Raw genomic sequence first — 71,505 nt, 5'->3', positions numbered from 1 at the left:
GTCTGACCTCCCCTCGTTTCCTCCTCTTCTCTGACCTTCTCTCTCCTCCTCTTCACCTCTTTTCACACCACAGCAAATTCATGTTACTGACTTGACTTCTTCCTCTGTGCTCTATCACCTGGATCATCTGTGGATCTGCTGCTGTGGTCCTTCTTCTCTCCTGCTTTCATCATCATCACCATCATCATCATCATCATCATCACTCATTTATCCATATAGACCAATGCCATCTACATCATCAATACCAAAAGTAAACAGATATGCTGCCATATTGGAAGGCAAGAGTGGAGGCAACAGAGTGACAGACTGTGTGTTTAGGAGCTGCTTTATCAGCGATAAGATATTTTAAAGGGGTTATTTGTGACAGTTTATCGTTTATATATGGAACACTATTTTCAAACTCTGAACCCTGCTGAAAGGCAAAGGTATACTGAGAAACTGGCTGTGATTGATGGGTTTGACCCTTAAAAAGACACGTACTGAGTGAGAGCAGGAACACCTAAAAGGAATAGCACTAAAAAGTTTCAGATATATTAAGTTCCAAAACAATCATTATTTTAGATGCATAAACACATTTTTTTTGTCTTTCTTCATAGTGATACCACTACACAAAGTAGACCTACAGTCTACAGTCACCTGTTATTGCTCTTTAGTCGTGGTTCACCGCACGGCCTCGACGCAGAGGCCGGTACCGGTGTCCTGTTGAGCCAGATCACCAGATGCCAGAGCCTCACCCTCCACCCAGCCCTATTTGAGCATGGTTGCACAGCTCAGGCTTTGCGTCCAGTTCCAGCTGGGCCTTGCACCCAAACCATGACCCAAGAACTGCAATATGTACCAAACCAAGGATAACCTGTACCGTTGCATCCCTGTTGTTCACCACTTTTAATGATTATATGTAATATACAGCCAACAGGTGACCATAGGTCTACTACCATACCCAGTACTCTGTCTCTGGGCACTGAGATCCTTATATTTTTCTCCCTGATTCGTTAAAACAGAGGGGATCCTGTAGAAAGACTTACCGCCATGTCCCGCTGTGTTTGAGCAGTGTCAAGCCTGCCACCAGACGTTAGTCTGGTTTTGTCTGTCTTTCATGTTTGTCTGTCACTTCCTGTTTTATTTTGTTAATTTTTCCTCATGTGTCTTGTCTGTCGTCTTTACTTCCCTTCCTTGATCGTGTTCACCTTTTCCCTGATTACCTGACTCCGCCCTGATTTGTGCCACCTGTGTCTCGTTGTCTTCCCTCCCTTTTGTGTATTTAAGTCCTGTCTTTTCCCCTGTTCAGACGCCAGTTCGTAATCTCTTGTAGTTTACTTACCAGCGTTCTGATCCTGTCTGTTTGTCTGCCTGCCTGATTTTGACCTGTTTTGCCATCTCGTTTTTGCCTGTTTGCCTGCTCCCTGTCGGTTTTTGTCTGCCTTCATCTGCCTTCCTGGTTTTTGACTTCTTCGCCTGACTTTTTAGTACGTGAGCCTTGTCTTTTCCTTATGTCCTGTTGCCTGGCTGATTGCTTACCCGTGCATGACCTGTTTTCGTCCCTGACCTCCCTCTGCTCTTCCTTAGTTGGGGTGCCGACTCAAAACGCTGAGCCATACCAAGGGTTCGCGTCCTTAGTCCGGAGGATGAATCCAAAGAGGATCTCCCTGGCCGCTGTCCTCAAGATCTTGTTAATTATCCTCATTACTTACTTATCTGTACTACCTGTGACAAATAAACTCTGTGAACTTTTATATCTGCCTCCTAGTTGTGCATTTGGGTTCAGGGTCCGTACTTACAGCATTACAAGCAGCCTATTACTGCACAAAAGTTAACCATGACTACAATTATTAAGTACAATTATCTGTCTTACAAACCTGGGACTCCTCTTTCTAGCTTGTGGGTAGCGTTCCAACATGGCCGTGTAAACTTCAATCATGTCTATAGTTGTGATAGTGTTTATTATATTAGTATATTATATTAGTTACATAGATGGTAGAGGTTTCTACACTGCAAAAAACTGATGACTAAGAAAGTGATTTTTGTGAAATTTCTACCACATTTGTCTTATTTTTCATCTAAATAGAAAAAAAAGCCTGCCAAGAAATTTGTACATAAGAAAAATATTCTTACTTGAAAAAAATATATCTAACTTTTCCTTAAAATGATTTTCCAGCTAATTTCAAACCAGATTTTACTAGTAAGAAGGTACAGCAATATTGTTCAAATTAGGTCAGCGAAGGATCCAGATTGTTTTCCTTATTTTAAGACTGAAACCATTTGAACAACTTCTCAATTTAAGAATCTGAAGAAACGACAGCAAATCCTTTTTTTTTTAACCATTCATTGTTATTTACAGGCTTAAAACATGACAAAAATCATAACACAGTTTAACATGACCCTTGACTAATTTGAAAAATGACTGAAAAATTCCTTTGGTCAGTAAGAATGTTGTCGAGACATTAAACCAAAGCCCTTTTTTTTCTCTCATTCACTCCCATGTTAAATTTCTGTCACTAACATGTTTGATAAACTCCACGTTCCCACATTCACTGCTTATTCAGTTCTGACTTTTTTCCACATATTACACATCGATACATTTAAAAGACTCACCAGAAGTCTTATCTGCAAGAATTTCTGAGATCAGATGTTCAGTTATGGATCAATATCAGTTTGTGTGAGAGGTGGTTTCTTAGACCATTTAACATGGACACCCATGTCTCCTCCATAAGGAGCTAATTGGTCACATGACTCCACTGTGGTGGTTTTGCTGAGTAGGTAAAATCCCGGTTTGCCACATTGCATTGTGGGTATGTGACATTTTACTTGGTTCTGTTCTGTTTTATGTGTGGGGGTTCAGCAGGGTTATTGTGTCTGTATGAATCAGGGTTACTTGTGTGTAGGATGATGTTTATCAGCCTTTTTATGTTATTTTTTTTTTCAGTAATTTACACCATGAGTAAGAGTTGTAGGCTGAACAATCAATCAATCAATCAAACAAACAAACTTTATTTGTAAAGCACTTTTCATATATGGTTGATATAGCACAAAGTGTTTCATATCAAACCCTCCACTGTCCTGCAGTTACAAATAAAAATAAAAGGCAACAACGTAATGTTTACAGTAAAAGTTTAATTAAAATGCAATCGAAAAATATAAGTTTTGAGTTTACTTTTAAAAACATGAACACTCGCAGCAGACCTCAGGTAGACTGATCCATAGTTTGGGGCCATAAAAACTGAGTGAGGCCTCACCATGAGTTTTGGAGTGGACTCTGGGAACAGTTAAGAGATTACTACCTGAGGACGTGAGGGTCCGAGAGGGCTCATATGTTAAAAGCAAATCAGATAAATAAATTGGGCTAAGACCATTAAGAGTTTTAAAAAACAATAAAAGCACTTTAAAATCGATCCTGAAGCTGACAGGGAGCCAGTGCAGAGACCTGAGCACTGGTGTCATATGCTCTCTCTTTCTGGTCCTCGTCAGCAGTCGGGCTGCAGAGTTCTGGAGCAGCTGCAGCGGTGCAGTGGTTTACTTAGGAAGACCAGAAAAGAGAGTGTTACAATAATCAGTGTGACTTGTGACAAATGCATGTATCAGAGTCTCTGCACTGGCTCCAGAGAGAAAGGGTCGTACTCTACCAGTGATCTATACGTGTTAATTGTTTAAATTGTGCTACTACCCCTTTGGCACTTTGTAAAAAAAGACTTCCTGTCAATAACTCTTGCTGAAATTATTGTCAGCAGAACAAAATGAGCTAAAGTTCATCTGGAGTGCCATTGTTTTAACTTGGTCAGAATTAATGGAATACCAGGGTTTGATTCCCAGTTGAAGCGGTCACTTATAGTTTAATCAAAAGAATCAAGTGCATGTGATTAGAATTTTTTTTCTACTTGTTGCTCATATTGTCAGACATAAATTCTAATACCCAGCTCAGTCAGAGACAAAAAGTCCTCATTTGAAGTAATTCTGTTTTAAATGAGTGTGATTTTGTCTTGTATTAAGCACTGTTAGCTAAAATTCTAGCATTTTTGTCTAGTTTTAAGGCATATTATGTTTTTTTTAGTTGATAGACTTTTTTGCTTGTTTTAAATTTAGACAGGACATTTTTTCTTACCCCACTGGCAGATTTTTTTGCCCAACATAAACCAATTTGACCAGATTTAGATATAATAGGCTTATTTCTAGCAGGGCTCTTTTTTTTTTTTTTTTTTTTTTTTTTTTTTGCAGTGATGTTATTGGCACTAACAGGTACAGGAGTAGGATATCCACTGTTAATACTTGTATTTGTAGTAGTAGTATTAACAGTTATGGACATTTGTTCCAGTTATTGGTAATTATACCAGGACCAGTTATAGTTTGCTGTGTAAACCCCCCCCCCCCCAATCTCTCTCTCTCTTTTGCGTTTCCTTTACCCTCTCCCTTTACCCCAGCTGGTCAAAGCAGACGTCCATCCTCCAGGAGTCGGGGTCTGCTCCAGGTTTCTTCCTGTTAAAAGGCAGTTTTTCCTCATCACTGTCACCAAGTGTTTGCTCCTGGAGGATTCTATTGGGCTTCTGTGAACTGCCTTAAGAGTCTGGTTTAGACCAGCTCTATATGTAAAGACATAACTTTTGTCCCAATGTGACACTATATAAATAAATATGATTTGATTTTGGCCCATACACTGGTGTCAGACCATGTTCATTCCACAGTGAAAGAGGAGATGACCAAAGAGCAGCAGCAGAACTCACATTTATGCTTCTATTTACCACTACTGACAGTTGGTCTATCCTTTTTAGTGCATCATACATCACTGTCTAATATAAATATGAATATTACCACTGTGTGATGTGACAAAACAAATTCTTGAGGTGTTTTGAAATTTCTTTCATTTTCAATCCATAAATTATTGGATTGAACAGAGGATTATACAGTATCATTTGTAAACTCATTACTAAACGTATTGTTTTGGAAAAATTAGATTCCAGTCGAGCTATAACTATATCATATGCAACTAAACAGGAGAAGCTGAATAAAACCATCAGGTGGGGTAAACATGTCTCTGCAGCCTTTTTCCTGACTTCTCTACCTCTTTTAGAAGTTATCATAAATATCTTTGCATATGTAAAAAGTACAAAAAGCACTGGTATAACTGATGAGTTAATCAAAACAACCACACCATATATTGCAAGTTCTGCTGAAGGGACACAGTTAAGTTTCAAGAGAGAATTGTTGCAAAAAATTCCTGTCAAAATAAAAGTACAGAGTTTCTTAAAACCACCCAGTACAACTGCCCCTGCAAGCTGAGCAGCAGGCCAAAGCCAACATAGTAAAAGCAAAATAGTCACAGTACTTTTCCTCATGATAGTAGGATACTGCAGAGGTTTACATATAGACACATATCTATCATAGGCCATGGCTGCCAACAATAAGAAATCTGATGCTGCCAAAGAGTAATATATGAAATATTGAAAGATACAGGCTGACAAAGATATGATCTGTTTCACTGATAGAAAGTCAGTCAGTAGTTTTGGGTAGATAACAGTACTGAAAAGAACAGAGTTGAATGACAAAGCTGCAATGAAAACATACATAGGTTCATGGAGGTTTTTGTGAATCAAAATAAGATAAACAATAATACAATTACTGCACATTATCAGAACATACACCATGAACAAGATGAAAAAATAAACATACCTGGACTTATTCATGTCTACAAACCCACCAAGTATTAAATATGTTACATTTGATTTAACGTCCATTAAAACTGGTTAAGTGACATGAAAACAACAGTGTCTCACACTGAAGGTTCACTAACATGGAACATTAGTTAAACATAACTGACCTTTAAATACATTTAGGATTAGTTCATCTTCAGTATTGAGTAGAACAACAGTTTACGTCACTGAAAAGTTTCTGTCAAACTTAATTACACTCTAAGGATCTCATTAACAGACTAAACTACAGTACATGTCAACAAACTCTGGAGGTTTATACTATAGAGATGTTACATTTGACCAAGTGGTGGATGATCAACAAACAACACTGAATATTTACTGAGAAATTATGATATTATCTATCTATCTATCTATCTATCTATCTATCTATCTATCTATCTATCTATCTATCTATCTATCTATCTATCTATCTATCTATCTATCTATCTATCTATCTATCTATCTATCTATCTATCTATCTATCATTTATTTTTTAAGATACAAAGTGCTTCATTATAAGTCATTAATGAACCGTCAGTTAAACAGAACTGTTCTAACTTGGCCCCTCCTGTCCACTCAGAGAACGAGGCAGTGACAGTGACAATGGTCAAGTGAGCAACAAACTGAATAGGAGAGTGAACATGACAAGGACAACGGCTGTGAAATGAGACAGAGAATAAAAGAGTTTACTCATTTTTTCACAGTTACAGACTGTGTATTAAGTGAAGTGACAATGAAGTGTCCAAAAATACTGGAGTGAAATCAGGGACATGACTTTATGTGATTTTTATGTTGAAGTTAAATCTGAATATGAACTTGAAAAATATCTGTTATGTGAAAACCTTGGTTATAGGCAAGTAATTAGTAACTTTAGAACAAACAACACAAGGATCCCTAAAGTCACCAGACGATACAAAGGTTTGGAAAGAAGTCTGAAAGTCTGTCATTTGTGCTGTTGTGGTTGTGTGGGAGACAAAGTCCAACAAGGTCCAGTCGCTGTCCAGAGGGGAGGTGCTGAAACGCTTGGCCTCGTGTCTGGAAGAGGTGAATAGAGATTTGATCCATGGCTAGGAAAAAGAAATTTGGCAAAATAACTGCACAAAACGTGAACACAATACAACAGAGGTGCTTCCACAGTGAAGTAACCATGTGAAGTGAATGAGTGAGACGTGGAATGCTGGGGGGGGGTGTTGACCCACTAGCGGCAACTTATCAGAAGCTCAGTCGGAACTTGAATTCTGGCTGGCACCTCAACACAAAAAATCAGACGAGCACTGGCTCGTAACTCGGAAAACTCAGAATGTGACATTTTCTGCCCTCAAGAGAATAGAAACTTATGTCAGGAATAGGACTGGATAGAGGAGACTCTCTGCCTTGGCCTCCATGGAAATAAAAAAGGACTTATTAATGGAACTGAAACATACAGGTCACCTCTAGGACAGAGTCAATGAAGTTTTCCTGCACAAAAAAAGGAGTTTTGTATAAATAATGAGCATCTCTGGTGAGTAGGCTATGATGTTTTCTATTTAAATTTTGTATGTTTTGTCATGTTATTACATAAATATTGGTTCTAAACTGCTCCAGATGATGTACATGGTACAATTGTGGTTCATCCTCCCTCTCTCTTTAATTCCACACCTTGTTATTTTGTATTTTAATACGGTTTTGATGGTTTCTATAATTGTGATTTGACTCCACTGTGATTGTTTAGCTGAGTAGGTAAAATCCCAGTTTGCCACATTGCATTGTGGGTATGTGACATTTTTCTTGGTTCTGTTCTGTTTTATGTGTGGGGGTTCAGCAGGGTTATTGTGTCTGTGTGAATCAGGGTTACTTGTGTGTAGGATGATGTTTATCAGCCTTTTTATGTTTTTTTTATTTTCAGTAATTTACACCATGAGTAAGAGTGGTAGGCTGAACAATGACGTACTGATGATTTGAGAACCATCAATTTTTCCACCATGCTACATTCCTCATGGTACCTTTTAAAAGAAAAGAGTTTATTTTGTGCAATACCTGTTGAACACTTAGGAGAGCAGAATGAGCCAAAGTCCATCTTGAGTGCCATTGTTCTATCTAGGTTAGCATTAATGCAGTGGTTCTTAACCTGGGTTCAATCGAACCCTAGGGGTTCGGTGAGTCAGTCTCAGGGGTTCGGTGGAGGTCAAGACACACACTTGACTCATTAGTCGGGTGTGTGTGTCGGGCTAGGTCCGTGTATGTAAACAAACGGCTTCGGAGACTCTTTCTCTGATTGACATCCAATACACGCGGTGTGTTGTTGTTGCTTATAGCACTACAACACATCCGGAAGTGTTTATAATCTCTTCCACTCGTCTGACGATGAATTATTTGAGTATTTTCCACATCGTTGTTATGACTTTTGCTACTTCCTGTTAACCACGGAGGCAGCCATGTGTAGCGTTTGTTTACATTTTGCGGTCACCACACTGGTCAGTTACAATCATGTGACAACCGACGCGGATGGAGAAATCGTATTACGCTAAAGCCGAGCTAGTGCCATAATAAAACAACAATCACAAAAATACTGAAGGAGTAACGAGAACTTTTTTTTTGATACACTACATGCAATTATCTTTTTTTATGTCAAAATTGCGTGGTTCGGAAAGTTCGGAGCGAGATGAAACGAAAACCGGGTTGACCTGACGGCCTACACATACATATACACAACAGCAGAAGTCACACTGATTTGCAGTAACTATTCATTATTATTGTAGCCTGATGGAAATTAGGTGATGGGTGTGTGTTAAAATGTTAAAAATGATAAATAGCATAAATACAATAAGTTCATTATGAGAATACATAAGGTTAAAAATTAAAACCATTTCAGTGTGGTAGTATTGAAAAAGGTCATGTCTTTGTGAAAAGGTATGTAATTGGTTGTAAGTTCACACACTGTATTGGTTTTGTTCTTTGAGCACAGTGATGTTAATGCACGGTTCATTTTGTGCACCAGTAAAACATATGCCTGTGTCTTGAATTTGAAAAAAATCATATATTATTTTTTAATAAAGAAGGGTTCGGTGAATGCGCATATGAAACTGGTGGGGTTCAGTACCTCCAACAAGGTTAAGAACCACTGCATTAATGGAATACCAGGGTTTGATTTCCAGTTGAAGTGGACACTTACAGCTTAATGAAAAGAATCAAGTGCATATGATTACAGTTTTTTTCTACTTGTTGCTCTTATTGTCAGACTTAAATTCTAATACCCAGCTCAGTCAGAGACTAAAATTCCTCATTTGAAGTAATTCTGTCTTAAATGAGTGTGATTTTACATCTTGTATTAAGCACTGTTTGCTAAAATTCTAGCATTTATATCCAATTTTAAGGCACATTATGGTTTTTTAGTTGATAGACTTTTTTTTGCTTGTTTTAAATTTAAACAAGACATTTTTTCTTACCCCACTGGCAGATTTGTTTGCTCAATATAAGCCAATTTGACCAGATTTAGGAATATTAGGCTTATTTCTAGCAGGGCTTTTTTTTTTCCCAGCGATATTATTTGTACTAACAGGTGCAGTAGTAGTATATCCACTGTTAATACTTGTATTTGTAGTAATAGTATTAACAGTTATGGACATTTGTTCTAGTTATTGGTAATTATACCAGGACCAGTTATAGTTTGCAGTGCATCCGTGTCTCCCCCTATTCCCCCCCCTCAACCCCCCCATCTCTCTCTCTCTCTCTTTTCCTTTACCCTCTCTCTTTAACTCCAGCTGGTCAAAGCAGACGTCCATCCTCCAGGAGTCGGGGTCTGCTCGAGGTTTCTGCCTGTTAATCATCATCACTCATTTGTACACATAGTTGTAATAGTGTTTATTATATTAGTATTAGTATGTTGTATTAGTTACATAGATGGTAGAGGTTTATTTGTACTAACAGGTGCAGTAGTAGTATATCCACTGTTAATACTTCAGTTATTGTTAATTATACCAGAACCAGTTATTTTAGTTTTTAACAGTAGTACAGTTTCCTGTGCATCCATGTGACGCCCCTATTTCCCCCTTCCCCTCATCTCTCTCTCTCTCTCTCTCTCTCTCTCTCTCTTTCTTTTCCTTTACCCTCTCTCTTTAACACCATCTGGTCAAAGCAGACGTCCATCCTCCAGGAGTCGGGGTCTGCTCCAGGTTTCTTCCTGTTAAAAGGCAGTTTTTTCCTCATCACTGTCACCAAGTGTTTGCTCCTGGAGGATTCTATTGGGTTTCTGTGAACCTGCTTAAGAGTCTGGTTTAGACCAGCTCTATATGTTAAGTATCATGAGATAACTTTTGTTATGATGTGACGCTGTATAAATAAATTTGCTTTGATTTTTGCCCATGCACTGGTATCAGACCATGTTCATTCTGCAGTCACACATTCACACATATTATGTGTGAATGAGAACTCACTGCAGGACAAATCTACCTACAGGTAAAAATAAAGTAACCTGAACCTGAGTGACAGAGGAGATGACCAAAGAGCAGCAGCAGAACTCACATTTGTGCTTCTATTTACCACTACTGACAGTTGGTCTATCCTTTTTAGTGCATCATACATCACTGTCTTATATAAATATGAATATTACCTCTGTGTGATTTGACAAAACAAATTCTTGAGGTGTTTTGAAATTTCTTTCATTTTCAATCCATAAATTATTGGATTGAACAGAGGGTTATACAGTACCATTTGTAAACTCATTACTAAACGTACTGTTTTAGAAAAATTAGTTTCCAGTCGAGCTATAATCACATCATATGCACATAAAAAGGAGAAGCTGAATAAAACCATCAGGTGGGGCAAACATGTCTCTGCAGCCTTTTTCCTGACTTCTGTACCTCTATTATAGGTTATTACAAATATCTTTGCATATGTAAAAAGTACAAAAAGCACTGGTATAACTGCAGAGTTAATCAAAACAACCACACCATATATTGCAACTGCTGCTGAAGGGACACAGTTAAGTTTCAAGATAGAATTGTTACAAAAAATTCCTGTCAAAGTAAAAGTACAGAGTTTCCTGAAATCACCCACTACAACTCCCCCTGCCACCTGAGCAGCAGGCCAAAGCCAAGCAAGAAAAAGCAAAATAGTCACAGTACTTTTCCTCATGATAGTAGGATACTGCAGAGGTTTACATATAGACACATATCTATCAAAGGCCATGGCTGCCAACAATAAGAAATCTGAACCTGCCAAAGAGTAATATATGAAGTACTGAAAGATACAGGCTGACAAAGATATGATCTGTTTCTCTGATAGAAAGTCAGTCAGTAGTTTTGGGTAGATAACAGTACTGAAAAGAACAGAGTTGAATGACAAAGCTGCAATGAAAACATACATAGGTTCATGGAGGTTTTTGTGAATCAAAATAAGATAAACAATAATAGAATTACTGCACATTATCAGAACATACACCTTGAACAAGGTGAAAAAATAAACATACCTGTACTTATTCATGTCTACAAACCCATCAAGTATTAAATATGTTACATTTGATTTAACGTCCATTATAACAGATTAAGTGACATGAAAATGACAGTGAAGGTTCAATAACATGGAACATTAGTCAAACATAACTGACCTTTAAATACATTTAGGGTTTATTCATCTTCAGTATTGAGTAGAACAACAATTTACGTCACTGAAAAGTTTCTGCCAAACTTAATTACACTCTAAGGATCTCATTAACAGACTAAACTACAGTACATGTCAACAGACTCTGGAGGTTTATACTATAGAGATGTTACATTTGACCAAGTGGTGGATGATCAACAGACAACACTGAATATTTATTGAGAAATTATGATATTGTGTGTTTGTGTGTGTGTGTGTGTGTGTGTGTGTATATATATATATATATATATATATATATATATATATATATATATATATATATATATGTTTTTTTTTTCTTTGTTTTTTTTTTTATTTAAAGGTACAAAGTGCTTCATTATAAATCTTTAATGAACCTTTAAAAGTAAAGTATGTACCATTTGTCAGTTAAACATACTGAACAGACTTTCTGCATTATCTTGAAAAAGTCTCATTTTAGATATAAGTCTGATCGTAGTCCACAATTTAAAATGAGATTACCAGCACCAAAAAACGTTATTTCCAAATGCTGTTTCCAGCTTCCCTGGTCGGGTCAGACAAGACTGGATTGATTAATGGCAGACTTACGTCACTATGACAACAACACACTGACCGGCAGAGTTTAGCAGTGAGAAGTAAGCTGAACAAGTGAGGAGTAAGATCTGTCCTTTTTCCTAAAGAAAGGGATTTCTTCGATTAATTTGGTTGTAATGATGGACACTGGAACTGGAGCTGGACTGGCAGAAAGAAAAAGAAAGTTAAAAGGGAGAGTGAAAGAGCACGGACTACAACACCGGTAAACCTCTGCATTGAACCGATGGATAGAACTAAGGGAGTTAAAAGAAATGAAAACAGACCTGGAGTTGTCCCTCTTCCTTCTCCACAGGTATAGAAGTTTTGTTCTTTATACATATGCATTGGAACATTGGATTTGACTATAGTGGCTGTTGGTAGCTCAGTCAAACACTTAGTAAACGCTTCTGTGTTAGCTGCACGGCTAGCTGTATGACATGGATAATCTGTTTTATTTGAAACATTGTTTCAGTCCAAACTAAGGGCTTTGGAAGGTGAGACTGAAATGGTTCTGTATGGAGTTGAATGTTCATGCCTGGATACTAAACTGTCCTTCAGGAACAAGACAATTCTAAAAGTAGAATCCTGTGAATGCAGAAGGCTGAAGCAGCTAGAGCTGAACTGCTAATGCAGAATGATGAAGATGTTGAATGACTGAAGTCATTTATGAAAATGCTTTAATACTTTGTGTTAAAGCTAGAGCAAATATATATTATTGGGACAAGTCTTAGAGCACTGGTCTGTGAGTAACACTACAGAGATACTCTGCTCACCTTCTGGACACTAAACTCTGGGGCACCGTAAAGGGGAGGTAAACATGACATGGGGCTCAGTGGATGTAAGTTAGATGTTATGAAAATTTCGGGTAAGCTCGGGGGTAAAACAGAGGCATTGAAGCCAGGAGTTTGATGTCCAAAGTTAGGTTTAATGTTTATTTTCACTTCAGTTACTAAACTACGCTACAAATGGACTTTATGAAGTTTGCTTGTTGTCTCATGTCAAACGTCACTTTACATGCTGCAAGGTGCTGTCTTGAAAAAAGAAATGCAGAGTTGTAAGAGGATCCGCTCTTTATTCATTAGCTTCAAAACAAATACACACCTTGGCCAGAGTTATGTCTTTACGACAGTCGGTGCTAGTGCTCATGGGAAGATGAGTCTGAAGTCTGAAGATGAGATGAAAAACACCACCAATTCCAGCCAAAGGTGTCACTGTGGTCCACTTCAAATATATACTCCTCACAGGACCTTTGAAGGAGGGATATTTTGCTTTTTTAAATGGAATTATGCATTTTAAAACATTTCCCTGCAGTCTACATAAACTGTAAATGCTATTTTGGATAATCGGCTCTAAGTTTGGACATATTTTCATTATGGACTACAACCGCTGCTGCTCACAAACAATTATGGCGTACTCTGAGAAATGTTCATTGGAAGTCTTGACCTTATATGTGCAAATATTGTGACGGAACTAGTTATAGACAAATTAAGCAGGAATTAAAACAAGTTTTAGAAATCCACTCGATTTTTGCCAAAATGATTATAAAGATAGCTTTTCTGCATTGCTTTTAGCAAAATATGACCCTTTTAAACAACCTTTTAAAGTAAAGTATGTACCATTTGTCAGTTAAACAGAAACTAGCGCATTGACCCGTACAATTCCACATGTTCTAGCTGAGCTAATCATACTGGTGTAACACACAGATTAGCAAGAAATAGAATGGCCCTCATTTTGTTTTGTATTGATATCAACGTGGACCACAGACTTTTACACAGGACTGAAGATGATTTTTGCGACTCACTCCATTTTGTGATCTGAACTCCAGTCCGTCTGACTGGGGTCTGCGCAGTCTGTCACTGTGTTACGGGGGGGGTGGGGGGGGTTGAAGGGGGACGTTAACGGGCCGGGTTACCAGAGGAGTGGAACCGGACCACAGTAAGAACCAGTAAGTGAAGTTGTATATAAACTGGTTGAAGCTTGTAGTGCACATATTGTTTATAGATGTCATTTGGCTTGTTTTTTGTTTTTTATATAGAGCAACATTTTTATATATCCCTTTACTTTTATACTTTTTGTGGTTGTTGTTTCAGCAGGTTCTGGAAGAAAGGACAAGTTGCTGTCATTTTCAAAATGTCTTTTTCAAATGTTTACTTTTTTATGGCCTATTCAAATAATCCCTTAATTGAATCAAACTGAAGAAAATAATTGATAGATTAATTGAATACAAAAATCAGACTGATCTCTTGAAATCACGTTGTATGTGAGGCCAGTTCTTATGGTATTTGACGTGCTATACGTACACATTGTCATCCTTTTGCGTGTTATTCAATGCCATTTGATGGCTTGTCAACTTACGCCAAGATCTCCAGGTCACATAACCCTAATCCTAACCCCTAGTGCGGGGTATTTGACGCGGCATGAACATACATGCGGAAAGCTTATAATGCGTACAGATAGCACGCCAATTAACGCAAAAAAAGTGGCGTGTAAATTTACGTGATTTCATGACATCAGGTAACAAAAATAATACATATATGCAGCTCTTGTTCATTGTGAGACCATGGCGCCACGGTCTTTATCATTAATGGGAAACAGTGGGTAAGAAAATGTAGTTTGTAATGTACACTGAACAAAAATATAAATGCAACACTTTTGTTTTTGCTCCCATTTTTCATGAGCTGAACTCAAAGATCTAAAACTTTTTCTGTGTACTCATAAGGTTTATTTCTCTCAAATATTGTTCAAAAATCTGTCTAAATTTGTGTTAGTGAACACTTCTCCTTTGCTGAGATAATCCATCCACCTCACAGGTGTGGCATATCAAGATGCTGATTAGACAGCAGGATTATTGCACAGGTTGGCCACAATAAAAGGCCACTCTAAAATGTGCAGTTTTATCACACAGCACAATGCCACAGATGTCACAAGTTTTAAGGGAATATGCAATCAGCATGCTGACTTCAGGAATGTCCAGCAGAGCTTTTGCCTGTGAATTGAATGTTCATTTCTCTACCATAAGCCATCTCCAAAGGTGTTTCAGAGAATTCATGAAGACTGTGTGAAGAAAATGGTGGTCCCACCAAATACTGACTGTATTTTCTGACCCCACTGGACCACCCAATACAGTGAAACTGCACATTTTAGAGTGGCCTTTTATTGTGGCCAGCCTAAGGCACACCTCATGCTGTCTAATCAGCATCTTGATATGCCACGCCTATGAGGTGGATGGATTATCTCAGCAAAGGACAAAGGAGAAGTGCTCACTAACACAGATTTAGACAAATTTATGAACAATATTTGAGAGAAATAGGCCTTTTGTGTACATAGAAAAAGTTTTAGATTATTGAGTTCAGGTCATGAAAAATGGGAGCAAAAACACAAATGTCGCATTTATATTTTTGTTCAGTGTATATTTCAGGAAGTTTCAGTTTAGTTTATTTTGAATATGCAACAAAACAAAGGTAATCTTACTTAGTCCTTAGAAATAAAACAGATTGCAAGAAAACATGGAAAAAAATAAAATAAAGGTATACACATACATGAAAACAAAGTATGACTTTTTACTTTTTGAATTTTATATTCTCCTTCCAAACTCTGCACTGCAACTCTTACTTTTGTGTGTGGTTTTATATTTTTGGGTTTTATGTCTTGTTTTCTTACTTGCTGTTTTTAATCACCTTTCACATTTTTCTTTTATAATGTTTTAAATGTGTTTCTTTTTCCCTTGTCATTGTTTTTCAGTGTCCTGTGTGAAGCACCTTGAATTGCCTTTTTGCTGAAATGTACTATACAAATAAACTCGCCTTACCTTGCCTTACATACACACCTATATTTACATACCAGAAAAGTAAATAAATACATACTGTGGTGGAAAAATGTACTTTTTATATTTTATACTCTTTATATTTTATACTGTTAGTACATCTTCTTTTAATGCTGAGTCATTATTCATTATGTGTGATGTTTACCACTCTGTAACACCCCCAACCCAGGAACGGAGTTCTTGCCTTGAGTTAAAACCCAAACACCTAAATGTCTGAATGTGTAGATAGAGGATGGCGCCTGCACTCCAGATTGGATCCAAGCAAGGTTAGAGTGAAGAGGTCATCATGACCTCTTCACGGAGCAGAGAAGGAGTAGTATGGGGTGGTACGATGTACGTAAGGAATGACATCATAGTTTGAGGGGGTTGGATTTGGTTCTATATAATCTTTAGTCTTCTCTTGTTTAATCAGACTTCACTTACAGAGTTTCTCTGTGATTGACTTCTCAATAAATGCATTTATTTATTTTAACTCTAACTGTCTCTCCTCCTCTTTGTGTGTGGGTTATCGGTTGAACATTTCCATAACAATACATACATACATCCTTGAAGACAACACAAAATGAATACACAATAAAGTGAACAATAACACAAAGTGAACAACAACAGCAATCAAGCAAAACATAACAAACACAAAAAAACAAACAACAAAAAAAACACTGCCTGTCTTAGAACTGCTATGTGCTAACTTATTTCCAACTGAACACTGCATGGTATCAACTAGCCACGATTAACACATTTGCCACAGCAAGCATCACTACACAGGCCATAGAAAATTCTGTTAATTGTCATCTCTCACCAGCCTCAGCATTGGCACCAGTGCATTCACTTTAATCCTTACATCAGTGGTTCCCAACCTTTTTTGGCTTGTGACCCCCTTTTTGTTTTGTTTTTTTTTTTGCCCTGAAATTAGTTTGTTTTTGATCATGTAATAGTTTGCTATTCTATGTTGCAAACAAATGTTAATTTTAGATTACATTTAAGTTATATAATGTATATTATTATGGACGGAGGCAGAAAAGCCAGGTGTAGATTACTGCACAAAGGGAAAATTTTATTTTCCTTGGTCAGGATATGTACAGTCAGTCCAGCTTGGATTTACAAGGCTGACAATTAATACTGAATAAACAAAAACTCAATGAATTATGAAAGAGCTGCAGCATCTGAAACCAACCACAATGAACATTTGAAAGATAAACAGTACCACAGTGCTTCAGTTTCAGCTTCACAGTTTGTCATGTCTTTATGTATTGTGATTGTCTCTGTCAACTCATATATTTTTTGTTAGTAAGTTTTTATTTTTATCAGTTACTAGAAATTCCAGCCAACCCCACGGGGGGTCCCGAACCCAAGATTGAAAAACACTGCCTTACATTCTCCCAAATCACCGATTAATGGTGTGTTTGGATTGTGTATTCCTTGGGGTCAGTTTGACCTCATTCCTCTGCCTTCGTCTATGGGATGTGGATGTGGAAGGCAGCGGAAGGCTTAAACTCATGGTCAGTCATTTGCCTCATCTGAATAATTACTTCCTGTGTATTGGTGACATTTAGAATGTGATGATTAGTGCCACACCACTAGATAAGAACAACAGGATACACACATCTGCACATTGTACACAGTATCTTATATCTTAATATTAATAATGAATATTATGGTAATGAATATCTGATAGTATTATGTCTAATTAATATCTGATTATATTATGATGAGTATCTTAATGAATATCTTATGGGGAATGATGAAAATTACAACAGTATCACAAGCTCTGGTAGTGTCAACACAGTGCATTTCATACATATATATATATATATATATATATATATATATATATATATATATATATATATATATATATACACAGGGAGGGGAAGCAAAATTTACAATGAACATTTAGTTGTTTTTTCTCAGCAGGCACTACGTCAATTGTTTTGAAACCAAACATATATTGATGTCATAATCATACCTAACACTATTATCCATATCTTTTCAGAAACTTTTGCCCATATGAGTAATCAGGAAAGCAAACGTCAAAGAGTGTGTGATTTGCTGAATGCACTCGTCACACCAAAGGAGATTTCAAAAATAGTTGGAGTGTCCATAAAGACTGTTTATAATGTAAAGAAGAGAATGACTATGAGCAAAACTATTACGAGAAAGTCTAGAAGATACTATTAAAGAAGAATGGGAGAAGTTGTCACCCGAATATTTGAGGAACACTTGCGCAAGTTTCAGGAAGTGTGTGAAGGCAGTTATTGAGAAAGAAGGAGGACACATAGAATAAAAACATTTTCTATTAAATCAGTTTTCTTGTGGCAAATAAATTCTCATGACTTTCAATAAACTAACTGGTCATACACTGTCTTTCAATCCCTGCCTCAAAATATTGTAAATTTTGCTTCCCCACCCTGTATAAAAATATGATGAACGCAACATTTTATTTCATGACCTTTAGAAACTGTATCAGTACATTAAGACATACTATTGTGTACAATGTAACTGCAATTATGTTCTAACTTAGAAAAAACATACAGTACAAAAATTATTTGAAGAAAGGATGAGAGGCCAAATCCTTAGAGCTGGTTGATTTTTTTTTTTTTTTTTTCTTTGTATCATGAGTTAAGATCACTATGGGTCAACAAGTGGATTTCATATCACTGATACTTTCTGTAATTAAAAGATTTTGACCTATTATTATATTCATGATACTTACAATACAGTTAAAACTCTCCTAATTACTTAAATTAGACAAAACAGCTGCATGATGCAAGTTGACACCTATGCATTTTAAAATCCGATTATGTTTTACACACATGAGCATTTTTTTCAAATGTTAAATGCATTTCCCTTGAAAAAACAAACTCTTCAGGTGTTTTGTTATTTCTTTCATTTTCAGTCCATAGATAATTGGATTAAAAAGAGGACTGTACAAAACAACTTGTAAGGTCATTATCAAACGCACAGTTTTTGAAAAATTAAATTTCAGTCGAGCTATAATCACATCATATGCAATTAAACAGGAGAAAGCAAATAAAACCAGTAGGTGGGGTAAACAGGTTTCTGTTGCTTTTTTCCTCACTTCTCTACCACTTTGATAAGTTATCATAAATATCTTTGCGTATGTAAAAAGGATGAAAAACATTGGAAGAAGTGTAAGATTTAGCATAACAATTAGACCATAAATAGATATGGTTTTTGAGGCCACACACTGAAGTTTGTAAACTGAATTGTTACAGAAAATTCCTGTCAAGGTGAAGCTGCAGAGTTTTCTATTAGCACTGAGTACAACTGCAACTGCAACTTCAGCAGGAGGCAAAAGCCAAGCCAGAGACAAAAACATACAAACAGTTGATTTCCTCATGATGGTTGGATATCGCAGAGGTTTACATATAGACACGTACCTGTCATAAGCCATGGCCGCCAACAGTAAGGAGTCTGACCCCCCCAATGTGTAAAACAGAAAAAACTGAAAAAGACAGGCTGAGTAAGCTATGACCTGTTTTTCAGACAAAAAGTCAATCAGTAGTTTTGGGTAAATGCCAGCGCTAAAAAGAAGTGAGTTCAGTGACAGAGCTGCAATGAAAACGTACATAGGTTCATGGAGGTTTTTGTGAATCCAAATGATATAAACAATAATAGAATTACTGCAAATGATCAAAACATACACTGTGAACATGATGAAAAAATACACATATCCATATTCTTCCACCTTCACATGCCCACCAAGAGTAATATATGTTACATTCAATTCACCATCCATGAAGTCTGTCACAGATGAACCACTTTGAGAATAAGAGAATCAGATTGGACAGCTCACATACATAAAATGCAAGAAAGAATGTTTTTGCTTAAGAATAATACACAAAGGCCTTTTATGGCTTAGACTTGTGGTGAATGTATTGAACTTGTGTTTATCATTCAAACAAGTGAATCATATGTGTGAGAGGGAAGGTTTTATGAAGCTACTTTTCCCCCCATGGATCTCATTAACTTCTCAACTAAGAGTTAGAATGTGATGTAAACATCTCCTTAGCACAGGGGTGTCAAACATGTGGCCCGGGGGCCAAATCCGGCCTGCCAGAGGGTCCAATCTGGCCCATGGGATGAATTTGTGAAATGCAAAAAATTACACAAATTTATTAACAATCATTTTAGTTCAGCTTCCACATTCAGACCAATTCAGTCTCAACTGGGTTGGACCAGTAAAATACCATCATAATAACCTATAAATGACGACTACATAACATTTTTCTTTTTGCAAATGTAAACAATTTTATGTAATTTTACTGTATTTACACTAAAACAAACAATCATTTCACAAAAAATGTGAATAACCTGAACAAATATGAACCTGAAATGTTTTAAGAGAAGTATGTGTAATTGTACCAATATTCTGCCTTTTATTTAATGTTTTGTGTATTTGTAGATCCACTGTGATCTGTAAGTTGTAATGCACATGTGTAAATGGTAATCTGAGGCAGAATATTTTTTCCCCCCCCAAAATTTCAGTTTTTTTATGTTATTCACATTGTTTTATAGGATAGTTTGTAGATGTAAACATTTTTATAATGTAATTTTTTTCACTCTAAAACATAGAAAGTTGACATTATATATTATTATGTTACTGGTCCAGCCCACTTCAGATCAAATTTGGCCCCTCAACTACAATGAGTTTGACAGCCCTGCCTTAGCACCCTGTCTGCACCCCTAAGTGCTGTTAAATATACAAGTGTAATACACTTGTATATTTAACATTATTACAAGTGTATACAACTGTTAAACATCTAAATTCTGTATTAATAAATGATTGAAATCATACTACCGCATTGACCCATGGGAATCCATGGGTTCTAGAAGCAGTAGAGTTGATAAAATGGGGAGCTGAGCTGAGATTACTGGGGTAAAACACAGATTAGGAAAAAATATAATGGCCCTCATTTTGTTTTGGATTAAAATCAAAAGTAACAAATAAGAATGCATTCACAGTTACCTTATATATTTGTTTGAAAGGGCTTTACATCATTACTGTATGACTTCATCACATTCACATTACTTGATGACTTGACTAAGCTTAGTGGTGGTGGGGGGTTCTGGAGGGGACCGGCGTTGTGGAACCGGGCCACAGTAAGAACCAGACCGACCTTGTTAATGTGTGATCACAGCCGCACCAGGTTCTCCCATCATGTCCTGGCAGTTCCATTGATCCAGCCCCCCCCCCCCCCAGGTTGTGGCTGTGAACGGACTCATCCGCAGGCCACCTGTAAACCCATTCTAATTTTAAAAACAACTAATAACTCCAAAAGTACTGGTCGTATCAATATGCTGTTTTGGTCTGTCTGACCCTTGACCCAAAATACATAAGTACTGCAAAAGGCAAAGGCTAATTCTTTCCAGTTTTTCAGTTATAAAGCAGATACACATATATCCACGCATGCACACAGAGACCATCTGGAGGAAGAGTGGAGAGGCACAGAATCCACAATGCTTGAGGTCCAGTGTGAAGTTTCCACGGTCAGTCACTGCCATGGCATCTGGTCCACAGTCAATGCAGCCATCTACCAGGACGTTTTAGAGCACTTCATGCTTCCTTCTGCTGACAAGCTTTATGGAGATGCTGATTTCATTTTCATTGTCACTGTGGACAACTGAAGTAAAGTGTCTGTGTTAATATGGGCACGACAAAACAGAATATGTGTAAGGAAAAAAAATTAAGTGTGTGTTTCCAGTATGTAATAACCTTAAGGGAGTGTGTGTGTGTGTGGGGGGGGCACTGCAGTGATCAGCCTTGGCGGAGGTCTGCGCTCTCTGAGTGCTTTTCTACTTTCAATGAGTTTTTAATCATTGATGGGGTTGTCCTCTCCGAGGATGAAATTTATTGAGCAGAAGTAAGGATGTAAAAATCAGAGGGGGGGGTTGACCCCCCCCCCCAACAAACTGCGCCCTGCATACACACACTTTCACTCTCGCACACACTCCTTTAATGTTATTACACACTCGTAGACAGATAAATATGTTCTGTTTCCCAGTGCCACTCTCAAGTTAACCAGTTAGGAATATTTCACATTTATGATCAAGACTAATGAGGATTCAGAAATTTAACTCAGTGACAGTGAAAAATATTTATACTAGAAAAGCACTCTGAGAGTGCAGACCTCCGCCAAGGCTGATCAGTGGGCCCCCCCACCCCCGATCACCACCAAAATTTAATTATTTGTTCTTTGGGCCAGTATCAACATTTCCTGAAATTTTCATCCAAATCGATCCATAACTTTTTCAGTTATCTTGCACAGACAAACAGACAAACCAACGTTGACAAAAACATAATAATAATAACTAGAAAAGCACTCGGAGAGCGCAGACCTCCGCCAAGGCTGATCAGTGGCCCCCCCCATGGGCCCCCCCACGCCAAGGAGGTTATATTTTTGCCAGGGTTTGTTTGTTTGTCTGTCTGTCTGTTTGTCTGTCCGTTAGTGTGCAACCTAACTCAAAAAGTTATGGACAGATTTTGATGAAGTTTTCAGGGTTTGTTGGAAATGGGCCCCCCTGTGTGCCCCCCCACCCCCGATCACCACCAAAATTTAATCATTTCTTCCTTATCCCATTTCCAACAAACCCTGAAAATTTCATCAAAATCTGTCCATAACTTTTTGAGTTATGTTGCACACTAACAGACAGACAAACAGACAGACAGACAAACAAACCCTGGCAAAAACATAACCTCCTTGGCGGAGGTAATAATAATAATAATAATAATAATAATAATAATAATAATAATAATAATAATAATAATAATAATATCATGGATTAGATTTCTATAGCACTTTTCAAGGCACCCAAAGCACTTTACAGTATTGAAATGACTCATGCATCATATACAGAAATGTAAACTGCTAACATAAAACAAAGCCATAAAGACACAATTCAACATTTGAGGAATTATATTTATTAAAATAAAACCTGTTTGCATTAAATATCACCAATAAAACAAATAAAGATAGGAATGAATTCACTTGTTGAACATTAAATACCTTTTGAGTCTGATCACATCTCTACTTCAGTAATGAGAGGAAAAATCACATACATCACATCAGAGCAGTTGAACAGAACAATCTTTTCAGGTGTTTATAAATTTCTTTCACTTTTAGCCCATATATGATTGGATTAAACAAAGAATGATACGTAATTACTTGTAACGTCATTATCATCCGTGCAGTTTTTGGAAAATCCGATTTTATCCGCACTATAATGACATCATATGCACATAAACAGAAGAAACTGATTAAAACCAGTAAATGTGGGAAACATGTCTGAGCAGCTTTGGTTCGCATTTCCTTAGAGCTTCTATATGATATTACAAATATTTTCATGTAAGTGAAAAGTATAAAAAGCATCGGCAAGAGTCCTGTGTTTATAAGAACAAAAATACCAAATATAGTCCTTACTCTTGAAGTCCCACAGCCGAGTTTATAAAGGGAGTTGTTACAGAAAATTCCTTTTAAAGTGAAATCACAAAGTGTCATATCAGCGCTGAGCTTTACCAGCACTATAACGTGAGTGGCAGGCAGGAGCCACGCTAAAACCAGAGAGACACTCATGGTTGTCTTTGTCATGATAGTTGTATACTGTAAAGGTCTACAAATAGAAACATATCTGTCATAGGCCATGGCTGCCAGAAGTGAGATGTCTGAACTTGCCAAAGTGTAAATAAAAAAAAACTGAATGAGACAAGTTGAATAAGATATCATAGGTTTTACAGATAAAAAGTCATTCAACAGCTTTGGGTAGATCGTAGTGCTGAAAAGGACGGAATTAAGTAACAAAGCTGCAATAAAAATATACATAGGTTCATGGAGGTTTTGGTGAATCCAAATCAGACAAACAATGGTAAAATTACAGCAGATTATTAATATATATACTATAAACATGACTGAAAAATAGACATATCTATATTTATGTAGTTCAACATACCCATCGAATATTATATATGTAGTATTTAATTCATCCTCCATAACTGTCAGAAATGTTGACTGATTAATAAAACATGTGGATTAAATAAGCACTGTTCCCAATCAATGATTCAACAGAAAGGTTTCACTTTGAAGAATACCATAACATTTCATCTGTACTGCAATGTCCTACTCATGCTCCTCAGCTTCAGCTGTATCGGTGCATGCTCATTTCCAAAGCTGTGAAAGTGAGCTGTGACTGTGGACGGCCTTTATTAGGCTGCATCAGCCTCTGTGGATCTCATTAAACACCAGCAAATAGTGTGAATAACCTGTAAATGCTGGAGGCCTGAACTCATTGACAGTACCTCAGGGAATGTTGGATAGTTTTGCAAAACTTTGCAGAAACATTGTCATCAGTGCATAGATGAATGAAGATGCTTTTGGTGGTCAAAGGTCAAGGATACGTTGACCTCTTCTGTGTCCATTCTTATGAAGATAAATTCTCAAGTAGGCCCTGGGGAAAATGTTTTGGCAATGGCTACTGCCACAGTACTGTGGCACAAACTATGGATGTGTCTGTTGCCACAGAGCCAATCAAATGTTGGCATTTGTACAAGAGCCAATCACAGATACTGTTCCATGAACTCATTATCCTCCTGTTGCCACAGTACTGTGGTGATATATGGAGTATACTTCAATTCATTCTTTTGGGCATTTTGCTACCACAGTACTGTGGCAATTGATGGAAGAAATGACAAATTAGTGATAGTATATAGGATAGAATAGGAATTATTGTTCTAAATACACTATATGTTGTTTTATGGTGTTCTTTGCTCTGTGAGTCAGTGAGATTATGGCTGAAGAAGGTGGGTGGAGCTACATGTTAGATGCCACAGTGTGGCATATGACTTATTAGTTCTGTGTCAGTTCAGTGTATTGAGTGCTGTGCGCTGAAATCAACACTCTGAACGTTGCCCCAGTGGATGATTTATATCAAAGTCGAATTTACCCCCCCGCCATTTGAAAATCTTCAGGAGAAAAAAAAACAAAAACAAAATTTAAAAAAATACTACTTCGACCAGGAACTAAACCCTAGTCTTCTTCATTGCAGTCTGATGCATTACAGAGTGAGCTGAATGACTTGGTACTTTGTACTTGTGTTTACATGTGATGTTTAACATATAAAGGACTTGGTCAAGTTTGACCCTCTTCTGCCTCCCTCACTCACACACACATACACACAGGGTGCGATTTGTCAAAAAAACAAAAAAAAAAAACAGAGAAGGGGATATATGTATTTTTTTTTAATCAGGAAAAAACAAACAATCAACAGGCCTAATTACCTCCGCCAGGGAGGTTATGTTTTTGTCGGTGTTGGTTTGTCTGTCTGTCTTTCTGTCTGTCCGTGCGCAAGATAGCTCAAAAAGTTATGGACGGATTTGGATGAAAATTTCAGGAAATATTGATACTGGCACAAGGAACAAATGATTAAATTTTGGTGGTGATTAGGGGTGGGGGGGCCACTGATCAGCCTTGGCGGAGGTCTGCGCTCTACAAGGGCTTTTCTAGAAAAGACAGCACAGACCTCCGCCAAGGCAGATCAGTGGCCCCCCCACCCCCGATCACCACCAAAATGTAATCATTTGTTCCTTGTGCCAGTATCAACATTTCCTGAAATTTTCATCCAAATCCGGGGCATTGATCTGCCTTGGCGGAGGTCTGCGCTCTCGGAGTGCTTCTAGTTCTTTTTTAAGTTTATGGTAGGCCCTATCACATGTCGAACAGTTGAACATTCATCTTTAATGCAAACTAAAAATACATGAAACATTGAATTTTCTGCCACAGCCACACCTGCGATGTGGGAGATGGCCTAATGAAGTTTCAGGACCATAGATGAGGGCCGATCACACAAACATGATAGAGGATTTATGGCAAAGTGGCAACTCCGTCAGACTGTAAAACATAACAAAACCTAATCAATTAAGATTTCACATCATGTCAAAATAAGTGAGTTAAGTAGCAGTAGTTTGCTCTGATGTGGGTCTTCATGTGTTGAACATGTACACTGGTGCCTACAGACATACGTTCATACAGCCTGGTGTGTGTACCTCACATGTACTGAGTGACACTTGAGAGCGAGAGAGAGAGAGAGAGAGAGAGACTGATATATACAGAGAGAGATAGGTAAGGTATACAATGTATTTATGTGCATGGGGACGTTCGCAAATTTCAAGACTGCCGACAGTTCGGTTCAGGTGAAAGTTAGTGCCAGTAATGTAGACTACAGGTGGAAGAAAACTCAGTCACAACCTGCCTGTTATTTCAGTTAGTTTTTAATCATTGATGGGGTTGTCCCCCCCCGAGGATGAAATTCATTGAGCAGAAGTAAGGATGTAAAAACCAGAGGGGGGGTTGATCCCCACCACCACCCCCAACAAATCACACCCTGCATACACACACTTTCACCCTCACACACACTCCCTTAAAGTTATTACACACTCGTAGACGCATAAATATGTTCTGTTTCCCAGTGCCACTCTCAAGTTAACCAGTTAGGAATATTTCACATTTATGATCAAGACTAATGAGGATTAAAAAATTTCACTCAGTAACAGTGAAAAATATTATAAATATAAAATAGTTTTCTATTTGTTTTAGAGAGAGGAGGCCTTGGTCCTGTATTTCATAATAGGTGGGAGTTTGGTGAACACTGTTTCAGTGCCAAACGATGACCTAACCCAGGCTGATAACAATCCAGGAAGAAATATTATTATCATATCATTGTTTTATGCGGTAAAGGATACATTTTTATGTTGTTTTTTTTTTCCATAAAAAAGAGTGTGATAACTCTGAATGTGCAGGTAAGGGATTAAAGTTGAACTGACAGTGAAGGAATATTTAACAGTTATGATCCAGACTGAAGTGGGTTAAAGGACTTAATGGGAGTGGGAGTTTATTTGTAAGCAAATACTGCAAAAAATATCAATATAGGATAATTTTACAGCAGTTTTTGACATAGCCCCCTTTATCAACAAACTGTAAAACAGACAGATGTTTTTCAATTTTTAGCTGATGCTGCAGAGAAACTAAAAATGCATGATTGTCTATTGGGACCAATCTCTGATATAATCTGTGATATATTTAAAAGACTGATGCATCATATACAGAAATGCAAACTGCTAACATAAAACAAAGCTGTTAAGACACAATTCAACATTTGTGAAATTATGTTTATATAATTAATAAAACAAAACCTGTTTGCATAAAATATCACCAATAAAACAAATAAAAATATGAATGAATGCACTTGTTAAACATTAAATACCTTTTGAGTCTGATCACATCTCTACTTCAGTAATGAGAGGAAAAATCACATACATCACATCAGAGCAGTTGAACAGAACAATCTTTTCAGGTGTTTATAAATTTCTTTCATTTTTAGCCCATATATGATTGGATTAAACAAAGAATGATACGTAATTATTTGTAACGTCATTATCATCCGTGCAGTTTTTGGAAAATCCGATTTTATCCGCACTATAATGACATCATATGCACATAAACAGAAGAAACTGATTAAAACCAGTAAATGTGGGAAACATGTCTGAGCAGCTTTGGTTCGCATTTCCTTAGAGCTTCTATATGATATTACAAATATTTTCATGTAAGTGAAAAGTATAAAAAGCATCGGCAAGAGTCCTGTGTTTATAAGAACAAAAATACCAAATATAGTCCTTACTCTTGAAGTCCCACAGCCGAGTTTATAAAGGGAGTTGTTACAGAGGATTCCTTTTATAGTGAAATCACAAAGTGTCATATCAGCGCTGAGCTTTACCAGCACTATAATGTGAGTGGCAGGCAAGAGCCACGCTAAAACCAGAGAGACACTCATGGTTGTCTTTGTCATGATAGTTGTATACTGTAAAGGTCTACAAATAGAAACATATCTGTCATAGGCCATGGCTGCCAGAAGTGAGATGTCTGAACTTGCCAAAGTGTAAAAAAAAAAAAACTGAAAGAGACAAGTTGAATAAGATATCATAGGTTTTACAGATAAAAAGTCATTCAACAGCTTTGGGTAGATCGTAGTGCTGAAAAGGACGGAATTAAGTAACAAAGCTGCAATAAAAATATACATGGGTTCATGGAGGTTTTGGTGAATCCAAATCAGACAAACAATGGTAAAATTACAGCAGATTATTAATATATATACTATAAACATGACTGAAAAATAGACATATCTATATTTATGTAGTTCAACATACCCATCGAACATTATATATGTAGTATTTAATTCATCCTCCATAACTGTCAGAAATGTTGACTGATTAATAAAACATGTGGATTAAATAAGCACTGTTCACAATCAATAATTCAACAGAAAGGTTTCACTTTGAAGAATACCATAACATTTCATCTGTACTGCAATGTCCTACTCATGCTCCTCAGCTTCAGCTGTATCGGTGCATGCTCATTTCCAAAGCTGTGAAAGTGAGCTGTGACTGTGGACGTCCTTTATTAGGCTGCATCAGCCTCTGTGGACCTCATTAAACACCAGCAAATAGTGTGAATAACCTGTAAATGCTGGAGGCCTGAACTCATTGACAGTACCTCAGGGAATGTTGGATAGTTTTGCAAAACTTTGCAGAAACATTGTCATCTGTGCATAGATGAATGAAGATGCTTTTGGTGGTCAAAGGTCAAGGATACGTTGACCTCTTCTGTGTCCATTCTTATGAAGATAAATTCTCAAGTAGGCCCTGGGGAAAATGTTTTGGCAATGGCTACTGCCACAGTACTGTGGCACAAACTATAGGTGTGTCTGTTGCCACAGAGCCAATCAAATGTTGGCATTTGTACTAGAGCCAATCACAGACACTGTTCCATGAACTCATTATCCTCCTGTTGCCACAGTACTGTGGTGATATATGGAGTATACTTCAGTTCATTCTTTTGGGCATTTTGTTACCACAGTACTGTGGCAATTGATGGAAAAAATGACACATTAGTGATAGTATATAGGATAGAATAGGAATTATTGTTCTAAATACTCTGTATGTTGTTTTATGGTGTTCTTCGATGTGGAGGCTGGAGAAGGTGGGCGGAGCTACATGTTAGGTGTGCTGTGTGACTTCTCAGTTCAGTGTGTTGAGTGCTGTGGTCTGAATTCTGCACTCTTAACGTTGTCTCAGTGGCTGATTTTTATTAAAGTCAGATTTACCTACTACCAATATTTCGTGCCACAGTACTGTGTCAGTTGCCACTTCGAAATGCTTTACAATTTGGCACAAATGTTCAGTTGTCGGGAATGATGAACTGAAACTATTTTGGTGGCAAAGGGCTAAAGGTCAAGCTTGTTTTAACCTCATGTTTGTCTGTTATGAATACAACATCTTACACCTTAACACATGCAGGGAATGTCTTCAAATTTGCATCATTCATTTGAGCTTAAAAATGTATTATTTTGGTGACCATAGCTCAATGTGAAGTCAGGTTGTGATGTGGATGTTCCATTCCAAATTTAGCACCAAAGTTATTCAATTTCCCAAATGCAGATTATATTTAAAATATGTGCATTTAATACATATTTCTTATGCAGTTACTTGTGCTTTTCCAAATACTTTTTGTTTTTTTAATTGCAATCACATGTGGGCAGAATTAAGTACAGGTTTTAATACACCCACACCACTTAAGGGGTGCATAAACGCCCTGCTTATACCAGGTATTAACATGCACCCTGAGTGATGTGATCATAAGAGGACAGCACTAATGGAAGTGTGATCACCTTCAAAATGCACATAGGATGCAGTTAGATCTGGTCCATGGTATTGGATAGATATGGCAACACTCTTAAGCTATATTTAGACAGTAATGATCTGAACCGAAAACTCAACATTGGCGTTGCATTCTCACTTTTAATTCCACGTTTAGATGTGCGTTTTGGGAGGAAATCTGCATGCAGACAGACATGCAAAAGTGTGTGAAATGAATGTAGTATGCATATTAGGTGGGTAGGTGGCATCACCATGCCTGTGATGTAAACTCTACGTGATGAGAAAACATAGTTTTGTGTATTCAACCCTTTAGACAGTGATGCAAGAATGGAGCATTTTTAAGATTTCCACTCTGGAAGGTGGATTCACTTTTGGGTGTTTTCAACCCCCATCATCTAAACGAAAGGCACATCAGATAAAATATTTTGTCATTTTCACCCAAGAGACTTGTGTAAACTGGGCCTTTACGTACAAGCATACATGCAATATCGGCCACCACGATTGTTGCCCACTAGTCCTAACTCATGGAAATAATTGTAAAGTCTTAGGGCCTGATTTACTAAGATCGCAAATAACGGGTGCAAATGTGCTTGCTCGTGCTAAAATATGTGCGTGCTATTGATTTGCGTGTCAGGGGTGATCAACTAAGATTGCCTGCGCAAATGACCAAAGTCTTGGAGACCGCCCTAATCAAATGAGGATTTTGTGTGCGCTACTGGTTGTCGTCATGGAGACAGTACGCTGTAAAAACTGCTCTGGGATATCCTAGCACTCATAAATATGATGTTGCTCTTTTTCCACACAGAGGGGTGAATAGGTATTTCTCTGTTGTTGTTTATCAGTGGTGAAGTGTGTTATTAGTGAAATAAATACCTTCTGTCTTTATGTTGCTCTGTATGGTGAATGAAAACTTGTAAGTCCGTGGGCATGAGAGAGAACCCTCCACATCAGTGCTTATATAGGCGGTTCAGGAGCCCAGTCACAACACCGTGGACAGCCCTGTGTGTGTGTGTGTGTGTGTGTGTGTGTTGTGCAGCGCTAGAACCCCTTGCGTGCATGCGGTGCGAGAGAGAGAGAGAGAGAGAGACAGAGACGTCTCTCAGTAGCTGATCCTGGCCTGATGTGATGCGCCACTGGTGGAACTAGGCGTGGGGGGCAGGCCCATAAAGTGGGGGGCCATATGTCTCAAATTATTTTTTTTCTTCTGTCATTCCAAAAATGTTGATGTGATCAGATCAGATTGGTTCTCTGCATTGTGCCTATGCCTCTTCCTCGCCACAACTACTGCAGCCAGTTTTGCACGAAGTTAAAACCTGCCTTTCAGACGCGCTAAATATAGACGCAAAATCAGCCACCGCAATCAGTTTCAGGTTTGGTAAATCACGCTAAATAAATATTTGCATTTACTCCTCCCAATTACTTTGCGTGTTCTGGCAGAAACGCCCATATTGCATATTCATCAGAGCAAACACACTAAATGGGTTGCGTGAGCTATTTTGCCCATTTGAGAGGTGCAAACCTCGGTGCGCCCTGTTAGTAGATTAGCGTCAACATGTTTCTGCATGCGCAGTCAAGTTTGCGCATGTTTTTACACACGCAAACCTTTAGTAAATCAGGCCCTTAGTGTCCATGGTACGAAGGGTCTGTCAAAACAATATGGTAAAGCTCAGCACAGGTACAAATCCACAGAGTGAAAAGAAGGGGTGACTGCACAGACCCCTGAGGGACTCCAGTGTCACACATTATCACACCTGACATAGTCATCAAGTCTCACATGCTGTGGCCTTTTAGAGACATAATCTGTGACCCATGCAAACACTTGCTGCCTCCATTTTTACCCTCATCAGTACTGGCTGAAGACAGTTAAAAACACTGGGGAAAAAAAAATATATATATATATATATATTTATACATATATATATATATATATATATATATATATATATATATATATATATATATATAAATACATATATATATAAATACATATATATATATATATATATATATATATATATATATATATATATATATATAAATAAACAGGGATCTGTGTAATAAGACAATGACAGAATTTTCCAGAGCCATGCCTAAATCGCAGACTGTATAATATAACTGGTGATCAGTGGAACTGTGCCGTCACCTTCTGGCTTCTGAACTGTCGTTTTGAAGCCAGTAGTTTACGAGTTGGATATTGTCAGAAAAACAAAACTATGAACTGAAAATCCAGAAATTGGAAATTAAAATTGACCGTGAATGAAATATCACACAGACCTATTAGACACAGAAGTCTTCTACTTTGACTTCTGACAAAAAGAGGAAAAAATTTGAGACAGACCACCAAATTACTTACTTACTTACAATGGTGGCATCAAATTAATTAGGTGTTCCAAATAATATGGATGAGAAACAATTGTTGACTCAATATGTTCAGGGTGAATGTAAGTATATGAAAGTGAGGTCTATTTGGAGCCAAGCCCAAAGGCTGTCATCTGTGTTAGAACTGTAAAGTGCACGGTCTGGCCAAAAAAAAAAAAAAAGTTGCACATGCAATATTTGACTGCACCACCTTTGGTTCTGATTACAGGAGACATTCACTGTGACATCTTTTTTGCCATATAATATAACTTTTTTTCTACTGAATCAATTGAAATTGGAAAACAGTTTCAAAAACTAAGTTAAAACATGAGTCTATGCAGTAAATCCTAAGAATAACTTGGATTTTGATCATATATGTTGACTTTCCCTTGACCCGACCCTATTGTAATCCTTCTGAACCTAGTAACTGGTCTCTACTTGTGAATTATCCTAAGCTACTCTACACTACTTAAATCAGTTTGGATGGACAGGTCAAAAATTCCATAGAGATAAACAGTGCACCAAACATCTCGGAAAGTGGGGTTTGCCTGGAAAATGCAAAAGGAATAAATCCAGCCTGTATTGTTTTGATTTCTTATTGTAATTTCCATCAGGAATTGTGTTGCTTCTTGTTGCTCATTCTAACCAACAATACATGTGGCCTTTACACGGACATTGAGCTTCAAATGTGTATGTACTTGAACTAATTGGAATTACTTTATAGAAATGTGTTTTCACTTTGACATTAAAGAGTATTCATTATTATTTTTATTTCTTTTTTTAATCCATAAAGACCCAAAAATCCACCATCAACCAAAACTATCTACTGATAAAACTGTTTAATACCTTTTGATCTACTAATCCTATGTAAATAATTGGTGTAAAATACAGTTTGTCATCTTTCCATGGTCATCAGATATGACCCATTTGGACGTTCAAAGGCTCTGTAGTTACCGTGGGAACAGTCATCTGCTCCAACACTGATTCACCAGTAAAACCCATGGAGTTTGATCAATGACAGTGGATGGAGACACTTGGGTTATGTTCAGTTATTGATATATTTGCTGAAAAAGTCACCCTTTCTTTCAGTTTTCTCTGTTTCGGATATAATAACCTTCAACTTTAATCTGAATTTATCTCAACATCTACACGATTAGTGAATTGAATATGAGAAAATACATGATTTTTACTGAAAAATGTGCAAAATACAGTGGATAATATACAATAAATGGCAATGAATCACTTAAACAAGGTGAAATAGAGAGTAAAATTAATTTGGGAACTACCACAAAAGTCACACTGGGTCTTTATGGGTTAAATCATCATCTCATCTACTTCCATCTGACCTTGTCTCCTGCATCTTCTTTCACACCATCTACCTTCACATCCTGCTTTATCACATTCATAAATATTCTCTTTTGCTTCTTGCCTGGTACCTCTATCTTCACCATCCTTCTACAAACATATTCACTATCCCTACTTTACACTTTAAAAAAAAAAAAATGTCTTAATTTATATTGACCATGATTCCATTTATAAAAGCAATAAAAATCTTAAACATCCAAGGTGTGAATACTTTTCATAGACACTGTTCCTGACAAGTTCCTGACATAGTTATTCAAGCTTGCTTCTCTGGGACAATACTGTGCAGGCCTAGGGCAACACGGGGGCTGTTTTAATTTCCTTCTTATTTAGCGTGTATGCAGCTAACTTCAAGTGCAGCTCTGAGTCCCGTCACGTCCAGAATTACTCCAACACTGCTATTGTGGTGTGTATAATTATGGACAGAAAGGGAGTATAAGGATCTGACTAAAGCCTTTGGTAACTGAAGTGAAAAGAAGGGTCTCTTACCAAAACACTCTCAAGACTATTGAAATTGTAATGAATGTTTGGTGCTCTAAAACAACCTATTCAGCTAGTTAACATTCATGGGGTGGAGAATTGTACACTGGCACATGCATACACATATCTAGATCACCTGACATTAAGATCAATGAGACCCAAGATGGTTGATTGAAACAATGGAAAAGGACGGTTCATTAACTGGAAAGAGGCCAGATCCCCTGGAGACTCCTTAAGTCACTCATAATCAGATATAGACTATCCTGGACCATAGAGATAATCCCCTTCACTATTGGGCTATTAACTGAATTTGCTCATGGGATTTTATAAAGCTGATCTTATGTAATGCTTGGCCCACCATGAATGAAAGCCTACTGCATCTGGATTTTATTGCAACACAGGATGAATATGTGATAGACGTATATACCTAGGTAGAAGACAAAGAAGTTCTATAGTGACATCACATCACACCTAGTGTTTCTGTCCTGGGATGTAAACTGTGATGCAGCCTAAAGGACTCTGTCCCACATTACTGCACAACAACAGCAAAAACCTGCTCGGTCCACTTGTGTAAACTAAAAATTCTCCCCAAGTCTGCTAGTAACAGCATTAACTTGGTAACTTTTTCTCCAGCATTTCAGCCAACCATACTCAGATGTAACACAAGTGGTGCCAAGCACAATAAGCCCCGCCCCTCGCATGTATTTCACTCATTATAAGTAAACTAGTGCATTGACCCGCGGGGATCCACGAGTTCTAGATGTAATCATTTTCATGCTGTCGTGTATTTGTGCATGCTGTACCGCATTTGTCCAGCAGTCACCGCCAAAGCATTATAAGTATAGCAACGTGATTGTAAGGCTGTTGTATTCCACAATTATTAATATTTTCCAAATATTGGTCCTTTCAACTTGTCATTTTTGCTAGTCTCTTCCTCGACCAAAAACGCATAGGTATCCCAAACTCTCTTTCTGGATTTTGTGTGAATCCCCAGACACACACACACACACACACACACACACACACACACACACACACACACACACACACAAGCACCAAACCTGAGGGGACAGAGCTTTTTTCTGTTGCTGCTCTGAACCCTCTGGAACTCCCACCCACCTACCATCCGACACTGCTCTGACCTCAATACCCTCAAATCCCTGTTAAAAACTCACTTATTTAAGATTATTTTTAATGTTTAATTGTCTTATATTCATATACCTGCCTTTTGCACCTGCTTTTTATCTGTTTTTAATGTGTTTGGTATCTGTTTTTATCTGCTTTATGTCAAGTGTCTTTGAGTACCACGAAAAGCACTATACAAATAAAATGTCTTATTATTATTATATGCACACACAGAGGCCACTTGGCTTTTATAATATAGAAGGGATGATTTTTTTTTTTTTAAATCATAAAAAATTTGAACTTTGGCCTACCTTTCCAAAATGTAACGACCTCTTTTCTTTGTCACTGGCAATCTATAAACCCAATTTGGTATGAATTCAACCAACAGTTTTGCTGCTAAAGTGTTAACAAACACACAGAACAAAAAACAATACCCCTTGCCCCCCCTTTGGAGGGTGGGGTAATAAAAAGTATGATGGAAAGGTAGATGTTCAGACTAAAATCTGTCATGCTTAGCACAGCAGCAACCACATGCCATAATCCACTAACTTCCTTCCTTCCAGTTTCTTGACTGATGATAAAAGCTTGTAATTATAAGTCTTTTCATATATTCAAGGAAGGCGCGGTAAACATAAAGAGCTTGAAGTCAGAAGTGGAGGAGTAAAATGTTTTACAAGCATTTAGTTAATTCCCTGAAACATCAAAATTAAAACTGTCAAAAAATTAATAGGTGAGAAAACACACCAGTTACACAGTATCCATCTTCAGTTTAACTGTGGGGAGTAAGCTGGTAGAGCCCCTATACACACATGAGGCCTTCTGTTGCAAAAAAAAAAAAAAAAAAGCCCTCTCTTTCCTTTACCTTTCCTGTCCTTTGTGAAAGAAGTATAGTAAAGAACAAATTCTTAAAAAAAAACAAAAAAAAAAACAAAAAAAACAAAAACAAAGAATCATCAAAACATCTTTAAATACTTTTTGTGGATGTAGTTTAAAGAGTATTACTTTCAGAAGTACTCATTTTAGCACTACACACCCTACATCAGATCATTTTAGATGAATAGAACAACCTCTTGAGGTGCATAGAAATCTCTTTCATTTTTAGTCCATATATGATCGGATTAAACAAGGGGTGATAGAGAATTAATAGTAAAGTCATTATTAAACGGGCAGTTTTTGGAAAGTCAGATTCCATACGAACTATAATAATATCATATGATCCTAAACAGAAGACGCTCAATAACACTAATAGGTGGGGTAAACAAGTCTGAGCAGCTTTTTTTCTGACTTCTGCACAACTTTTATAGGATATTAAAAGTATTTTTGAGTATGTAAATAAAATGAAAAGCAATGGAAAAAGTACAACATTTATCAGAGCAACTCCACCCGATATAGTGAGAGCTTGTGAACTCTCACAGTAGAGTTTATAGAGTGAATTATTGCATAAAATGCCTTTTAAAGTGAAATCACAAAGTTTTATATCATCACTGACCATTACAAGCACAGGAAGTAGTGTATGACAAGCAGGCAGAAACCAGGCTAAAATGAGTGATAAACTGATGGTTGTTTTTGTCATTATTGTTGTATAATGCAGAGGTTTACATATAGACACGTACCTGTCATAAGCCATGGCTGCCAACAGTAAGAATTCAGAACTCCCAAATGTGTAAAACATAAAAAACTGACAAAGACAAGCTGAATAAGATATGACCTGTTTCTCAGATAAAAGGTCAATCAGCAGCTTTGGGTAGATGGAAGTGCTATAAAGAACAGAGTTAAGTAGCAAAGCTGCAATGAAAACATACATAGGCTCATGGAGATTTTCATGAATCCAGATAAGACATACAATAGTAAAATTACTGCAAATTATTAATACATATGCAGTAAATATTATCACAAAATAGACATATCTGTATATGTTCACTTCACCGTATGCATCAATTATTATGTATGTTGTATTCAATTTGTTAGCCATTAATTTTGTCAAAACTGGTCATCGATAAAGCAAGAAAATCACATAGCTGTACACGAATCACCCAGTCTGTCCAGTCTGTTCTGTCTATTCATATGTACAGGATTAAGTGTATATTTGCCTGCAGTATTGAAAAGGGAAGCGGGTATGAGATGTTTTTATTTAACTGTGTCACCCTCCATGGATCTCATTAAACACTAACATAAGTATGAGAAGCACTTCATTGAACTCTGGAGGCCTTACATCATTGACATATCATAGGTAATAAACACTAATGCAAGAATACTAATTCTGAAGTCTAAATCACGGACTCATCTATGCGATAGAATCTTGGCCTTAAAAAGTTTAGTCAATGATACAACTGTTATCAGAGACCTGGAAAGAGTTTGCCTGGAGTGTATATTTCATTTCTAGGGATGCACCGATCCGATACCAGTATCGGGCATCAGCTCCAATACTCAGTATGTGTTCTTGTACTCGTACTCATAAAAGTAATCCAATACAAATGCACCGATACCACTTACGGCCGTGTGACATTCACAGTTCAGTGCAGCAGGTACGTGGCAGTGGAATAATGTGTGGGGAGTGTGAAGAGTGTGGAGATTTTTCAAAATGAATGACAGTGATAAAAGTAACACTGACTGCAAGTAACATTAAAAGACACAGACGGATACTGACGAAGCATTCTGTCCGTCCTCTGCGTACATTCCATCCATTTTCCAGGTGCTCACGGATGCGTACCCAGACGGAGAATACCAGAATCGGAACCGTGGAGGTAGAGGATCTGTTCAAAGCGCGACTGTGTGAGTTAGAGAAAAACTACTGACAGATTTAGGACAAGTACCCAGGACTCGGCCAATTTCCATCCTACTTATAATACTATGGAGGTATGGAGTGGTGCGGACCGCCACCAGCGGAAGTGAAAACGAAACTTATCACTCATTTATCTTTTCTCTACCTCCTGAAGCTAAGCTTTTAAACCATACCAGCAAAATTTTTGCAATATTAGTATCACATTAGTGTTACCTCTGTCGTCTCCATGTTTGTTATTACTGACTTTCTTCTTCTCATAAAACTTTACTCTTCTTCGTGGTATTTATCCAGTGTGGTTAACTAGGAGCGGCGCCCCCTGGTGGATTAATTGACAAACGCTCATTCCAACACATTAAATGTTAGTAGCAGCACCTTGTTCCAGTCAGACTAATGACAACGACAATAAAGCACATTTACAAAAGGAACTAAGAACTGGAACGGGATTATTAAGTACTCGTATCGGTATTTGGTATCGGCAAGTACTCAAATGTAAGTACTCGTACTCGGTCTGGAAAAAAGTGGTATCAGTGCATCCCTGTTAATTTCTAGTCCTTTCCAGATGCATGTTCAACTGTTGGAGGACACTGCAAAACTGGTGTCCTGCAAATCCCAGACATTACTTCTCTATTGGCAATGTTATCTCAAAGAAATTATGTTCACGCAATTTAATTGTAACTGATAAATGTAATTCTGAACATAAAGTGGCCTCAGCTAAGCATAGGGGAAGTGTACATAGTGACCGATAAGACCCGATCAAGCAGCACAATTTCCAAACTAAAAGGGTCACTAAAGGTTAAAACACCACAGCAGTGCAAACATTAAGCATAAACCCATGAGAAACCATGTCCTTTTTGCCAAAACATATTGATGTAGGCAAAATTTAAGTCATTCCTCCAGGATCACCAGAATCATCTTGAAAATCTGGCATTATGTTCATGATTTTATCGATGGCACAACAGCTAAAGGGGAATGAGAAGCAGCTGATTTACACTCAAAACTAGGATTATGTTGATATGTAAGAACTAACTATCCTTGAAGTATTCTGAACTCAAACAATGAGGTGTGATATGCTCCCTATGAGGAAGGAGTTAATATGATATAAATATAGACAGATAGATAGATTTACTTTATTAATTCCCAAGGGGAAATTCAAAACACAAAATGCAGTCACCGCTCCAGTCATACCACATCAACAATCAATAATATCATGAAGTCATTTATGGTGCAGTGAATCTGGCAAGCATTAAATGGATTTCATGATGATAAAATGTCACTGCATCATCATATCAAACCTCAGTGATTTTTCTGAAACATCAGGAATAATACTACTAAACAGAATTAACAAACAAAAATACTCTCAGTATTTTTCACTCCAGCATCACATAATGTACATCAGATGATTGTAGATGAACAAAATGACCTCTTGAAATGTTTATGAATTTGTCTAATTTTTAGTGTGTATGTGATTGGATTAAGCAAAGGATAATACAAAACTGTTTGTAAAGTCATTATTAAATGTGCAGTTTCCAGTCAGATTCCATCTGAGCTCTAAAAATAAATACATTCAAACAGAAGATCAAAACTAGCAGGTGGGGTAAACAAGTCTGAGGAGCTTTTTTATGAATTATGGCAGTGGTTCCCAACCTTTTTTGACTCGTGACCCCATTTTAACATCACAAATTTCTGGCGGCCCCAGACATTCTAAACAGAGACATTGTTTTTGCTAAAATTAATTTGTTTTTGATCGTGTAATAGTTTGCTATACTATAGACGAGTTTCCACCACGTGGAACCAGCTCAACTCGGCTCAGCTCAACTCGGGTACCAGGTCCTATTCCTGGAGACCGTTTCCATTACAAGATACTACTGACTTTACAGTAACTGGACGTCATAGCGATGTGGCGTGTTATTTCCGTGTCGTCTGCTCAGAGAGTTGCTGAAAACTCACTCGTTGTGTGTTGTCTCGTCTGAATTTTTACATCAGCCACCAAAGACTGAATCTGCTCGACTGACCATGGTGTAGTTTTGGGCTGTTATCATGTGAATTCATGTACCGCTATATTTACTGTCCACTTCCACACCTGTTTTTTGTAAAACGGCGGGCCACAGAGAAAACTCTCTGACCAATCAGTGGTCTGCAGTGCTTACACGTCATGGCTTAATATCTGGTCCCCGGTTGTAGAACCTCGGCAGAGGTGATACCAAAAAAGTAGTACCAGATCCCAGGTCCTTTTTCATAATGGAAACGCAAAAAGGCCAAGCCAAGGCAGGTCGAGCCGACACCATGTTGTGTAAACGGAGCATATGTTGCAAATAAATGTTAATTTTAGACAACATTTAGTCTATATAATGTATATTATTATGGACGGAGGCAGAAAAGCCAGGTGTAGATTACTGCACAAAGGGAAAATTTTATTTTCCTTGGTCAGGACATGTACAGTCAGTCCAGCTTGGATTTACAAGGCTGACAATTAATACTGAACAAACAAGAACTCAAACTATGAATTATGAAAGAGCTGCAGCATCTGAAACTGACCACAATGAACATTTGAAAGATAAACAGTACCACAGTGCTTCAGTTTCAGCTTCACAGTTTATCATTTCTTTGATATATTGGGATTGTCTCTCTCAACTCATCATATATTTTTTATTAGTAAGTTTTGTTTTTTTTTTTTTTATCAATTACTAAAAATTTCAGGCAACCCCATTTGAATTCCAGGTGACTCCATGTGGGGTCCCGACCTCAAGGTTGAAAAACACTGAATAATGCACTTTTTTTTTGTTGAGTATGAAAAATAATGAAAAGCACTGTAAATCTTTATTTGCTCTATTTTTTCTGTTCAGGCCACACATTCTTGCTCTTCTGCAGGGATCACCAACCCTGGTCCTCAAGAGCTACTGTCCTGCATGTTTTAGATGTTTCCCTCTTCCAGCACACCTTACGGATTGTTATCAAATTTAGTGAGTGTTTTTTACATCTGGCTCTGCTCCAGGGGGAGGACTTGGTCAGCTTAATAAATGTCACAGGCTTCGTTCACAGATGTATCGACACAGACCCATGTGCTGCAGTGCAATTTATTATAGCCCATTCTCTTCTGATTTAACAGTGTTAATGGATATGTAGTTTAGATGTAGGTACCATACACACATATTAGAGTATATGACTCCTTGACATGGTGAAGTTGTGTCATTTATAGCAAATAAATCTTTAACCCATATGAGATAATGGGCTATTAAACATGTGTATGTAATTGAAGTTGCAGAACCCACACTGTACAGTAGGGTGTGCTGTTGCGCTCTGAGTAACTTCAGCCTTGACGTGTGTTCATGGTCATTTCACTTCAGAGCAGTTCCTCAGGGCTTCAAAAAAGTCTTCAAATAACATCAAATATTCAGGCTTATAAATACTAATAATTTGTTGTAAACAGGTTTTACACATTGACAAACACCTGTGAGCTGTGGAAGCGACTACTTGTTGAGAAATTACTTGTCGAAATCTGGTGAGTGTATGTGTTTGCTGTTAGCTAATGTCATGCTATGAGCTTGACTTTACATGCCAGATATCATTCTTAAAAAAACAAAAGGACTTATGTGACCTTGTCATAACGTTTCACCTGCTCTAGTCCGCTTTGTATCACTGCAAATTGTGTTTTATGACTAGACAAAGCGAGCATGTTCATGCTAGCGCTAGCCGCTAATGTGTAACGGTCAATGCTCCTGTTTAGGCCAGGGGTTAGCATGACTTTTGTGAAAGCTGGTGCTCTTAAAATGATTTCATTTGATAAAAACTACAACGGTTTGGCTGGGAGGGTTACTTAAAACCACAATAAGATGGTTTTGGTTGTAAAATCACAGATGTTATGCAGTGTTTCCCTGGTAAGGTTTTGCCGTGGCACCACACCAAACATTTCATACAAAAAAAATCATCACCATCTCATTAGACTTATTATACTTACGTATAATCTAAAAATAGTCTTGGCCAAACGTTCTGCCCCTTAAATGAAAGTTTGCGAAGCTTGAGGAGGTAGGGAAAAGATAAATGAGGGTAAACTTTTACTTTAATTTCTGGGGTGGGGGGGCTACCCCGCCGTGTACTCCCATAGTATTATAAGTAAGAGGGAAACCGACACACGCGCACAGTAGCTGACCGAAACGCACGCGCGTGCAACCCCTCCCCCACCGAACTACATGCACCACCACACCAACAGATCAATTCCACAGGAAGCACTGGATATGTAAATACTGGTATAAATAAAAAAGGGACTTCATTGTTATTCTTAAATACATTTTAAAGCCAACATGGTTAAAAAGGGATGATAAATAATTCACTCTGATTAAGGGAATATGGTAACTTACATTTTCATGTTATCCAATGTTTTTTATTTGTTAAAAATAGGATTCTATTACTGTTATGATGTCATAATGTGCGTTACTATTAAAAATTACTTGGTAAATCATCATAACTTTGTAAGATGACTAGGGATGGGAATCGTTAAGAATTTAACAATTTCGATTCCACTATTGATTTTGTTTATCAATCTGATTCCTTATCGATTCTATTATCGATTCTCATTGGGTGAGGGAATAAAAGAGTGTTTGCGTTAACTGTCTGTTATATTTCCATCTCTGCACAGAAAAAATAACATATACAATATGTACAAATAATAATAACAGATGATGCTAGGCCTGGTTCAAGGCGGGGGGGGGGGGGGGTGCAGTGTAAGTGAAACTAAAGATGCTTTACTACTTCCTCTATTGCCGCATTTCTATTACGTGGAACTGGTTCGGCTCGGCTCGTCTCCCATTGTTGTGCACCTCATTTCCTTTCCCCTACCTTCAGAAACTTGTATTTGAAGGGCAGAATGTTTGTTGCCCGCACCGGAATCGTAACTGGGCCCGGCGTTCACTTTGCCGCTACATTCACAAGCGCTGCTAAGTAGTGTATCATGTACGTGACATTCCTGTAAATGAACCACATGCTGTGGACAAATGTTTGAGCATATTGGAGGGATTCCACCCTTTTGAAGACATGGAAGCTTTGTAAGTGTTACAAGTGGCCCTGGTGTCGTCTTTTTAGACCGTTTCTGCCTCAACACCACGTTGGCTACGTTCTGACCAAAACAATGCAGCGTGCGCGTGACATAATCGCGCATGCGCAACTACGGCGGAATCGATAAGCAGAATCATTAAGCAGGCAGGCAAACGATTCCAAGGAATCGAGCTATTGGGAACCGGTTCTCAAAAAGAACTGGTTCTCGATTCCCATCCCTAAAGATGACTATGCTAAAATACCAGAGTACTAAAATGTACATTCATTTATTTGGATATGATTGTCATTATATCATTTGGATTTTAAATTCTAATGCTCTTCAGATAGAAACATAGTTATAAGAACAGGAACAGAATATTTATTTTCTGCACACTTTGTGTAGATTGGTTTTATAGTGATCTTTGAAATCTGATGGCGAGTCCAGCCCATGGTGACTGCGAGTGGTGTTACCGGTGTGGCCAGCCAGAAGCATCCTCCACTGAGGACCTTGGACTGAACTGTTTACATTGGATCCAGGTAAGGCTCAAGTAGATCATAATACACTACCCGAGTAGCAACAGTTGCAACTAAAAAGAGTAAAAAACAACCAAACTGAACTCTAGTCATACTTTTTTGGGGAAAGAGCTCTATTTTATTTTGGGGTTTTATTATTGTACTTTTATTTTCTATCATTTTACAAGTCATTCCAAATCTATCATCTCCTCTACCGAACCTAGTAGTTATTGGTGTCTCTCCTATACTGGTTCACTCTAAGGGCGCTACAGATCCATAATATTAAGTAAGTTCATAAGATCCGCACTGAGCATGAGAGAGAGAGCTGCAACCAAATAGAATATGTAAGGTATTTATTTTTGTACTTTAAAATGCATTTTTGTAGCTCTCTGTTCCACAAGCCATATAGACGTTCAATATAATGCATGGTTTGTACATTAGTAATCCATGGCACACGTAATTTTACTTTATTTTTAGTGATAAATGAATTTAAGCAACAAAAAACTGAGGAGCCACTTGGGAGCTGAAAGAGTCAGCTCTCCTTAAAGAGCTGGGATTCCCATCACTGAGTGAGTTGTGACGTTGTGTTTTTTATAGAGATGGTTTACTTCATTCTCCTGGATGAATACGTATACATTCACTAGGGTTGTAATGATGACATGGTGTTACGATTAATCGTGATTTTAAGCATCATGGTTAATTCATCATCAAGGCTGCCAAAAACCGTCTCATACAGTGCAGTAGCTTAAGAGCCAAACCAAAGACATGCCAATATGCGCTTCCTGCACGGAACAAAAGCTACGTTACACAAGCATTGTATTCAACATTCCACAATTGAAAATGACAGAGAAGGAACAAGCTGACTGTCTGTCGTTATTCGCTTTTATGTTCAGACATGATGAAGTGCACAGCAAATTTCACCCAGTGAAGGTTCGCTGTGAGGGGTGTACATATTTCTGAATTGTCTTGACTGTAAATATACTTAATGCCATTAAAAATGCACGGCCCAGACGTGGTGTAATTTCCAGAAAATGATTTGCTCAGGTGCCTATTTTGTATATGTTGCTCACGAGATGAGTAACACAGTTAACAGCTGTATTTTTTTTCATTCCTGATGCGCGCGATGTCAGTGTTTGGACTAATCACTTAATGTCAGACATTGAGTCGAATCTCTTGTACAGAGTCACGCTTGACAGGTAACTTTAGATGTGGTCAATAGCTGATATAAAGGCAGCAAAGAAAACGCCAAAATGGTTTTGCCAGCTCAAAATGCCACGACTTACGATACAACAGAGAGAACGTGCCATTGGCATGTTACGAGCAGGTCTAAGCCGTGGTGAAGTCACTCACCGTCTGCGCTGTCATCGCAGTACAATCAGATCAGATCAGATCCCTTAGGACAGGATCGTGAGACTCGTCAGTTCCATGCGTTGTTGCAGCACTGCTTGTTTGGAAGCCAGAGGTGGACACACCCGATATTGAATGATGACACATCAATTTCTGAGTACCTGTATTCATTGCCCTGAATAGCCATATTAAATTGATCACAATTTGTCCACAAGTCATTCTCTAATGAACAATGCTTCCCTCTTTAATATGAAGGTAACCCCAAACCAATTAATTTAATATATCTCCAATATACATATTATTCTGACGCATGCATTTTTAATGGCGCTAAGTATATTTTTTGATGCGGGCTCACTTTAGTTTCCATAGAGCTACTGTCGTCTACGCAGCTTCAGGCTACCACAGCGCAACCCATTCACAACAATCTGGCTGCATAGCTTTGGTAGAGTAAAGGCCATTGTTCTCCATGTCAGACTGTCATACAAGCTTTGGGAGGGTTAACTTGTGAATTGATGCAGTAAATACACTCTGTTTGATTGCAAGGCAAACTGTATAAATAGTCTGATGTACATGTAGAGACTACAGCCAACATTCAAACAAGTAATTACAGTTCAATTTCAAACTTTTCACCTCGTGCTCGAATGAGTGTTCAAAGTTTGAATAAAAAGTGACAGCTCTAATAAGTACTGTTGTGAAATAAATTTGTGCAAAATAATCGTAGTAATTGTGAAACTGCGATTATTTCTCTGACAATAATTGTACCACCAAAATCTCTAATTGTTACATCTCTAACATTCACTCACACATATATTCTTCTGATAGAAAGTAGATATTTTCTTCATACAATCAGATCCAAAAGTATCTTGAAATGGATAAAAAAAAAACTTTATAATGTTGCCTTCGTACATCATCACAGTAGTTTTGAAATGAAGTAACCAATGTGTGATTGAAATGTGAAGTTTCAGCTTAACTTGAGAGGTTTAACAAAGACATTACATTTACCAAAAATCTAAATAAATCTTACAGAGAGATAACAAAAACTTTAGGAGTGGTCAAATCAACAATTTGGTAGATTGCTAAAGCAAATATTCTACTCATGAGTTCAGCAATACAAAAAGACCTGAAAAACCATGGAAGTCAACTAAATGGGATGATTACAGTATTCTTTTGGTGTCGAAGAAAAAAAAAACTGAGCTCTTTTACAACATCCATCCAAGTCCATAACACACTTGGGGAGGTAGACACGTCATTATTGATGTCTAAAATTAGGGATGCACCGATACCACTTTTTTCCAGACTGAGTACTGGTACAAGTACTTACATTTGGGTACTTGCCGATACAGAGTACCGGTACGAGTACTTAATAATCCCATTCCAGTTTTTAGCTCCTTTTGTAAATGTGCTTTATTGTTGTTGTCATTAGTCTGACTGGAACAAAGTGCTGCTACTGACATTTAATGTGTTGGAATGAGCGTTTGTCAATTAATCCACCAGGGGGCGCCGCTCTGAATTAACCATACTGGACAAATACCATGAAGAAGAGTAAAGTTTTTTTGAGAAGAAGAAGAAGAAAGTCAGTAATAACAAACATGGAGACGACAGAGGTAACACTAATGTGATACTAATATTGCAATGTTTTTGCTGGTAAGGTTTAAAAGCTTAGCTTCAGCAGGTAGAGAAAAGAGAAATGAGCGATAAGTTTCATCGTCACTTCTGTTGGCGGCGGTCCACACCGCTCCGTACACCCGCTGGTATTCTCATTCTGTTTACGCATCTGCGAGCACCTGGTAAATGGATGGAATGTTCGCAGAGGATGGACAGAATGCTGCATCTGTATCTGTCTGTGTCTTTAACGTTACTTGCAGTCAGCGGTACGTTTATCACCATCATTTATTTTGAAAAATCTCTACACTCTTCACACTCCCCACATATTATTCCTCCTCCTCGTACCTGCTGCACTGAACTGAGAATGTCACACGGCCGTAAGTGGTATCGGTGCATTTGTATCGGATTACTTTTACGAGTACAAGTACACACACTGAGTATTGGAGCCGATGCTGATACTCGTATCGGTATCGGTGCATCCCTATCTAAAATCAAAAGACACTTTCATGTATATAAATACAGATTTAACAGGAAGTTGTAAACCATTGGTAACAACAACAGGAAGATCTGATTAGAATTTGCCAGAAAATATCGGAAAAAGCCAGCCCAGTTCTCTGGTCAGATGGAACAAAGACGAACTTGTATCAGAATGACGTGCAGAGAAAGGTATGGAGAAGAATCCGTGTATCATTCGTTCATTCGTTTTTCAATTTAAAACCAAAAATGAAAAAACAAAAAAACCACTCGTTTTTTTGTTTTTCATTTTCAAAACCAAAATGAAAAACGGATAACGGTTCGTTTTTCCATTTCCCGATTTTGTGCTCAAATGAAAAATGGAAAAAACGGATAACGACCGTTTCATCCGATTTTGCTATTTTTGATATCATTTAGTTGTCTGACCCGGAAGTAGTCGTTACTAGGGGAAAAAATAAACAAAAGGAATCATGGCCGGACTGGAGGAATATTTTGCTGTAATTAAGCAGCTGTTTGAGGATGGCAAAACACACGCAGAGATTTCCGCGGCGCTTCAGCAGGCAGGTGTGCCGAGATGCTCAGTGATGTCTGTAAGAAGATTCTGTGCTAGACACCAGCTCAGGCGAAAGGGCCATGTGTCAGATGCACAACTGGAAAGTGCAATCAGGTCATCAATTGATAAGGTAAGTGTTACAACATTAATGGTAATTGATATGCATTTCGTAATCGTTATTCAATGGAGATAGTGTTATTTTGTTATCAACACTGGAGGTGCTGGTTTAAGTTCAGGTTGTGACGATATCCCTACCACTCCCACTCCTTTTCCTTTCTTTGGAATACTTACACTTTCCTGTGCACTGAGCCTAATTTCTATTTATTTATTTTGTATTTATCTATTTATAATGTACCATATGCTCTCTGTAATTTTGTAAATTATACATATAAATTCTTTTTTTAAGTCTGAACTGTTAATTACATTGCTGGGTAGAAGTGCATGCAAACGTGTAGGTACGTGTAGTTTTAATAAGAACACACTGGATTGGAATTAGTATGCATGCTTATGTTGTGTCTGTTTTTCATTTAGGACAATCATGACGTGATCCTTCATTCGTTAATCTTTTAACTTTAGGGGTGAGATTATTTAATCTTTGTCCCTTAAACTGATTTATTTCTGTTGTTGATCCCGTACGTCATTGTGATGTTTCTGACCTCGAACATGAGAAATTTCTATCAAAAGAAACCAGCTGTCTTGAGCTGCAGTCCTGTCCTGATGTGGTCTGTAAAATCTGTTTGTTTTTTTGGTTGTTGTTGTTTGTTTTATGTGTTTGTCTGAACAGACAGGTCCATCTTACGGTCGGAAATTCATGACGGGATACCTGTCATCAGTGGGGGTGAGGGCAGGAGAACCTCGAGTAGGAAGGGTTCTCAGAGAGGTGCACCAGCCTTATAATGAGCTGCGTCGCCAGGTAAGTCACCTGAATGAATGAATTTTTTGGGTGAATTATCCCTTTAATTATATTTGAGATCAAACGTGAGATTTTTGAAATTAATGATCTGATGAAATGTTGAATTTACAGTAGACTTAAAGTACACATATTTAGTAGCAGTCCATGCATGTCTTCAGCTTAAAAATTCTATGAACTTTTTAGCTATCTTAATGTTTTTGAACTTTACATTGATAGAATTATTCTCGTTTTTAGGGCGCACGTAATCTAAATCCGATTCCTTACCACGCAGCATATATGGGCCACAAACTCCACCTCGATCAAAATGAGAAGTTGGTAATGTTTGGAGTGACACATGTCTTGGCCATTGATGGATTCAGCAGCAAAATTGTTGCTGAATTCACAATGCCAGTGAAGAACAACCTTGTTATTTATGAGCAAGTTTACAGGCAAGTCCAGTCAAGGTTAAAAACAAAGTAAATAATAACTACAAGGGATTATCAAATAATATCAGTAGTTTCATATTACAATCACTATGTGCTGCGTGTATCATATCCAAACATGTATCCATAAAATATACACATTTTTCTTTTACAGGACAGCAGTTGCCAACAACAGCATGTGGGACCAAATTCGAGTGGATCATGGCAGGGAGTTCTACTTGAGCCTGTACATGCAAGAAAAGCTGTCTCAACACAGACATAACATCAACAGGCTACCTTATGTGCAGACAACTTCTTCAAGGGTGAACTTTGTCCTCCTAATTATTTATACTCTGTATATATTAAGTAACTTTCAAAATTGAAAATTGTATTTCCAGTGAAAGTTGGCACAGTATGTAAAATGCAGCTAAACCTGACCGCAGTGATTAACATCCTTTGACTCATATTTCATTACAGCTAATATTAGGAACAGAATAATTCATGATTATTTGTAAATATCCACCTATTTCTGTCGTTCAGCCATGCAACACCTTCCAAAAAAAGTTAGGACAAGTAGCATCTCAATAGTTCACCTAGTAAAACGTGTGCCAACCAATCCAACTCCCCCTCTCTCTCTGTCCTATCAAGGTAAAGACAAAAATTACACTTGAGGACTAGTGATGAGGTGAAACAGTGTTGGTCAGGCTAAGTCTTTTTGATTTTTCCAAGAGAAGTAATGGTAAGCTTTAAGCCTACGGGGGGCGGGGGGGCTGAAAAGTTCATAGCCTGACTAAGAAGGAGTTATTCCACAGCAATGAAACTTGGCATACATCAAATTCAACCTCTCCTGATAGTAACTGCATGGTTTCCTTCCAGATAAACCCACAGTGGATAAATAATTTAGTACTTTGAAAAGTAGTACAACAGACATTTCATGTAAATGCTTGCTTTTCACCCCTCCCTTGTTCTCCCTCCCCCTCTTGAATTCAACTTCCCAGTTTATACAGTTGATAAAGCTGGAGCATCATCCCCTATAGCAACCATGTCAGCATGAATGTCCTTGGGGGCTAACCCCTTTTTCTACAGACATTTGATAAGACCACAGTGCCATGGATGGTTCACCAAATGTCTTTGGTACTACTTTTCAAAGTCCTAAATTATTTATCCATTGTGGGTTTATTTGGAAGGAAAACATGCAATTAGTATCAGGAGAGGTTGAATTTAATGTAAAACCAAGTTTCATTGCTGTGGAATAACTCCTTCTTAGTCAGGCTATGAACTTTTCAGCCCCCCCTCGTATTTGGCATGATTGGCTTGATCAAAATTTGACTGCTGGTGATAACATGTATACAATCACTGCTGACATCAGCTGTATACCCTTCACATCCCACACATTATGCCAGTGTTTCACTTTGTCACTTGTCCAATATTGTCCTATCTCAACATCTTGGGATGAGGTGCAGGCTTGAATGGCAGGAATTTTAGGATATTTACACATCAGCTGAAGCTGAAATATCTTGACTTCATACTGTGTGCAACAGAATATCAATATTTACAAATCGCTAAGGTCTGTGTATACCTGCATTTTACACATCAGATCAACTGTTCCTGATCTGGGGTTGTAAGAAAAAAATATGATTTGAAGTGTTCTCAATGAGTCTTTATGTGTTTCTTGTGTTTTCACAGAACCTTCGTGTGGAAAGAATTTGGCCAGAGGTCAATAATCGGGTTAACTATCCCCTAAAACAGGCCCTGGTTCACCTGCTGGATCAGGAGTTACTTGACATGCAGGATAATGTGACCAAATTTTGTGTCTCCAACCTGACATGTCAAGTGAGTCAGATTGGACTTGGCAGAGTTGTGCAGTCCTGGAATGCCCACAGAATACCAGGTGGGCTAGTATTTGCATGTATGGATCTTTGAAACTGGCAAAATTATGTCCAACACAAAAAAAAATCTTCACCCATTTTAGGCAGAGGGATACCAAACCAACTTGCAGCTGGAGGTTGTCCAGTAAGAATTCCCCCACAGCTGCTGCCCAGTGCTGCTGAAGCAGCACACATGTATGAGCAGGAGTTGGGGTCCTCCCTGACTTGGGCATCTACCTTTGGCTCTGACCCATTTTCATCGGAGGAAGACCGGTATGGTGCTGAGCAGCTGTTTGGAGAGAGGTTTCCAGATATGTCTCTTCTTTTTGGAACAGCTGTTAACAATGACTATAGTGTGTTTCAGGAAGCACTGTTCTACCTGATCGATGTCACTGAAAGATATGCAAGATGAATATACTGTAGGTGGGGATATGTCAAACAAGCCATATTTGTACAGTAATTTTGTGGAAATGTATTTTGTATGCTCAATTGTAAATGAGTAAATGAAGAGTTTCTTTAGAACTTTGCAGAACTTTTTCTTTTAATGTAAAAAACACAAGTATAAAATCTTGTAAACCCTGTACTGAGTGTCACAATAACTTCTAACATGCTGAAAAAGTGCTTTAAGTTTTAACATTATATACTTACATAGTTACATTACAAAACACAGTTCTCTACACAACTGTAGAAACAAACATTGGTTTCCACCATAGCAGAAAGACTACTCGAATAACTTTTTCAGTGGCGCCAGCGCCTCAGAGAGTCCAGCCACTTCATGGGTGCTATTCTCCAAATCCACAGCTCGACACTTGGGGTAGTAACTGTGGCTGTTGTTCCACTCCGCAATGCATTCCTTACACCCGATCAGGCTTCTGCAGCAGGCTGAGAACACTGGCCTCTCTGCAGGGCCTGCAGATTTAAAAAGTTATACCTCCAGAGAAGTGTAGCGACTAGGCCTCTGAACTCTTAAATCCATCTTCCCATTGATCCATAGTAAAACAGTACCAACCTTTGCAGACAACACAGGCAAAGACCTCTTTTAAAGAAGCAACTTCAGCTTCTGAAAGAGACAGGGTTGTTGTCACGGTGGAATGTGCAAATCCAGTCAAATCCTTGATCACCTGCGACACTCCTTTTAGTCCCTGGGCTGCTTCGACAACCTCTTCAATGTCTGCTAAAACATCTTGAAGGCCAGTATCTTCTCTTCGACTGAAAAACATTTAATTTACACCTTAATAAGGAGTTCAAACATAGACATAGCAAGAATCATTGTAGCCTTGCTGACAGGTGTGCAAAAAATGGAGCAATAAAATAATCCTCAGTTAACTTACCTTAACCTTCTCCTTTTGTTGACTTGGAGCTGCTCCATCTGTTGTTCTCGTACTGCATACACTTTTCTGGAATTTTGCTTCCAGTATGTTGACCCTGCAATTTAAAAAATAGGATATGATTTTATTATTTTTCAACCACGTATTTGCTTTACTAACCTCCTTGAGATGAAAAATCTCTGTTTCAAGAGTGTCCTGGCTCAGACAGCAGCAACACATTTAACAAGGTTACAGACCAAAAATGCAGTCGAGCTTACAACAATCAAACAACTTGCAAAAACATTAGATAATAATTCACAATTATTTTATCTGATATTAAAATCAATAAGATCTAAAAGAATCAATTTAAAGCTCAATGAAAATATAAAGGAATCATTAAAAATCAATGAAAGATAAAAGAATCAGACAAAACATCTACAGCCGGATGAGTCAGCTTCCAAATCATTTAACCTCCTTTTAAAAGCATCTAATGTGACCAGATCATTAAGTTTCAGATCTTATTGTAAGTCATTCCAAGTGCTGGGACCAGCACATCTGAATGTCCTTTTCTCATTTCAGTAAGAATCTATGGCACAGACAAAAGGAATAAATCCTGGGAATGAAGACTGTACCTATCCAAAAGACAGCAACATATGCAAAATGACCTTTGATGTGAGATTAATACCTAGATCTATGCACCTTATTCAGCTGTTAAATGTATGAACTGTTTGTGCAGATAAACTTCTAAGTAGCATTTACACAACAATCATTTAAAACATACCTCCAGTTCCATCAGAGTCAACTATTTCGTTGCCCTGGCTATCTGTCAAGATAATGGTCTCCTGCTGTCCAAGAGCCTCTTTCACCTTACTGGTGATTGTCTCCACACAAGCTTCAAAGTCTGTGAAGCGGACTGTAACCATCTTGCTGGTCTCCAGCTTCCCATTCAAGACTTCAGCGATGAAGACATTCCTGAAAATTGATGGGAACATACACTTGATTATACAAAGCAAAGTCTAGTAGAAATAGTCAATAGTAAACAATGTTATGCTACAAGGTGCAGAAAAACGCTGTTTTCAAACTGGAAAAGACTGATGATGATGATGATGATGATGATGTAGTACGGCTCATGTTCCTTCACACCTTTTGACTGGGGCGTTTCCTAAGCACCTCAATTTTAGATTAAGAATGGGATGTTGGAACACATTTTAGTTTGATCCAAAAACTGCAGCACCTGTGATTTGGATATTTCATTTGGCTGTATCGCAGTTATAATATTTGGATTCATTACTGAATCCAAATACACAATGATAACAATAATCACTTAATGTAGGGTTAGTGTCAACAAGCTCTTGACTAAATAAGCTTGAGTTTGCTGATAAACTGTAGGTGGAGCAGGGAGCAATGGTAAATATGCAGGATAGGGCATTACCAGCAAACTGAGTTGGACACACCTCTGCAAATAATGTAGCGGTAAAGTGGTCATGGTAACAGTAGTGACAGAGGATGTTTTAGCAAGAAGCAACAATTTTCTTCCTTCACCTCACAAAAGTCTTGGTTGTGGCACTCCTTGGAACTGGACAGGTGGAGCTTGTGGCTGTACTGGATGGCCGATGGAAAGAAAAGTGGACAGGCTGGCCTGAGGAAAGTGCCCCGGTTGATTTTTCCACAGTATTGCTGTCACCATGTACTTCATAATGGCCTCTGGCAATGAGGTCAATGCAGCTGAAGTCACCATCAAGTCGGGGAAATATGGCCACGTTGGAGTCATCCGTCAAATATACAGTTTCCTTTCGGACGTATTACAAATGTTAATGTTAGAAGGGAGGCTTTACACACTGTTCTTGTAATTTTATTAAATTAAATTAATTATTAAATTTGTACACATATTAGCCTATTGGTTTGTAAATTATCTTAGATCAAATCCAATCTTGTTTGTGAAAAAAATCGGTTAAAAGGGGGAAAATAAATAAATAATTTCATTCTTTAATTACATCAACAAAGTCACGCAATATTTTAGGTTTGATTACTTTTTTACGGAAGCGTATTGCATTCAGTCTGTAAGCCCGCAGGAGCCGGCGCTCAGAGCTTGTAGCCCGGCTTCCAGCAGGGCTACAGAAAGCAGTATCTCATTAATCCAGAAAAACAGAGCCGATTTTTTTTTTTGTGTGAATGCAATACGCTTCCGTACTTTTTGGTTGCTTTTACTGTAAATATGTTCAATAAAGCTTAACTCACGTAAACATAAGTGTAAACGTAAACCAAATATAACGTTAACCGCTTTATCGTAAAAACAAACAAACAAACAAAAAACTTAAACAAAAAACCTTACCTGGAAAATAACAGATATTTTCTCTGTGGTCATGTCTTGTGGTTTCAGGGTAACCCGCTTACTTCCACTGAAAAGCACAAAAATGTCCATTTTCGCTGCTACAGCCTGTTAGCATGTCTCCTGTTAGCATTAGCACGTGTCCGTCCCCTGCCGTAGTGAAGGGACCTTAAGGCCACAGACTAACTTCCGGGTCACACAACTGAACTAAATGGAAAATAGCAAAATTGGATGAAACGGTCGTTATCCGGTTTTTCCATTTTTCATTTGAGCACAAAATCGGGAAATGGAAAAACGAACTGTTATCCGTTTTTCATTTTGGTTTTGAAAATGAAAAACAAAAAAACGAGTGTTTTTTTTGTTTTTTCATTTTTGGTTTCAAATTGAAAAACGAATGAACGAATGATACACGGATTGAGAAGGAAAGGAACTCATGATCCAAAGTATATATATCCAACATGGTGGAGGAGGTGCATGGTGTCAAGATGAGGCCAGGTAACATTGTACATGTACGTGGAGTATTGTAAGTGCAAGTGAAGTTCTGTAAACCAAAAATATATATTTCTTTTTTCAAATGTGGTCATTCACACTGGTGTATGAATGCATATAAATGTTTGGTGGTGGTCGGAAGGGCTGTTTGGCGTGAATTGGCATGCTTCCGTCAGCCTGCCCTAGGGCAGCTGTGGATACAAACGTAGTTTACCACTACCATAGTGAGAATGTGAGTGAATGAATAATAGATCAATAATGTAAAGTGCTTTGGATGCCTTGAAAAGTGCTATTGAAATCTAATCCATTGAAAATGAGAACTGTTGCACATTTCAAGTAAAAACATTTCGAAAAAACTATTTCAGTGACGTTAATTATGTTGTACAAAATAATTGTCAACTTAATGAAGCTATTCCATTAAAATATTTGCAGATATCAAAGTATTACAATGTAAAATGGCATTCTGTCAATACATTTTGCTTTATGTAAACTAAGCTTGCTGTGCGGCACCACTTTTTTTGTTTATAAAACTTTTTTTTTTAATAATTTGGAACATTTTTGGGCAGTGGCCCATAAAAAAATCCAAACTTGATAGTTAAGACACACCCTAGGGGAAATACATGTCATACAGGGGTTGGACAAAATAATGGAAACACCTTCACCTCAAGATGATAATGCCCCAATCCATACAGCTAGAATTGTTAAAGAATGGCATGAGGAACATTCTAATGAAGTTGAGCATCTCGTATGGCCGGCACAGTCCCCAGACCTCAACATTATTGAGCATTTATGGTCAGTTTTAGAGATTCAAGTAAGACGTCGATTTCCACTGCCATCGTCTCTAAAAGAGTTGGAGGGTATTCTAACTGAAGAATGGCTTAAAATTCCTTTGGAAACAATTCACAAGTTGTATGAATCAATACCTCAGAGAATTGAGGCTGTAATTGCCGCAAAAGGCGGACCTACACCATATTAAATTATATTTTGTTGATTTTTTATGGTGTTTCCATTATTTTGTCCAACCCCTGTATATTGGTCACAGAAGCAGGAAATAAACTGTAAGCTTGAAATATGCATCAGGTGCAAATAAAACAGCAGATGAAGATGCTCAGAGTGAAGCATGTAGGTTAAACCCATGCTCACTAGAAAAGCTACCAACCTCTGCCAAAATCTGTGTTTCCAGTATGTGCATGAATATTACTTACTGCAGAATACTAATACATACAAATATACATGAAGGCAATGAAGTATCTGATAAAGATTCAGTGGATTTTATGACAAAACCTCATTACATCACCTGGATGATTTATTGAAACATCTAGAGAAAAGCTGCCTAAAAGAATAAACAGGTCTAAAAATGTACCTGTTGCATCCACATTAAATACCTTTGATTTATCAATGTGCAAAACAAATGATATATTATTCATTCTACCGTCACATGATTTTAGTTGAACAGAATAACCTCTTAAGGTGTTTATGAATTTCTTTCATTTTTAGTCCATATATAATTGGATTAAACAAAGGATGATACAAAACTATTTGCCAAGTCATTATTAAACGTGCAGTTTTTGGAAGGTCAGATTCCATCCGAGCTATAACAACATCATATGAACTTAAAATCACAATGCCAATTAAAACTAGTAGGTGGGGTAAACAAGTCTGAGCGGATTTTTTTCTGACCTCTGCAGAACTTCGATAGGATATTAAAAGTATGTTTGAGTACGTAAAAAGAATGAAAATCACTGGACAGAGTACAAAATTAGTCAGAGCAACTACACCTAATATAGAGAGAGCTTGTGAACTCTCACAGTGAAGTTTGTAAACTGAATTGTTACAAAAAAGTCCTTTGAAAGTCAAGTCACAAAGTTTCATATCAGCAATAAGGATTACTAACACAGTCATGTGACAAGCAGGTAGAAGCCAGGCTAAAACCAAGGCCACACTGATGGTTGTTTTTGTCATTATTGTTGTATAATGCAGAGGTTTACATATAGACACGTACCTGTCATAAGCCATGGCTGCCAACAGTAAGAACTCTGTGCCGCCTAATGTGTAAAACATAAAAAACTGAAAGAGACAAGCTGAATAAGATATGACCGGTTTCTCAGATAAAAGGTCAATCAGTAGCTTTGGGTGGATTGCGGTGCTGAAAATTACAGAGTTAGTTAACAAAGCAGCAATAAAAATGTACATGGGCTCATGGAGGTTTTTGTGAATGCAGATGAGACATACAATAGTAGAATTGCTGCAGATTATTAGTACATATGCTGTAAATATGATCACAAAATAGACATATCTGTATACGTGCACATTATCAAATGCATCTATAGTTATATATGTTGTATTCAATTCACTAGCCATTGATTATGTAAAAAAAATACATTAGTACAATAGCAGTAGTAGTCCAAACTGTTCTGCAGTGCCCTATTCATTTACACATACCTGAACTCTAAGTGCATTCACCTCCAATATCTGAAGAGGGAAGTGTGTGTAAAGTTTTTATTAGACGACATCGTCCTCCATGGATCTCATTAAACATCAACACAGGTATGAGAGGAACGTCATTGAACTCTGGAGGCCTGGAACCATCTTATATTTTGAAAGGGACGTGGACTATGTGTGTGTGTGTGTGTGTGTGTGTGTGTGTGTGTGTGTGTGTGCGTGTGTGTGTGTGTGCGCGTGTGTGTGTGTGATTTTGATGGCTGAAGGTCATAGCGTGGCCATTTCTAACATTATCACCTATTTTATGTAGTGTGAGAACATGACTGAGTGAGCAGATTCACAAATGTGTCCTAGTCTACAAAAGAACATTCTGTATAATCAGGCGAAGAAAACACACAACGAGGCTCTGAAAGCTTCAACAGTGGCCTGCAGTTGCTGGTAACAAGGCCTCTGTACACAAGTAAGCGTCTTTTTTTTTTTTTTTTTTTTTTTTTACTTCCTTTTAAATATGTGGTTACTGATTAACCATTCATTCATGATTTATCAGTCCCTCCAGAAAAACATGGGCAAAAATAGGGCAAGGCAAGTTAAGCTATTATACCTTTTATGTTATTTGTATATTTGGATATGTAGTTGGTATTAATTTATTGTTGTCCTCAATGGACTGAAAACTAGCTATCGTTAGAGTGGCTGCTGATTATGCAGAACATTTGCGCATAATTATGTGAGAGCAATAACTTGTTTTAATAAACAATTTGGCATAAACACCACCTCCATAGTGGCCACCATTGTTGTTTCACAGGCTATGTGAAGTCCAAGCTCGGAATTGGGAGTACATCGATCTAGGACGAGTTCGGGGGTGGGAAGTCACAGGTTTGACTGCCATTCCAGTGCATTTTCACCGGTAGAAGGTTGGAAAAACACGAGTTACGGGTTGCCTGGAGCTCAGCACAGCCCTCCTCCTTTATCTGGGATTAGGGCCAGGAAAAGGACCCAAAAGAGACACTCAGAGTTTGATTTTTCTCTTAAAAAAACCTGTACAGACAATTCGTTTAAAGTGGATTGCAGCGACACCTTTGGCTGGAATTGGTGACGTTTTTAAGGGACAAAGACTCACCTTCCCATGAGCACTACCACCTACTGTCATAAATGCATAACTGTGGCCAAGATATGCATTTGTTTTGAAGCTGATGAATGTAGAGCAGATCCTCTTCACAACTCTGAATTTCTTTTTTCAAGACAAAAACTTGCAGGGTGCAAAGTGACGTTAGAAACGAGACAAGCAAACTTCCTAAAGTCCATTTGTAGCGTAGTTTAGTAACTGGAGTGAATATGAAAATGAAACCTAACTTTGGAGTCCAACTCCTGCTTCTATGTCTCTTTTTCTTGTACTTGGATATGCTGATACCTTTTCTGCAGATGTTGCATTCACAAGCACGTACCGCGGCCTGTGCCCGAGTACAAGTGGGTGTTACCGGGCCGAAACAGTAGGTGGTGGTGTGGAAGGAATTCTGTCACTATCCAACAAATGTGGAAGTCAGAAGAAGACAAACCCTTATATCATCAACTGAGCGACTGTTCTGTCCCTTTATCTACAATGGCAGCAGGATTTGTCTATCTGTTAGCCTGTTGGAAGCAAAGTGAAGAAGAGTGACCTTTGTTGTCCATGATATATCACAGAGTGGTTCGGTCAGCAAGGTGAGCCCGTGCCGCACAAATCCGAGGCTTTTTCAGGAGACAACATGAGTGCCGTCTATGGTCTCGTGGTGATTAGGTCATGTCTGTTCTTGGGCATGGATCGCTTTCACACTGCAACGTACCGTACTGGAGTCCACGCAGTCTGTACCCAGGACTACCTTCTCAACTGGACTCGGGTACGGTACTCAAGCACGGAATGTTTGCATTCATATTGATAAAATTAAGTGGACTGTGGGGTCAAACAGACTCGGGTACACTGTGTGAAAACGCCCTGTGAGACTGACCACCTGTGAATGTGGTGAAACGAGGGAGGGGCTCAAGGCAGCACCCGTGGCTCATTGAGGACAGTAACTGCAGATTGATACGTGCTTTCACGTCACAAATTACATCACTACCCGTGTCAAGTTACGATGAAATATTTTTAACTTTATGTGGAAAAATGCAGGGATTATGAAATCATGCAAGCCCTGCATATTTGGCATATTTTTTGGAAATCTCCTACTATTGCAGTGAATACACACCCTTTTTGAAAAAATGCAGATCCGCGCATAATGTGCACCATTTGCTCAATTATGAATTGAATTATACGATTGCAGAATCGCGTTTTTCTGGAGGGACTGATTTATATATACTGTTAAATGCAAATGACCATCAGTCTACTCTTTTTTTCTTTGACTTTCTGTCTGTGTGTTTGCCACTGTATGTTTCACTGCTAGAGAAAACACTAAAATGAGTAAATATCATCAAGCTACAACACGGTGGTTTAAATTGATTTAATTTGTATTTCGTTGATCCTGTGAAATAATACCAGTCAGTAATGGCATTTTACATGAAAATCACAAAAGACAACTCCCGCAACAAAAACATGACATTGAAACAAAACAGACAACCTTAACTTCCTCATGGATTACCATTTTGGTTTTCATTATGTTCATTGACAGTTTATTTATATCAAACCAATGTTTTAGTTTAATTAATTCAGCTGAGATGTCTGTCATGAAAAGCTGTAGATCCTTACCAGAGCTTACTATTGTTCTGTCATCAGGGAAAAGTATGAATTTTAATTTAGTAGAGATGTAACATAGATCATTTCTATAAAGTAGGAACAATTTTGGCCCCAAAATAGATCCTTGGGGCACACCACAAGTGATGTGCCTCCAAACTGATGTACAATCCTCCAGCTGAACAAACTGCTGTCTTTCAGACAAATATGACTTAACTCAATTTAGTGGAACTCCACAAATATCATTCTTTAGCAGTATTTGATGGTTCATGGTATCAAATGCTTTTTTTAGGCCAATGAAGATTCCCAATGCATGCAATTTTTTATCTATATTGTCTTGCATTTTCTCGATTACCTCTGTTAGAGCCATAGCTGTCGACATGTTTTTTCTAAATCCATATTATGCTTCATTAATTAGATTAAGCTTCTCTATAAACTGATCAAGACATGCTGAAAAGATTTTTTTGAAGATCTTGGAAAACTGAGGCAAAATAGATGAAATGTCGTGACTATCTCCATTCTTGAATATTGGTGTAACCTTTGCAATTTTCATTAAATCTGGGAATCTTCCTCTTTGGAAGGATAAAGTACGTATGTGTGATAATGATTTTGCAATTTCATTAATTACTTTTTAAATTATTATGTCAGTTTCATTCCAGTCAGTTGACTTTTTGGTCATACATTGATTTACGGTGTCTTTTATTTATTTTTCATTTGTCAGTGTCAGGAATAATGATTTTTTGTTGTCAAAAACATTACTTAACACACCCCATTTGCCATTGTCTGAATCTGTGACTTCAAACAACAACTAACAACGTAGTCATTAGATAACATTAGCCTGCCCAGGGACTACAGGTGGAAATTAGCACTAGTGCTGGAACCTGGCAAACTACATCTCTCCTTTTTAAGGTTAATGTATGTTTGTGCATTGTCCCTGTCTAAATAAATAAATAAAATGAAATGAAAATAAAATGAAATGAAAATGAAATCTGTTTACAATATTTCCCATATTTTCTTCTTTTTTCCCCCATTTTCTATAAGGTAATCTGGGAGAGGTTTTTTTTGTCCAGTATCCTTTCTAATAACTCTATTTAATATCCTCCAGACCTTTCATGTTGTTTTTATTTTTTTTTCAAGTAAATTCTAAAATTTGTTCTTATACTTTTTAAATTTAGATTCTTCCTCTAGAGTTCTTTTCCTTATGCATTTTTTGTATAGAGCAGTTTTCTTTTTGCACGCATTAATCAGACCTTTGTCATCCATGGGCTCTTTAGGTTTGTAAATTTTAATGGGGCAGCGTAAATCATAGAGAGCTTTAAATATTTGTAGGAACTTACTATATGCATTGTGTACATTAACCTGTCCAAGAACAGTTCTTGGACAGATTGTTGTTTGTCTTGATAAGCTTTGTTTTAAGGCATGCATTGAGGTTTTACTCCTGAGTCTGTGTTTTGTGATGTTTTACTGAGTCACTAGTATTTTTCTCTCTCAGTTTTTGTACAGTGAACATAGATAAGTGATCACTAATATCACTTACTTGGATCCCACTTGTGATAATATTCTGTATTTTGCTTTATGTCAACTAAGTTTGCCGTGCGGAACCACTTAAACAAATAGTACTGCTATAAAATTTTGTAAAACATGTTTTTTCATCATTTGGAACATTTCTATCACCATAAAAAAAATCCAAACTTGATTTTTAAGACACACCCTAGGGGAAATACATGTATTTTGTGACTGGTCACAGAAACAGAAAATGAACTGTAAGTTTGAAATATGCATCAGTTGAAAATAACAGCAGATGAAGATGCTCAGAGTGAAGTCTGTCGGTTAAACCCACAGTCACTGGAAAAGCAACCAACCTCTGCCAAAATCTGTGTTTCCAATATGTGCATGAATATGGCTACTTACTGCAGAATACTAATACATACAAATATACATGAAGGCAGTGAAGTATCTGATAAAGATTCAGTGGATTTTATGACAAAACCTCATTACATCACCTGGATGATTTATTGAAACATCTAGAGAAAAGCTGCCTAAAAGAATAAACAGGTCTAAAAATGTACCTTTTACATCTACATTAAATACCTTTGATGGCACAATGTGCAAAACAAATGATATATTATTCATTCTACCTTCACATGATTTTAGTTGAACAGAATAACCTCTTAAGGTGTTTATGGATTTCTTTCATTTTTAGTCCATATATAATTGGATTAAACAAAGGATGATACAAAACTATTTGCAAAGTCATTATTAAACGTGCAGTTTTTGGAAGGTCAGATTCCATCCGAGCTATAACAACGTCATATGAACTTAAAATGACGATGCCAATTAAAACTAGTAGGTGGGGTAAACAAGTCTGAGCGGCTTTTTTTCTGACCTCTGCAGAACTTCGATAGGATATTAAAAGTATTTTTGAGTACGTAAAAAGAATGAAAATCACTGGACAGAGTATAAGATTGGTCAGAGTAACTACACCTAATATAGAGAGAGCTTGTGAACTCTCACAGTGAAGTTTATAAACTGAATTGTTACAAAAAAGTCCTTTGAAAGTCAAATCACAAAGTTTCATATCAGCATTAAGGATTACTAACACAGTCATGTGACAAGCAGGTAGAAGCCAGGCTAAAACCAAGGCCACACTGATGGTTGTTTTTGTCATTATTGTTGTATAATGCAGAGGTTTACATATAGACACATACCTGTCATAAGCCATGGCTGCCAACAGTAAGAACTCTGTGGTGCCTAATGTGTAAAACATAAAAAACTGAAAGAGACAAGCTGAATAAGATATGACCTGTTTCTCAGATAATAGGTCAGTCAGTAGCTTTGGGTGGATTGCGGTGCTGAAAATTACAGAGTTAGTTAACAAAGCAGCAATAAAAATGTACATGGGCTCATGGAGGTTTTTGTGAATGCAGATAAGACATACAATAGTAGAATTGCTGCAGATTATTAGTACATATGCTGTAAATATGATCACAAAATAGACATATCTGTATACGTGCACATTATCAAATGCATCTATAGTTATATATGTTGTATTCAATTCACTATCCATTGATTATGTAAAAAAAATACATTAGTACAATAGCAGTAGTAGTCCAAACTGTTCTGCAGTGCCCTATTCATTTACACATGCCTGAACTCTAAGTGCATTCACCTCTAATATCCGAAGAGGGAAGTGTGTGTAAAGTTTTTATTAGACGATATTGTCCTCCATGGATCTCATTAAACATCAACACAAGTATGAGAGGAACGTCATTGAACTCTGGAGGCCTGGAACCGGAACCATCTTATATTTTGAAAGGGAAGCGGACTCTTTGTGTGTGTGTGTGTGTGTGTGTGTGTGTGTGTGTGTGCATGTGTGTGTGTGATTTTGATGGCTGAAGGTCATAGCGTGGCCATTTCTAACATTATCACCTATTTTATGTAGTGTGAGAACATGACTGAGTGAGCAGATTCACAAATGTACCCTAGTCTACAAAAGAACATTCTGTATAATCAGGCGAAGAAAACACACAACGAGGCCCTGAAAGCTTCAACAGTGGCCTGCAGTTGCTGGTAACAAAGCCTCTGTACACAAGTAAGCTTCTTTTTTTTTTTTTTTTTTTTTTTTTTTTTAACTTCCTTTTAAATATGTGGTTACTGATTAACCATTAATTCATGATTTGTCAGTCCCTCCAGAAAAACATGGGCAAAAATATTTGATTATGCGAGCAAAAATCCTTGATTATGCAATGGAATATGCAGGGTTTTTATATAATTTTATGTGGCGAAAAAACACACCAGGTTGCGAAAATATGCGGGCACTGGAAAAAAACGTGTTTCGATGAAAAAAACGATTCTTCTTTCACCCTGTTCTAACCAGGCTACTACTAAGTGAAAAATGTCTAATTACATCCTATGATAAGCAAACATGCAAGAAGTAAGCATACACCACATCACATCATGTCTCTAAATAACTTTATGACTAATGTTTTGTTTAGACCCACATTACATAAATCGTTTTTTCCCTGTAGTATTAAATGTTAGAAAATCAAATTTAATCAGAAGTCTTTTATGTGGGCTGGAATTGCTAGTTCTATGTCTAATGCTGCCTTTCAGGCAGGTTTTCGAGCCTGTAAGTCATGACTTCGAACCACGACTCACGACTTTGTAATGTTCCAAGCAAGTCACACCAAACTGCCTGAGTACAAGGAATTGTGGTAGCTAAATGTAAACAAACAAGCATGGTGGACCGTGTGGAGCTTATGTTCATTTACAGTAATTTCTTTCACCAGAAGTGCTTGCTCCTTGCTTATTTGAGGGAAATAGAAGAGTAGAAGTGGTGTATAAGGCAAGTTAAGCTATTATACCTTCTATGTTATTTGTATATTTGGATACGTATTTGGTATTAATTTATTGTTGTCCTCAATGGACTGAAAACTAGCTATCGTTAGAGTGGCTACTGATTATGCAGAACATTTGCGAATAAATAATGTGAGAGCAATAACTTGTTTTAATAAACAATTTGGCATAAACACCACCTCCATGGTGGCCACCATTGTTGTTTCACAGGCTACGTGAAGTCCAAGCTCGGAATTGGGAGTACATCGATCTAGTACGAGTTCGGGGGTGGGAAGTCACAGGTTTGACTGCCCTTCCAGTGCATTTTCACCGGTAGAAGGTTGGAAAAACACGAGTTACGGGTTGCCTGGAGCTCAGCACAGCGCTCCTCCTTTATCTGGGATTAGGGCCAGGAAAAGGACCCAAAAGAGACACTCAGAGTTTGATTTTTCTCTTAAAAAAACCTGTACAGAGAATTCGTTTAAAGTGGATTGCAGCGACACCTTTGGCTGGAATTGGTGACGTTTTTAAGGGACAAAGACTCACCTTCCCATGAGCACTATCACCTACTGTCATAAATGCATAACTGTGGCCAAGATATGCATTTGTTTTGAAGCTGATGAATGTAGAGCAGATCCTCTTCACAACTCTGAATTTCTTTTTTCAAGACAAAAACTTGCAGGGTGCAAAGTGACGTTAGAAACGAGACAAGCAAACTTCATAAAGTCCGTTTGTAGCGTAGTTTAGTAACTGGAGTGAATATGAAAATGAAACCTAGCTTTGGAGTCCAACTCCTGCTTCTATGTCTCTTTTTCTTGTACTTGGATATGCTGATACCTTTTCTGCTAGATGTTGCATTCACAAGCACGTACCGCGGCCTGTGCCCGAGTACAAGTGGGTGTTACCGGGCCAAAACAGTAGGTGGTGGTGTGGAAGGAATTCTGTCACTATCCAACAAATGTGGAAGTCAGAAGAAGACAAACCCTTATATCATCAACTGAGCGACTGTTCTGTCCCTTTATCTACAATGGCAGCAGGATTTGTCTATCTGTTAGCCTGTTGGAAGCAAAGTGAAGAAGAGTGACCTTTGTTGTCCATGATATATCACAGAGTGGTTCGGTCAGCAAGGTGAGCCCGTGCCGCACAAATCCGAGGCTTTTTCAGGAGACAACATGAGTGCCGTCTATGGTCTCGTGGTGATTAGGTCATGTCTGTTCTTGGGCATGGATCGCTTTCACACTGCAACGTACCGTACTGGAGTCCACGCAGTCTGTACCCAGGACTACCTTCTCAACTGGACTCGGGTACGGTACTCAAGCACGGAATGTTTGCATTCATATTGATAAAATTAAGTGGACTATGGGGTCAAACGGACTCGGGTACACTTTGTGAAAACGCCGTGTGAGACTGACCACCTGCGAATGTGGTAAAGTAAGTAAGTAAAGTAAATTTTATTTATAGAGCACTTTTCACAGACAGAGTCACAAAGTGCTTTATCAATTCAAATCAGAATCAAATTAAGTTTACAGAGACCCAACAGAATCCTTCAGGAGCAAACACTTGTGATTGGTGACAGTGGCGAGGAAAAACTTCCCTTTAACGGGCAGAAACCTCGAGCAGACCCAGACTCCTGAAGGATGGCTGTCTGCCTTGACCAATTGGGGTTAAAGAGAGAGAGAGAGAGTAAAGGAGGAGAAAAGAGAGAGCGATAGAGATATAGAGAGACTGGGGGGGATGACACATGGAGTACGTTATGATGAATACATAGAGTGTAATCAGTTTGTGGTGGTCCTGGGTCAGGTGGGAGACTAAAAAGCCTTTTTGAACAGGAGGGTTTTGAGGTGTTTCTTAAAGCTCTCTACAGAGTCCATGGACCGTAGGTGTAGAGGCAGGTCATTCATCCAGGTGGTGAAACGAGGGAGGGGCTCAAGGCAGCACCCGTGGCTCATTGAGGACAGTAACTGCAGATTGATACGTGCTTTCACGTCACAAATTACATCACTACCCGTGTCAAGTTACAATGGAATATTTTTAACTTTATGTGGAAAAATGCAGGGATTATGAAATCATGCAAGCCCTGCATATTTGGCGTATTTTTTTGAAATCTGCTACTATTGCAGTGAATATGCACCCTTTTTGAAAAAATGCAGATCCCCGTATAATGTGCACCATTTGCTCAATTATGAATTGAATTATACGATTGCAGAATCGCGTTTTTCTGGAAGGGCTGATTTATATATACTGTTAAATGCAAATGACCATCAGTCTATTTTTTTTTTTCTTTGACTTTCTGTCTGTGTGTTTGCCACTGTATGTTTCACTGCTAGAGAAAACACTAAAATGAGTAAATATCATTAAGCTACAACACGGTGGTTTAAATTGATTTAATTTGTATTTCGTTGATCCTGTGAAATAATACCAGTCAGTAATGGCATTTTACATGAAAATCACAAAAGACAACTCCCGCAACAAAAACATGACATTGAAACAAAACAGACAACCTTAACTTCCTCATGGATTACCATTTTGGTTTTCATTATGTTCATTGACAGTTTATTTATATCAAACCATTGTTTTAGTTTAATTAATTCAGCTGAGATGTCTGTCATGAGAAGCTGTAGATCCTTACCAGAGCTTACTATTGTTCTATCTTCAGGGAAAAGTATGAATTTTAATTTAGTAGAGGTGTAATATAGATCATTTCTATAAAGCAGGAACAATTTTGGCCCCAAAATAGATCCTTGGGGCACACCACAAGTGATGTGCCTCCAAACTGATGTACAATCCTCCAGCTGAACAAACTGCTGTCTTTCAGACAAATATGACTTAACTCAGTTTAGTGGAACTCCACAAATATCATTCTTTAGCAGTATTTGATGGTTCATGGTATCAAATGCTTTTTTTAGGCCAATGAAGATTCCCAATACATGCAATTTTTTATCTATATTGTCTTGCATTTTCTCGATTACCTCTGTTAGAGCCATAGCTGTCGACATGTTTTTTCTAAATCCATATTATGCTTCATTAATTAGATTAAGCTTCTCTATAAACTGATCAAGACATGCTGAGAGATTTTTTTGAAGATCTTGGAAAACTGAGGCAAAATAGATGAAATGTCGTGACTATCTCCATTCTTGAATATTGGTGTAACCTTTGCAATTTTCATTAAATCTGGGAATCTTCCTCTTTGGAAGGATAAAGTACGTATGTGTGATAATGATTTTGCAATTTCATTAATTACTTTTTAAATTATTATGTCAGTTTCATTCCAGTCAGTTGACTTTTTGGTCATACATTGATTTACAATGTCTTTTATTTATTTTTCATTTGTCAGTGTCAGGAATAATGATTTTTTGTTGTCAAAAACATTACTTAACACACCCCATTTGCCATTGTCTGAATCTGTGACTTCATTTGCCATTTCCAGCCCAATATTAACAACGTAGTCATTAGATAACATCAGCCTGCCCAGGGACTACAGGTGGAAATTAGCACTAGTGCTGGAACCTGGCAAACTACATCTCTCCTTTTTAAGGTTAATGTATGTTTGTGCATTGTCCCTGTCTAAATAAATAAATAAAATGAAATGAAAATAAAATGAAATGAAATGAAATCTGTTTACAATATTTCCCATATTTTCTTCTTTTTTCCCCCATTTTCTATAAGGTAATCTGGGAGAGGTTTTTTTGTCCAGTATCCTTTCTAATAACTCTATTTAATATCCTCCAGACCTTTCATGTTGTTTTTATTTTTTTTCAAGTAAATTCTAAAATTTGTTCTTATACTTTTTAAATTTAGATTCTTCCTCTAGAGTTCTTTTCCTTATACATTTTTTGTATAGAGCAGTTTTCTTTTTGCACGCATTAATCAGACCTTTGTCATCCATGGGCTCTTTAGGTTTGTAAATTTTAATGGGGCAGTGTAAATCATAGAGAGCTTTAAATATTTGTAGGAACTTACTATATGCATTGTGTACATTAACCTGTCCAAGAACAGTTCTTGGACAGATTGTTGTTTGTCTTGATAAGCTTTGTTGTAAGGCATGCATTGAGGTTTCACTCCTGAGTCTGTGTTTTGTGATGTTTTACTGAGTCACTAGTATTTTTCTCTCTCAGTTTTTGTACAGTGAACATAGATAAGTGATCACTAATATCACTTACTTGGATCCCACTTGTGATAATATTCTGTATTTTCCTTTATGTCAACTAAGTTTGCCGTGCGGAACCACTTAAACTAATAGTACTGCTATAAAATTTTGTAAAACGTTTTTTCATCATTTGGAACATTTCTATCATCATAAAAAAAATCCAAACTTGATTTTTAAGACACACCCTAGGGGAAATACATGTATTTTGTGACTGGTCACAGAAACAGAAAATGAACTGTAAGTTTGAAATATGCATCAGTTGAAAATAACAGCAGATGAAGATGCTCAGAGTGAAGTCTGTAGGTTAAACCCACACTCACTGGAAAAGCAACCGACCTCTGCCAAAATCTGTGTTTCCAATATGTGCATGAATATGGCTACTTACTGCAGAATACTAATACATACAAATATACATGAAGGCAGTGAAGTATCTGATAAAGATTCAGTGGATTTTATGACAAAACCTCATTACATCACCTGGATGATTTATTGAAACATCTAGAGAAAAGCTGCCTAAAAGAATAAACAGGTCTAAAAATGTACCTTTTACATCTACATTAAATACCTTTGATGGGACAATGTGCAAAACAAATGATATATTATTCATTCTACCTTCACATGATTTTAGTTGAACAGAATAACCTCTTAAGGTGTTTATGGATTTCTTTCATTTTTAGTCCATATATAATTGGATTAAACAAAGGATGATACAAAACTATTTGCAAAGTCATTATTAAACGTGCAGTTTTTGAAAGGTCAGATTCCATCCGAGCTATAACAATGTCATATGAACTTAAAATGACAATGCCAATTAAAACTATTAGGTGGGGTAAACAAGTCTGAGCAGCTTTTTTTCTGACCTCTGCAGAACTTCGATAGGATATTAAAAGTATTTTTGAGTACGTAAAAAGAATGAAAATCACTGGACAGAGTATAAGATTGGTCAGAGTAACTACACCTAATATAGAGAGAGCTCGTGAACTCTCACAGTGAAGTTTATAAACTGAATTGTTACAAAAAAGTCCTTTGAAAGTCAAATCACAAAGTTTCATATCAGCATTAAGGATTACCGCAACAGTAATATGACAAGCAGGTAGAAGCCAGGCTAAAACCAAGGCCACACTGATGGTTGTTTTTGTCATTATTGTTGTATAATGCAGAGGTTTACATATAGACACATACCTGTCATAAGCCATGGCTGCCAACAGTAAGAACTCTGTGCTGCCTAATGTGTAAAACATAAAAAACTGAAAGAGACAAGCTGAATAAGATATGACCGGTTTCTCAGATAAAAGGTCAATCAGTAGCTTTGGGTGGATGGGGGTGCTGAAAATTACAGAGTTAGTTAACAAAGCAGCAATAAAAATGTACATGGGCTCATGGAGGTTTTTGTGAATGCAGATAAGACATACAATAGTAGAATTACTGCAGATTATTAGTGCATATGCTGTAAATATGATCACAAAATAGACATATCTGTATACGTGCACATTATCAAATGCATCTATAGTTATATATGTTGTATTCAATTCACTATCCATTGATTATGTAAAAAAAAATACATTAGTACAATAGCAGTAGTAGTCCAAACTGTTCTGCAGTGCCCTATTCATTTACACATGCCTGAACTCACCTCCAATATCTGAAGAGGGAAGTGTGTGTAAAGTTTTTATTAGACGACATCATCCTCCATGGATCTCATTAAACATCAACACAAGTATGAGAGGAACGTCATTGAACTCTGGAGGCCTGGAACAATTTTATATTTTGAAAGGGAAGCAGACTCTTTTTGTGTGTGTATGTGTGTGTTTGTGTGTGCATGTGTGCGTTTGTGCGCGTGTGAGCATGCATGAGTGCGTGTGTGTTAGTGTGTGTGTGTGTCTCCGACATACCACAAAATCTGAAAAGTGCTGACTGCTGCAGTTTGGCATCATTTTGTATTTTTGGTCAAGGAAGAGACTAGCAAAAATGGTAGGTTTATAGGACCAATATTTTGGGAGACATTAGTAATTTTGAAATACGAATAGCCTTACACTCACATTGAATGCTTTGGCGGTGACTGCTGGACAAATGCGGTATGGCATGTGTGGGTGTTTTACTAGATTGTGAGCTTAGCTTTTAGCCACACATAAGGTCTGTTACCAAAACTGGTTTTTATCATTTAAAAAATATTGCCAGAGTACGACCATTTCTCTCTCAAGCCAGTGCAGAGACTTTGATACATGCTTTTGTCACAAGTCGAATTGATTATTGTAACGCTCTCCTTTCTGGTCTTCCCAAGAAGACCACTGCACCGCTGCAGCTGCTCCATAACTCTGCAGCCCGACTGCTGACGAGGACCAGAAAGAGAGAGCATATAACACCAGTGCTCAGGTCTCTGCACTGGCTCCCCGTGAGCTTCAGGATCAATTTTAAAGTGCTTTTATTGGTTTTTAAAACTCTTAACGGTCTTAGCCATATTTATTTATCTGATTTGCTTTTAACATATGAGCCCTCTTGGACCCTCAGGTCCTCAGGTAGTAATCTCTTAACTGTTCCTAGAGTCCACACTAAGACTCATGGTGAGGTCTCATTCAGCTTTTATGGCCCCAAACTATGGAACAGCCTACCTGAGGACCTGAGGTCCGCTGCGAATGTTCATATTTTTAAAAGTAAACTTAAAACTTGTCTTTTTAGGCTAGCTTTTAATTAAACTCTTACTGTAAATTTTACTTTGTTGCTTGTATTTTTATTTGCAACCGCGGGACAGTGGGGGTTTTGTTGTGAAGCACTTTGTGCTACATGTAAAATGTATGAAAAGTGCTATAGAAATAAAGTTTGATTGATTGATTGATTGATGTGCAAATACACAATATATCGGTGCTGGGGGACCGGGATGCTGCCCCTCAGGGTCGGGATGTGGATTTTAAAAATACCCCCCATTTCACATCCCACCATCAGTATTGACAATGATGAAGTCCAGGATATCATCAGTATCAGTTGTAATTTATTATATCAGCTAAATATGTAAAATAATAAATATCATAATTCAAATAGTTGTCAATGAAATACATCAACTATCATAAGTAAAATAAAAAACATTATGATTTACTAATTTATTTTTATGTCAGTACTTACAAAAGTCAGCTGTTCTCAGCATTCTAACTGATCCATGCTGACCGGGGGAAGCAGAGTGGTAAGAAGAGAGGTGGGGGGCTCACTGTTTTTGTCAACCCTTGGGGGTCTGAGCCTATTTTGGCCATTTTTGAGTACTTTTGATTTTGCTTTTATATACTATATAAAGAAATGTTCACTATACCCATTTTTGGTATCTTTTTTTTCAGTACAGCTTAATCTATATCATCTTACTTTTTTTTTTTTTTTTCACTTTAACCTACTATTACGGAGCCCGGGAAGGGACATGAAGAGAAAAAAATGTATTGCGTTATAACGCAATAGTTTTTGCGTTATAACGCAAAAGTATTGCGTTTAAACGCAATAGTTTTTGCATTGGGATCTGCATTCGGGATCGGACAGGTCGTCAGGTCAGACACACCTGTACCTGCAGTCCTGTG

General features: G+C 37.6%; 11 protein-coding genes across 12 annotated transcripts; 1 reads left to right on the top strand and 10 right to left on the bottom strand.

Annotated features, from left to right (window-relative positions):
- Positions 1–4,796: 4,796 nt before the first annotated feature.
- Positions 4,797–5,723, bottom strand: LOC115412036 (olfactory receptor 6N2-like). Its single transcript, XM_030124335.1, has one exon. The coding sequence runs from the start codon at positions 5,721–5,723 to the stop codon at positions 4,797–4,799; it is 927 nt and encodes a 308-aa protein (XP_029980195.1).
- Positions 5,724–10,262: 4,539 nt separating this feature from the next.
- LOC115412035 (olfactory receptor 11A1-like) lies at positions 10,263–11,192 on the bottom strand. The gene has a single exon (XM_030124333.1). It carries the CDS (start codon positions 11,187–11,189, stop codon positions 10,263–10,265), a length of 927 nt encoding a protein of 308 aa, XP_029980193.1. The 5' UTR covers positions 11,190–11,192.
- A 7,310-nt stretch (positions 11,193–18,502) lies between these two features.
- On the bottom strand, positions 18,503–19,429 carry LOC115412034 (olfactory receptor 6N2-like). Its single transcript, XM_030124332.1, has one exon. It carries the CDS (start codon positions 19,427–19,429, stop codon positions 18,503–18,505), a length of 927 nt encoding a protein of 308 aa, XP_029980192.1.
- Positions 19,430–22,751: 3,322 nt separating this feature from the next.
- LOC115412679 (olfactory receptor 142-like) lies at positions 22,752–23,678 on the bottom strand. The gene has a single exon (XM_030125294.1). The coding sequence runs from the start codon at positions 23,676–23,678 to the stop codon at positions 22,752–22,754; it is 927 nt and encodes a 308-aa protein (XP_029981154.1).
- A 3,319-nt stretch (positions 23,679–26,997) lies between these two features.
- LOC115412705 (olfactory receptor 142-like) lies at positions 26,998–27,924 on the bottom strand. The gene has a single exon (XM_030125332.1). It carries the CDS (start codon positions 27,922–27,924, stop codon positions 26,998–27,000), a length of 927 nt encoding a protein of 308 aa, XP_029981192.1.
- Positions 27,925–35,756: 7,832 nt separating this feature from the next.
- Positions 35,757–36,689, bottom strand: LOC115412692 (olfactory receptor 6N2-like). Its single transcript, XM_030125309.1, has one exon. It carries the CDS (start codon positions 36,687–36,689, stop codon positions 35,757–35,759), a length of 933 nt encoding a protein of 310 aa, XP_029981169.1.
- A 10,272-nt stretch (positions 36,690–46,961) lies between these two features.
- LOC115411879 (uncharacterized) lies at positions 46,962–50,966 on the top strand. Of its 2 annotated transcripts, XM_030124143.1 has the most exons (5): positions 46,962–47,149; positions 47,804–47,932; positions 48,509–48,656; positions 50,020–50,224; positions 50,306–50,966. In XM_030124143.1, exons 2-5 carry the CDS (start codon positions 47,916–47,918, stop codon positions 50,611–50,613), a joined length of 678 nt encoding a protein of 225 aa, XP_029980003.1. In that variant the 5' UTR covers positions 46,962–47,149; positions 47,804–47,915; the 3' UTR covers positions 50,614–50,966. The 2 variants fall into 2 exon arrangements, with proteins under 2 accessions (XP_029980003.1, XP_029980002.1); XM_030124142.1 differs by lacking the exons at positions 46,962–47,149; positions 47,804–47,932 and adding an exon at positions 47,391–47,394 and having other exon boundaries at positions 48,429–48,656.
- On the bottom strand, positions 50,923–53,415 carry LOC115412033 (uncharacterized). The gene is made up of 5 exons (XM_030124331.1): positions 52,963–53,415; positions 52,290–52,480; positions 51,533–51,626; positions 51,211–51,410; positions 50,923–51,110 (listed from the first exon to the last, which is right to left on the bottom strand). The coding sequence occupies exons 1-5, from the start codon at positions 52,992–52,994 to the stop codon at positions 50,923–50,925; spliced, it is 705 nt and encodes a 234-aa protein (XP_029980191.1). The 5' UTR covers positions 52,995–53,415.
- Positions 53,416–55,760: 2,345 nt separating this feature from the next.
- Positions 55,761–56,687, bottom strand: LOC115412812 (olfactory receptor-like protein DTMT). Its single transcript, XM_030125473.1, has one exon. The coding sequence runs from the start codon at positions 56,685–56,687 to the stop codon at positions 55,761–55,763; it is 927 nt and encodes a 308-aa protein (XP_029981333.1).
- Positions 56,688–61,609: 4,922 nt separating this feature from the next.
- LOC115412566 (olfactory receptor 6N2-like) lies at positions 61,610–62,536 on the bottom strand. Its single transcript, XM_030125140.1, has one exon. The coding sequence runs from the start codon at positions 62,534–62,536 to the stop codon at positions 61,610–61,612; it is 927 nt and encodes a 308-aa protein (XP_029981000.1).
- A 6,029-nt stretch (positions 62,537–68,565) lies between these two features.
- Positions 68,566–69,507, bottom strand: LOC115412763 (olfactory receptor 6N2-like). Its single transcript, XM_030125411.1, has one exon. It carries the CDS (start codon positions 69,490–69,492, stop codon positions 68,566–68,568), a length of 927 nt encoding a protein of 308 aa, XP_029981271.1. The 5' UTR covers positions 69,493–69,507.
- Between the last annotated feature and the right edge of the window lie 1,998 nt (positions 69,508–71,505).

The sequence above is a fragment of the Sphaeramia orbicularis genome, chromosome 21 (genome assembly GCF_902148855.1).
Source record: "Sphaeramia orbicularis chromosome 21, fSphaOr1.1, whole genome shotgun sequence".
Lineage (NCBI taxonomy): Eukaryota > Metazoa > Chordata > Actinopteri > Kurtiformes > Apogonidae > Sphaeramia > Sphaeramia orbicularis.
This window is presented reverse-complemented; position numbering and strand designations above follow the sequence as displayed.

Bases quoted from the DNA above. Each gene is read 5' to 3' on its own strand.
- LOC115412036 (XM_030124335.1), bottom strand. From the start codon at position 5,723: ATGGACGTTAAATCAAATGTAACATATTTAATACTTGGTGGGTTTGTA.
- LOC115412035 (XM_030124333.1), bottom strand. From the start codon at position 11,189: ATGGACGTTAAATCAAATGTAACATATTTAATACTTGATGGGTTTGTA.
- LOC115412034 (XM_030124332.1), bottom strand. From the start codon at position 19,429: ATGGATGGTGAATTGAATGTAACATATATTACTCTTGGTGGGCATGTG.
- LOC115412679 (XM_030125294.1), bottom strand. From the start codon at position 23,678: ATGGAGGATGAATTAAATACTACATATATAATATTCGATGGGTATGTT.
- LOC115412705 (XM_030125332.1), bottom strand. From the start codon at position 27,924: ATGGAGGATGAATTAAATACTACATATATAATGTTCGATGGGTATGTT.
- LOC115412692 (XM_030125309.1), bottom strand. From the start codon at position 36,689: ATGGCTAACAAATTGAATACAACATACATAATAATTGATGCATACGGT.
- LOC115411879 (XM_030124142.1), top strand. From the start codon at position 48,447: ATGTGCTGCGTGTATCATATCCAAACATGTATCCATAAAATATACACA. The intron at 48,657-50,019 runs GTGAACTTTGTC...GTGTTTTCACAG, and splicing joins TGCAGACAACTTCTTCAAGG to AACCTTCGTGTGGAAAGAAT. The intron at 50,225-50,305 runs GTGGGCTAGTAT...CACCCATTTTAG, and splicing joins GAATGCCCACAGAATACCAG to GCAGAGGGATACCAAACCAA.
- LOC115412033 (XM_030124331.1), bottom strand. From the start codon at position 52,994: ATGACCACTTTACCGCTACATTATTTGCAGAG. The intron at 51,627-52,289 runs GTATGTTTTAAA...TTTAAATTGCAG, and splicing joins TGACTCTGATGGAACTGGAG to GGTCAACATACTGGAAGCAA. The intron at 51,111-51,210 runs GTTGGTACTGTT...TTAAATCTGCAG, and splicing joins TGCCTGTGTTGTCTGCAAAG to GCCCTGCAGAGAGGCCAGTG.
- LOC115412812 (XM_030125473.1), bottom strand. From the start codon at position 56,687: ATGGCTAGTGAATTGAATACAACATATATAACTATAGATGCATTTGAT.
- LOC115412566 (XM_030125140.1), bottom strand. From the start codon at position 62,536: ATGGATAGTGAATTGAATACAACATATATAACTATAGATGCATTTGAT.
- LOC115412763 (XM_030125411.1), bottom strand. From the start codon at position 69,492: ATGGATAGTGAATTGAATACAACATATATAACTATAGATGCATTTGAT.